The sequence below is a fragment of the Brachyhypopomus gauderio genome, chromosome 17 (assembly GCF_052324685.1).
Source record: "Brachyhypopomus gauderio isolate BG-103 chromosome 17, BGAUD_0.2, whole genome shotgun sequence".
Classification (NCBI taxonomy): Eukaryota; Metazoa; Chordata; class Actinopteri; order Gymnotiformes; family Hypopomidae; genus Brachyhypopomus; species Brachyhypopomus gauderio.
In genome coordinates, this window is record NC_135227.1 from 2,507,508 (window position 1) to 2,561,192 (window position 53,685).

Below are 53,685 nucleotides of genomic sequence, written 5' to 3' on the forward strand. Positions count from 1 at the left end.
TCCATAATGTGAATCTCCCGTTCCACCACATCTCAAAGGTGCTCTATTGGATTGAGATCTGGTGACTGTGGAGGCCATTCGAGTACAGTGAACTCAATGTCCTGTTCAAGAAACCAGTCTGAGATGATTCGCGCTTTATAACATGACGTGTTATCCTGCTGGAAGTAGCCATCAGAAGATGGGTACACTGTGGTCATAAAGGGATGGACATGGTCAGCAACAATACTCAGGGAGGCTGTGGTGTTGACATGATGCTCAATTGGTACTAATGGGCCCAAAGTGTGCCAGGAAAATATCCCCCAAACCATCAGCATGAACCGTTGGATAGATCCAGGATAGATCCAAGCTTTCATGTTGCTGACGCCAAACATCCGCCTCAAGGTTCGATGTGTTGTGTGTTCAGAGATGCTCTTCTGCATGCCTCGGTTACACGACTGGTTATTTGAGTTACTGTTGCCGTTCTATCAGCTCAAAGAAGTCTGGCCACAAACAAAGCATTTGTGTCCACAGAACTGCCGCTCACTGGATATTTTCTCTTTTTTGGACCATTCTCTGCAAACCCTAATGTAGAGATCAGCAGTTTCTGACATACTCAGACCAGCCCGTCTGGCACCAACAACCACATTCAAAGTCACTTAAATCACATTTCTTCCCCATTCTGATGCTCGGTTTGAACTGCAGCAGATCGTCTTGGCCATGTCTACATGCCTAAATGCATCGAGTTGCTGCCATGTGATTGGCTGATTTGACATTTGCGTTAACGAGCAGTTGGACAGGTGTACCTAATAAAGTGGCAGGTGAGTGTAAGCAAGAGGACGATCAATCACGTGACTCTGCGTAAACATGCCAACCAATCGCGTGAGACTGTGTGAACATGTCGACCAATCACATGTTGACCAATCGAAACCGTTTGTCCGCTAGAGTCGAGCGAGGAGGTGTTTGAGCGTGAGTGTTTGGAGCGCGTGTGTGTCTATGTGCGTTATAGCAGCTACTCACTGGACGACCGGGGTAGGGAGGTGCCCTGGCTGGCCACCTCCTCCATGTTGAGGGAGGGCAGGTCGCTGGACGAGGCATCCCGGCTCAGCGAGTTCCTCTCCCCAGACTGCGTGCTCTCCGACGCGGGCGGGGAGCTCCAGAAGCTAGCCGTGGAGCACACACTGTTCCTGTGAGCTGGGAGACAGAGGAACAGACACTTAAGTACCGCAAACACACGTGCGCACACAAGACGCGTGAGCGTGCGTGTGCTCGGTATCTGGAACGGGAGGTTAGCTACAAATGAAAGGTTATACAAACACACGTTTGCCCTGTATCTGCGACCTGGACGTTACATCGGTAATATAGTTAATAAACAGACACTAAATTGGGCGGGAGCAGATGTTATCACTGAATTATAATCAGTGACTATCAGATATTCGGTGCGGTGGGGGGGAGAGTGCAGCAGCACTGGGAATAAGGATCAGGCAGATCAGCAGGTACCTGGGAGCATCGGGCCCATTAAACAGAGATGCCATCCATCAACACGGCGCTGATCTTAATTAGCATTGCAGTAAATGTCATCTGATAGTAGAGTAACTTTGTAGAATAACTGTTCAAAATTAGTGCCTATTACAGCTATACGACATAGGACACAGGTGTGACAGAAACATTTACATAAACAGAGTCATTTTACACATTCCTGTACAGTAAGGTGACATTTGAATAAGATCCTGTCTTAGGTACGTCAGACACGCAAAGACCTTCCACAGCCCCTGCTACGTCTTCCTGTGATCACACGCCACAGCAGGAAAATGAGTCTTCTGGGATATCGGTATTGTGAGGGTCAAGATCACAATAATGATTAATAATCACTTCATCAAGCATCCCTGTCCATAAATACTGCTGGCTTTGCAAACACAAAGACTGATGAATGTAAAGATCAGAGCGACCAATTTAACACGGGACCAGTTAAACCAGCTAAAACTCATATCTAAGTACACACAAGCACCTGCAAAACTGGGACCTCTTAGTCATCTGTTACCTGCCACGCATCCTCACTGCAGTACGATGCCTCCCGAGTGTGCACTCTCCCCGTCCACGGCGTGATCACATTAGTCATTTCACCACAGCTTTCTGATCAGGCAAACTGTCAAAAAGCTGTCTGGAGTGTTGAGCACACTTACACCCCCCTGTGAGACGGCCCACGTGTGTCTGTCCACTGCTAGCACCACCTCAGATTTACCTCGAGTGGCTAACGTTACATACAGTTTTCACGTGAGAATCACGCAGGGCCTCAGGAACAGCGATGCGCACGTGAGGGACGTGATGCCAGAGTAACGTGAGCGTGAGCGTGAGCCTTCCCCAACACCGTTGTTGCGGTGTGGGGAGTCTCCAACACACCATCATTCCTCCCACAGCCGACGCTAATGAAATAATCACGCCCCCGTTCGCCAGTCCCCCCGCCAACACGCGGCGAGTTCACTCGCACCGAACTTCAGCAGACAAAGCGACGCTGCGTTTTTGTGAGATCGCCATGGAAACACGCCGTCTCAGGCATCCCACGCCTGCGAGCGACCGATATTTTTACTTCTCGAGAGTGCCGGGGAGGAGCCTGCACCACAACGCTGAACCTCCATGTTGGAATGTCACGGCAGGGCACGGGGGCTACCCCCCAGAGCACCGTACAGTCACGGACACACTCGCTCTCCTCCGCAAGCAAGCACACGCCATGTAAGATTTAGTCATGGCTGCTAAGACATCCACGGAGGAGGCGGGGCCGTGCTTGGGCTTGTCTGAAGACGCCCAGAAGCTGCCTTGCCTCAGAGGCAGTATGGGCAGGGACAGGGAGGCTCGACGTGGAGCTAATTAGCCGAGCTCGGTCAGATGAGAGCAGCTCAAGAGGAATATGCAGTGGAGGAGCACCTGGCAATGCACCAGGGTATCATCTGACAGAGCAGTGTGTGTGTGTGTGTGTGTGTGTGTGTGTGTGATTTAAGGACCAACACACAGAGGTGGCTGCGGCAGCTACACACACTTCTTTCAAAAGTTGCTTTTAATCACGATGGAAAGCTCGGAACGAGGGGAGCTTAAATGCTCACTAACGAGACGGCCTGGGGCATCTCAGCAGGGCACCTACCTTTCACCTGTGGAGGAAGAGGAGGAGGAGGAGGAGAGGGGGACCAGGGCTTATCATCGAACTGCACCCAGCCGCTCCTCGACTGCACGGATAACGGGGAGGCCTCTGCCCCGGAGGAGGTGTGGGCTACGGTGGGGACCAAACTGGCCACACGCACGCCATTGTGGTCATCTGGGGAGCAGACACAAGCACGCGCACACACACACGCACACGCACACACACACAGTTTGGTGTTAAGTCTGAGCGCGTACGAGGCAGTTCCCTTACGGGCTTCGTCCCCGGGGCAGGATGCAGAAAGCTCAGAGCTCAGGAATCTCACAGCAAGCTGACAGCACCCTCACAGGACAAACGCCCACAGGCCCCCCAGTGGCCCTCAACACACAAACACACTGCACTCTATGAAATGACAGATTAAAATGTGGCCTAAACTTCAGCACCTTGCAGCAATGACGTTACTATCTGCAATAATTTATTTATTTGTGCCTTCTCTATGAGGACGGAGTCCTACAAGCAGCACACATCTTCCTTTGGCCCTCACTGGTTTCTGGAGGCCTAACCGCAGACGAAACGCACATCTCCTGAATCAAGGCACCTTCAGGCAGCTCAAGGAGCCATCTTGAAGAGGAGCTCTTTACATGCCCCGAAATCCGATGTAAACCAAACAGCCATAAAAATTGGATTTTGAAAGCGTGGCTGTGCAGGGAGTTTGAAGCGAATCCCTCCGCGCTGTGTTAGTACTCGACCTCATGCATGAGACACGTGGCACCAAACGAGACGGGCTCTTATATCGCACAGAAAGGTTCAAAGGTAACAAGGGCACGAGGTTTCTTTGCCTGCGGGGGAGGGGGTGGGGAGAGGGGGGCGGGTCGGAGGGCGGGGAATGGGCGGGGCTGTGGTTGGGCAACCATCAGTAAGGGCCGGGTCGCGCGTCCCTACCTGCCGTTAACGGTTAACGTACCTGCCGTCTCGAGGGCGTCGGCGAACGCCACCCAGTCAGATCTCACACACGCTCCTGTGCCGCCGGCCGTGGTCGCCATGGCGCCGGTGCCCGGTCCGCCCCGTGGTACGCGTCCGACTCCTCGGTCGGTCGGCAGCGCGAGAGCGGAGAAGATGAAGGGAAGCAGGAGAAGATGAAGAGGTTCCTGCAGAAACACGCAACGAGTATGGTCACAGTACACAGAAGCCCCTGTTGGACACAGCACTGCAGACGGCTCCTCGGAGACCTGGAGAAGGTCTGGAGAAGGTCTTCATATTGCAAAGAAAACCCCAGAGAGGCCTCAAAGAGCGAGAGGGTTTCGGGCAGGTAGTGACAGCAGTCACATGGGAGGCGTGTGAACTTGCTGGAGTGTGAGTCTGCAGAGAGCGTGTCCAGACGGGATGCGGTACACAGCAGACGGAGGTGGAAACACACCGAGAAACACAGGAAGGCCTTGACGCTGCCCTGTACCCGCCCGCTCACACAGCTCACACACGCCCTGCTGCTGCCAGAGGTTCAAGGTTATGGAAACTGAAATTAGAAGAACGTGGGCTATATGTTGCGTAAAGAACATGGTCTAGTGGTTTAGCACTTCCTGTCTGTCTCCATTGCAAACCACTATCAGACTTGGGCAAGAGTCAGGAAAAGTCTCCGTTTCTGGGCAAGCGAGGTTCCACACAGACACACAGGGCATAAACATTGTGAGGGGCCTGATAACCCGTCTCCTCTCTGACGAGCTTCTCTACTTCTCCCCGTCAGAGGACAGTGAGGAAAGGCAGCTGCTTTCTTAGCCAAAACTGGGATTCAGCAGGAAACACCTTTTAATGGAAAAACACTGCAGCTCAAGGTTATGGAAGATACTGCAGTCAAGACAGATGCAGGCCAAACAGCCCCACTACCCACACACAAACCACGCCCCTTCCTCTCCTCACACACACAAACCACGCCCCTTCCTCTCCTCACACACACAAACCACGCCCCTTCCTCTCCCCACACACACAAACCACACCCCTTCCTCTCCCCACACACACAAACCACGCCCCTTCCTCTCCCCACACACACAAACCACGCCCCTTCCTCTCCCCACACACACAAACCACGCCCCTTCCTCTCCTCACACACACAAACCACACCCCTTCCTCTCCTCACACACACAAACCACGCCCCTTCCTCTCCTCACACACACAAACCACGCCCCTTCCTCTCCTCACACACACAAACCACGCCCCTTCCTCTCCTCACACACACAAACCACGCCCCTTCCTCTCTCCACACACACAAACCACGCCCCTCCCTCTCCTCACACACACAAACCACACCCCTCCCTCTCCTCACACACACAAACCACACCCCTCCCTCTCCCCCGTGGGTTTGTCAAACAGCTCTGAGAAACACTTCACACCCACTATTAGCTGACCAGACCTGCGTTTGCTGTAGACCCACCCAGAACCTAATGCCAAAGTTTCTCCACAGTGCTAAAACTTCTATCATTCAAAAACATTGACTTAGAACAGTAAACATATAAAGAACGTTTTAAAGACTCCTACATCTGCTAAGACTACAAGTGCCATGTTATCCTATGGCAGCCTCCTCTGCCTTCTGCTTCAACCTCAGACCCACATTCAACCCGGTCGGGTGTGGCCCTGCTGTTTTGGGCCAGCCAAGCAGGACTACGTGGTCCGGACCGGCCAAAGTGCACGGCATACACCCACGTGCTGCTCCAGCTCTCCCAGAGTTCACTACAGGCTGCACACACACACACACACACACACACACACACACACACACACACACACGTCTGGGAAGAGCAGTGACATCATCAGCATACTGATACTATTTTTTTTTTTTTTTGCACAATTTCCTGTTGCCGCCCTGACTTGCTTCAAAAATGAACTTTTGCTTTCTGAGAAACTTGTGCAAAACAAGCTAAACAAATACACATGTTGCTTATACGATGACTTTATTTTTGTCCTAAACACTAGACACTGCTAAAGTGGCTGGTACACGCAGGGTAACTCAGGCTTCACATACAACATCATCTTGACACTCATCACTCAATAACTCAAGCAGAGTCACCGCTGTGTGGTCAGGGCCTAAGTGTTCTGTTGAGGAACAATGACCAATGAGAGAGAGAGCGAGAGAGCAAGAGAGAGCAAGAGAGAGAGAGAAAGAACAAGATAGAAGCAAGAGATCCAAAACTAAGCAAGTACAGGGTGAACGTGACCAGACTTGGCCTGGTGGGTTTCATGACAGATGACGAGACCAGATGAAAGAGATTTTCTCCCTGACAGCACCAGCTGCTACGTTTGCCCCGCGGTGGTCCACGCTGCTGAATGAAGATTAGCAGTGATGACCTCCTCTTGGAGAGGAACCCTCTCTCTCTCTCTCTCTCTCTCACACACACACACACACACACACACACACACACACACACACACACACGATGCTGGGAACACGCTTCCTCTCCTAGCTTTGTTTAGTCAGAACCACTACAGCGCTCCAACAGTGAGCTTTCTCCATTGCAATCCGCTGACAGCACGGACACGTCTACTCCAGGTCCCGGCATGTGTGGACAGTGTAAAAGCAAAACACAAGGGACCTGTGATTCAGGCCAGAGGGCTTTTAGTTAGCATCAGAACAGGCCTCTCGACATGTCTTAGCCAGAAACATGCCATGTCAAAAAATAAACCTCTTGTACATGCCTCTCAGACTGCAGAAGACGAGCCACTGGACTTCACTAGTGACTCAGACATACTGAATTTAAACAGACAGTTTCCAGCCTGTGCTACCAACCAGTGTACAGGAACCCTGTCCTGGGAGAAATATATCATATATACATTCACACACGGTGAAACTGATACAAGCACATTACGAAGACAAGCAGATGACCTTCAGGAATGTATTACTGATCCTAAACAGATCAAATCTATTAAGTCTTTTCAAAACCCCATGAGAACATATTACAGAATACCAGTGGTATTTTATTTTCCTCTCATACACACAGACATACGGCGAAGAGGATAAATGTGTGTGTGTGTGTGAGAGAGAGAGAGAGAGAGAGAGAGAGAGAATATAAAGGTAAGAGAGAGTGGACGAGGAGGTGAAGCCGTCGGCGGATATGGACCTGCCCTGAGCAAACACAAGATCAAGCTCATATAAGAATGTTTTCCACAAAGCGGTAACAAACTTACTCACAAACAAACAATAACTAAAACTTGTGTACTAAACCCACCCCCCCCCACCCCCCCGCTGCCCGCTGCCTGCTGCCTGTCCCCCGGCGTGTTATTATAAGGATGTGCGTCAACATGTTGAGAAATGTAAACACAGCAGCTCGGTGCGTCTCCAACAACCTGTAGACTTGCGCTCCCGCAACATTAGCGCCTGGCGTTAACACACACTCCCGTGCTGGACATGGAGCCCTAAACCATTGATGAAGAGGCTATAAAACAGCTTATGCGTATACGGCGGTGACTACAGCAGAAATATCACACTTAATGTTTAAAACAAACTTACTTACTTCGGCTGCACGCAGTTTGCGACTCTCCCGGTAAATCCGCACTGGCGCTCTTACTGGCTTCTGATTGGCTGTCCGCGGAAGCGCCGTCTGACGTCACCGAAAGTTTATCGCGGCTGTTTGTTTGTTGTGAGATTTGCGTTCGTTTATTGACGCAAACAAACGGCTGCGTTAAAAAACTGAGGCAGCAGCGATCTTGCTTATAGCAGCCTTCCCACACACGTGCCGGGACGTTTGTAGGGGGGTGCTGACTCTGTTCTGTGTGGGAACTGTTGCCCCATATACGTATTGCGCCATCTGTTGGACCTCAATGTTTCTGCACCCGGAAAAATTGGACTAAATAATCTCGTTAGTGTGGCTATTTATCGCAGAATGGCATTGGGTTATACGCTACAGAAACTCCACAGATACATATTCCGCATACAAGAATACAGACAAACATAAAGCTGTAAACAAACATAAGCTGTCAGAATGTTGTTTTTTTTTTTAGATCGGCCTAGTTATATTTATATATGTCCACTAGGTGGCGACATAACACTTAAAACCAAATGTACCGATGACCTGTATAAGCGGAACTCAAACGCTCGTCCTATGAGGGCCCATAAGCGGGTGGGGGTTAAAATCACCTGCATGTATAAATACATGAGCTGGCAGAGAAATACGTTGGCAGAAGAGATGGAGATAACACCGTTTTGAATCAAGCACATTCAAAAGCCAAACAGCATTCTTCGAAGTTCTGACGCCCAGCTCTGCACCTGCTGGTGAGAAGAAAATAGAGTAAGAAATAGAAATTAGAATTAAAAATGAATCAAAACACACACACTGCATGTTACTAGATTAATGCACCTCCAGAATAATAAATGACCATTATTACAGTTAACAAAACACAACACAACAATATTTTCACAAATATTCTCATTGCAAATCACTTACAATCTGTGAAAATTTCACAGATCCTGTAAATTATTCATTTTTTCACTTTCTCATTTGCTCAAATAAAATCTGAAAAGTTGAATGCTCTATTAGAGCTGTAGTGATTGGGATACAGGCAATCACAGCTCCTGATCAAAGATACAACACCACAAAGCACTTCAATTTTTTGTAAGCAAGTGTTTTTTTCCTCATGTTTGCCATTGCAAATCAGTTTGTATTCCATGAAAAAGAGTAAATATGCATAAGAACAGGGCTAGTTCAAAGTTTGAGTGTGTGTGTGAGTGTGTGTGTTGGGGAGAGTGGGGGGGGGGGTTCACAATCACCATGGCTGAATCACTTACACAGTGTTTAAAAATAAGAGTGGCCAGAATAAGGTTTATAATGAAACTGTTGGCCTGATAGACTCTGGGCTTTCCAGTCAGATTTCCCATCTTCTCTCATTCCAGCTCTTGGAAGTGAGACTCCCATGGAGCTTCAGCGTGGTCTGCTTTTGAGGAACAGAGGAAAAGAGACTGAAGAGGTTCACACAAGCCCAAAAAGCTGGAGGCACGGTTGGGCCCTGTAGCTGCGTCTCACATCCCCAGCAGGTAGTCTACAGTGATGACAACATATTTAGATTCAACCACGATTCTACTTACCTTCCTGGCACTGTGCTAATTTTAGTCAAGATATAAGTTAACTTTGAATTATCGAATGACTTATTTTTATGGGGTCTTCAGTTATTGTATTATATGTGTTTAATTAATAATTTTTTTATTTAAAAAAGACCTTGTACACACCATGTTTTTGTCCATAAGGCTTTGTAGCCTTACTGTGTTAACACTGGTTACAAACTGGTCCACAGTGGTTATGGAGGGGGATTTGAGAATCACTGCTTATTATGATTTCTTATGAAAGTTTTTCAAACTGTCATGATCTCATCTTATGGCCACCATAAACCTCTATTCATGGCCGGAATGACCTTGAAGGCACAGAGAGCAGTGATACCAGTATAAAATGACTTGCATAAAATGCATAAAATGACTCAAAACGTAAATTTTTCCATAACCATCCCCTCTATATGCTCCATATGGAGGTATTATTGATGTGCTGTAGTGTCAACAAGAAGAAAGAATGTACACATCACAGAGATCATGAGTCCTAGACTGTCTTAGTCTTAATATACACATCACAGAGATCATGAGTCCTAGACTGTCCTAGTCTTAATATACACATCACAGAGATCATGAGTCCTAGACTGTCCTAGTCTTAATATACACATCACAGAGATCATGAGTCCTAGACTGTCCTAGTCTTAATATACACATCACAGAGATCATGAGTCCTAGACTGTCCTAGTCTTAATATACACATCACAGAGATCATGAGTCCTAGACTGTCCTAGTCTTAATATACACATCACAGAGACCATGAGTCCTAGACTGTCCTAGTCTTAATATACACATCACAGAGACCATGAGTCCTAGACTGTCCTAGTCTTAATATACACATCACAGAGATCATGAGTCCTAGACTGTCCTAGTCTTAATATACACATCACAGAGATCATGAGTCCTAGACTGTCCTAGTCTTAATATACACATCACAGAGATCATGAGTCCTAGACTGTCCTAGTCTTAATATACACATCACAGAGATCATGAGTCCTAGACTGTCCTAGTCTTAATATACACATCACAGAGATCATGAGTCCTAGACTGTCCTAGTCTTAATATACACATCACAGAGACCATGAGTCCTAGACTGTCCTAGTCTTAATATACACATCACAGAGATCATGAGTCCTAGACTGTCCTAGTCTTAATATACACATCACAGAGATCATGAGTCCTAGACTGTCCTAGTCTTAATATACACATCACAGAGATCATGAGTCCTAGACTGTCCTAGTCTTAATGGGGTTGCTATTAATCCACTGTGTCATTAGAAGCAGTGAGGATTTGGTAGAGGACAGCTCAGACTGTGGAGTAAGAAAAGCAGATAGGTGTGCTAGATTGGAACGGGACGTGTTTAGCGGGACGTGTTTAGCGGGACGTGTTTAGCGGGACGTGCGTGCACATGTTTGTACCAGTAGAAGGGGGAGAACAGGCTGGGATATTTTGAACGGTGTGAAGGTAGCAATCCACACGGAGACATTCTGGCCCTTTGGCATTGTACATCATCCTGATGTCAACACAGAAGGTTTGCTGTTTTATTATTTAGCTTTTATTACCAGCAGGTACCAATTCCTTACTGGCACTGCTGGAAGTGTTCTAACAGATTTGTCGTTACTGAAGTGGGGGAGCCCTTCATGTCGGGCAGTGTGGTTCTCTTGCGTGGCATGTAGTCTTTCTGCCTACTGGAGATGTAATTAGGAAACCACACAGCTAATTCTTCAAGTCTGGGCAAGTTGCTGTGTCAAATCCAAACTCTTTCATAAGCTTTAAAAAAAAATGTTGGACTCAGGGTCCTGTCTGAGAGGTAACCATAGCAGCCTGTGTGAGAACGACTGCAGCAGTCAGCTGCGTTTGCTGGTTGAAGAAGGAGATCTTCTGTGCAGAACTTTACTGAACCCCTCTGCAGTGATGATCTGTCATGCTTTTTGTGAGCCAGTGAATGGAGGAGAGTCCTTTTGTTGTGCTTTTGGAGTTTCTTTAATGTAAGGACTCACTGTCTGGCCCGTGACTTTCTGTGTTAGCGCGTTGCATAACAGCCAGTGACGCCTGTGCTGTCATGCTGTTGCTAGGGACAGCAGGCGTCTGCCCCCCCCCCCCCAACCCCTCCCACACCCACCCCCAACCCCACCCCTCACACAACTCCACCCCCCCCCCCCCACCCCCCCCCAATCCAGAACAGCTGCCTCGAAATTCCCACAGCCCCAGCATCTCAGCATAGGGCGTTCAGCTTCAAAGTCAAACTGTCATTACTAGTCAGTGGCACCCTGGAGTGCACCCGAACCCTTATGTGTTCCATCGTTCTCCAGAGTTCAGGTGTGAGGAAGATGTTCCCAGACTTCATGGATGAGGGAGATGTTTATGCTACGCTGCAGAATACAGAGGGAAGTCGTGTGAGAAGATACGGATCTCCTGCGAGCAGATGTGAGCAGCGCGTGGGGAGACGAGGGTACAGGCTGGAATGTTCTCCTCATGCCCTGTCCCTCATCCCACATGGCCATCATTTATCCTCCTGGTTAACCTACTTTCATGGCAGTTGAAAAGCCCAAAGCAAGGCTCTCCTTTATCCTCTCTCCCTATCTCCCTCTTTCTCTCCCTCTCCCTCTCTCTCTATCTCCCTCTTTCTCTCCCTCTCTCTCTCCTTCTCCCTTTGTCGCTCTCTGTTTAACTTGCTTACTCTTTTATTCAGTTTCACCACTCCTCTCTCTTCCTCCTGCTCTCTCTTCCTCCTCCTCCAGTCTCCGCCCCCCTCTCCCACACCCCATCAGCCTCTTCCCGTGTTTGTAAAATGACGAGCGTATTACAGATTAGGAAAAGGGCCCGGATTCAACTGCCAGGCCCCAAAGCAAAAGCAATGAATACATTTCACCTCCCAGTCATGAGGCAAACCTGCTCTGCGCACGTATTTATTAGCAGCGCACGCAGTCGCGTCCGCAGCGAGCGAAAACAGTCTCTTAATCCCCGGCTTCCGTTCGCAGCAAGCATCCGTCTCTCTTGAGCTCCAATTTCAAAATCAATCTAATAAATCTCATTCTTATTTCTAAGCTAGTTCACCAAGACACCCAATGTTATAAAAGTGTAATGAACACAGCTGGCCACTGAGACAAACTAAATCTGTCCAGTTCAATTAGACTGCGCGTATGGTTCTGCACCTTTGAACTGGCTCAAATGGATCTGTCAAAGAGGCCAGTTTTATCGTGGTACCCATGAACTGCTGTAACTGTGGCTGAACATATTAAGGCACATTTAAATAAGTTATCAATTAAGTCGAAAACGGCCGACGGTACGCAGGATGGACTAGCAGGTTCATTTTGTCTGTTCCGTACTGAGGACGATCGACATCACAACGTGTTTACCCACAAGCCCGTGCTCTCTCACCCCGCCCTGGCACCGCTCAACCGCAGGGTCCGCACCCCTCGTCCAATATGGTTCGTTTCCTGTTGGAGCAGGTGGTTGGATACATAACAGCACTGGATAGGAGTTACGCAACTCTGTGATATCAGAGATTTGGCACTGAAATCAGATCACGGCCCGTGATTGGCACTGGGACTCTATCACACCCACACCTTGTGTTTAAATCTCAAACTTGGACTAATCCCTGTTTACGTGTAGCCGTCTGTGTTCACATACAACCAGCCGGTCCTGGTCTGAAAGGCACAGGAGAGAAGCGCGGCCAGAATGTTTTTCACGGCACCGTTGGTGTGGTCCACACTTCAGCCGTCACGTTCTGGCAGGAACGGAGGCCCAATGGGCAGGGAGGACCGAAGGATGATGCTGCTCCCCTCCTCTCTCTCTCTCTCTCTCTCTCTCTGTTTTGCCCTCCACTCTGCTGAGCCCCCCCCCAGGTGCTTTAGGTAGACTCCTAATGAAAGCCCAAGGACATTAGCCACACGACAGGCAGAGATGGGGTACCTGCAGTTAGCAGAGCGGTTACAGAACATTAATTTCACCGCAGACTCATTTGTAAGGGCAGAGAGGGAGAGAGACAGAGAGAGAGACAGAGAGAGATAGATAGGGAGGGAGAGAGAGAGGGAGAACGAATGCGGCCTAGGTCTGGGGAAGGGCACTGCCCCAAAGGCAGAGGGCACAGTGGCCTGTGTGGAAACTTACGCTCAGCAGGGAGGGGCGGGGCAGAGAGGGGGGCGGAGCAGAGAGGGGCGGAGCAATGAGAGGCATTCAGGCTGGCATTTCCATTTGCTTTGTCAGCACAGCCTGCATGGAAAATGTCAAATTCATTACCTGCTTGCTCCTCTCTCTCTCCCTCTCTCTCTCCCTCTCTCTCTCCCCCCTTCTCTCTCTAATACAGACGTACATGTTCCTAAGACTCACACCACTGCTGTACTGCTGTTTCAACTTCCCATTGTGTCCTGAGTGGAGAAGAAAAACTTGAGCAAACAACTCAGTCAGCAGTTGTTTGCTGCCACGGAGGCAGTGGTGACGGTCAGGTTTACACCGCCGGTATTGTATTGGGGGGGGTGCGGAGAACATGGTTTAAATGGGTCTGGGACTCCCCAGAGGAGACGGCGGTGTGTTTGACAGAGTCTGTGTCATGCTGAGACCCCAGGGGAAGGAGGAAGACATGGACCGATCCCCCCCCCCCCATCCTCACCCCCTCTTCCCCACCTAGATGTCGCAGCAAGGGCAGACACACCGAAGACTCTCCTTTCAAATCCCCAACCTGTGCCCCTATGCAAATCAGCCAGATTAGGGCCAGACGTAGAGACTTACAAATGTATTCAAGCGTTGGACCCTTAATGCAAGAGATTTGGTGTAATACCCTCGTATTTGTGTCTGACTTACAAGAACCAGGGGACAAATTAAAGGAGCTGTGTAGTGGATCTGGATGGCTGTAAGCTCTCCACGTGCCCCTTGGGGTCACAGGGGAGACCCCCGTGTTTCCTGCTACCTTGGAAACTGAAATAAGCAAAACACTAATTACAGGAGTTTTACCGGCGTCTGATTCCCCTCGTGCCTGAACACTGGCGCTGCTCGTGGGGACGTTTTGGGGTGGAAACAGGTTGATCACATCAGTTAATACAGAGGGGGAAGACAGTTCTTCTGTGTCAGTGACAGAGAAAAGAAGTTCTGGGTGCACTGGTATGAGAGTCACCTCTGTTTGTTTCCTTGGCAACGAAAACATGCTACATGTCTTTTGTAGCTGGGTTTGGGCTGTGTGTGCCGATCCTCTTGGGAAGCTCCGAAGGAAACATTCATGAGGCGCATGAAAGAGGCTTTTACTACCATGGTGATATTTGCAGTAAATATGTACCAAGGTCAACATCGCGGGGAATTTCATCCATCCAGTAAAACAAACAAAAAAAAAATCTGCAAATGTTCTTAATGTTGGGTGTTTGTTTTGAAAACCGAACCAAGTGTCTGGGCATGTGCTCCTGTAGGCCTGTGCCCTGTAAATAAGCCCAGTGGATCAGAACCACGTCGCGTCTGGCAACAAGCTTCCTGCACCTTCTTTGCCTTCTTCTCCTGCAGTTGCATAGCAACCTAGTGGAGCACGGGTGTGGTGACACTGTACAGGGAGGTGGTTGTGTTTGATATCCAGACGTTCCCTCTTTAATTAAGAATGGGCCTCCATCTTCACACGGAGCCTTTCAGGTGGCATCCATGAATTATACAGCACGTGTAAACCGGGGCTACCTGTCAGAGCGCCTCTACGCATCCAAACCCAAAGCGTTTAATGCCAGAATACGACAGCTGAGACAGGTTTGCGTTTACAACTTTAAGATCTGGATATGCCGATAGATTCCGATCGACATTCGAGTTGATAAATGTCAGTTTATGGAGCCTACACATACTTCAAAATTGCAAATTGATCATGAAAAGCAGTCATGTTTCTGATTTATTTAGGTGTGATATTGACACCTCTGATACATGACAGCTAAAGTAAGACGTTAAAATGTGTTAAAACAGTTTAAAAGACTAGTGGTTGGAATGATGTACAAAATCTACACAGAGACATGTTTGGCAGGTCCTGCACACTCTGTTGTGATGTCATAACCCTGACACGAGTGATGTCACAATGCCGATGATGTCACCGCCCCTTATTCCTCTCAGCTCCTCCCCCTCAAGCTCAGTTGCTTCTGATGCATCAGCAACATTGTAACAACAAGCTGAAGCAAGTGGCCTTCATAAAAGGTTCCTGAATTTTGGTGCAAATGATGTGGCAAAATATCAGTCATATTACTTCTTTTAGACATTTCAAAGAATGTAATTAAAAACACGAGTTTTATTCACACAGGTCAAAGATTACCTTTGCAACTCTTTTTTTTATTGCAACTGGAAGACAATACAGCACAGAAACTTGATGGAAGGTTGGATAAACAAACCAAAAAAAATAAAACTAACCTTTTTATAGTAATGGACAAAGTGATATTTACATATTGATGAAATTGTCTTTGGCAATATGATTACACATTAAAGAAATACAGAGTGCAGGTATGCCTCCATATTGACACTTTAGTTAGGTGTACATGCCATCAGACCTCGAAATGGACTCAAATGGACTCCTTTACTCTCCCCTTTAAAATAATAATTAAAAATGAAGATTGCCAAAATTATTGTTAAAGTGGCAATTAACAAGAACCTTCTGAACAAAAACAATGACAAAAAAAAACAAACAAACAAAAAATAATAAAAATCCCACGGCAAAACAAGACGACCCCTTACTGGCTCGGGTCAACACATTAACGAGCACCTCCACTCACGTCGCCAGTCCTTCGCAGCCTGGTCCTGCTGCACAGAACCGAAGGGAAAGGTTACGTAGTGAGCATCGCCTTCTTCCGCCGCTCACCAAGAGAGGCCAAACGAGCCGTTGCCTTTTCTGCTACTGGTTCTCCTCCGTTCTCAGCAATGGAGGACTGGGGCGAAGGAGGAGCACACGTGTGCCACGGCCCTCTCTGCATCGCCTCACCGTTCCCGCTAACAAAGTTCATATTGGTGGGGAAGGACGTGGAGATGAATTTCATATACATGTAGGATCAGAGCAGGCATGCCAACCAGAGAGGTCACAACAGTACTCACTAATGGTCCAGATGACGTTCAACACACTATAGACATTTGAATAGAAATGCTCACCATGGAAGAAAAAGACTGTATGATATGGAAAACACCTCCATGAGCAATTTACAGCAAATAATGTGATATCGATATGATTAAGATGTAGTATTATACATGGGTAATTGACAGAAATGCTACAACTCACTGACAAGTTTGTCTCACATAGTATTATCAAGTATGTGTTGGCCATTTTGCTGTATATAAAGTTATTACAGGCTTTGGCACTGAACTTTAAAAATCAAACTTATATTAAAAGGTAAGAACATTACCTAAAATTAAAATTATTAAAAGTGCAATCCGGTGGAATTTAGTAAAATATATGCAGTAGCGTTTATCATGCTCTGGTGTTGCCTACTTTAACATCTTTTTCCATTTTATTTTATTGGGTGTGTGTGTGTGTGTGTATTTTAATACTGATCATTGACCTGAACAGTGCTACAATGCAAGCCTAGAGAGAAGATATGAGTGTGTATCACTGTTTGGACTGGAGTCCTGTGCTTCATACATGGAAGACACCCCCCTTCCCCCCAAATAAAACCCCACTGGCACAGACGCGTGGAGCACAACATGGGCCAAAACACAGGCGCAAAGCCGGAGGCGGAGCTGGGGGAGGGGCTGGAGGAGGAGCTCGGGGAAGGGCCAGAGGAGGAGGAGCTGGGGGAGGGACCGGAGGAGGGGCTGGAGGTGGAGCTGGAGGAGGAGCCAAGGAGCGACACTCACTACCAAGTTCTCCTTACTGACACGAACATCGACTGAGCTGAGCTCACAAACACTGGAGCAGTACTGATCGAGGGGGCGGAGCGTGGCTGGTACCGAGTACAGAATCCCACCGCTGACAGCCCAACACAGAAGGTGAAGCCCCCATATTGCACAGAGTGTTGCCCAACAGTCAGTTTGTCCCTGAAGAAGGTTATTCTTTATATGCCTGCTTCAAAACAATACGATGAAGACGTCCAATCAAATTAAGACAAAACAACAAAGGTGACTCTAGGCCTATGGGCATAGAAATTAGAGGCGGTGTCTTTGTTCCCTAGGATCTATATTTATATGAAAATAATTCATGCTCCATGCTAAATACATTATTTACCTTACATGAACTTTTGAATAAAAAAAAAAGTTTTTTCTTTTTCTTTACAGAACCCATGCAACACGATTTGGAAAATCCTGCTGGCTACATTGCTTAAATTAAGAAAGTAAAAGGTCTAGTGGAACTTTTATACAGTGTTATCCTGACTGGATGAAATTGCTTATTACATCATGAGGGTTAGGAAAAAAAAACCTCAAAATTAAAAATGCAAACAAATCAACAAAACTGAACAAAATATAATTTTCCACAAAACAATTCCACAGTCATCTCATTATTTTGTTTATCACCAAAATACAACTGGCAGGTTTCGTAGCGTCTTTCTCAGGTTTCAGGTTATGGTTTTTAGGCTGTGGGATTTATTGTGCCCCAACAGAAACATCCCTATTTCATTTACTTCATGAGAACAATATCACTCATTTGAATTGCTTTGGGAAGGACACGGGGAGTTCTAAAGAATACATATGGTAAATATATGTTATATTATACAGTCTATTATTTTTGCCCAAAAAGCCTTTTGGCTTAGAGTTGATTAGGGGCGGAGTTCAGTGAGCGGTAGCTACGGCAATCCAAGCGGAGGAGTGGCAAGCGGAGGAGTGGTCATGAGGACCATTAGTGTCGGGCTGGTGGAGGGGGCGGGGCTTCCTTCAGCCACCCGACAACTGCGGCGTCGTTGGCTCCGCCCTGCTGCCGCCCTTCTGCCACCACCCACCGGGTCCTCCGTCTAAAAGGGCGGGGCCAGGGCGGGGCCCTACACCACGCTCCGCGTAGCTGCATCACACATTACATGGTGATTACTGGCGATGTCATTTCCTGTCAGCTCTCTAAGCTAGTTGGGTAATGCATAAATGCGGGAGGGGGGCAGTATCTGGTTATGTCAATCACTTTTAGGTTAATATTAGCCAAATAAAACCCGTTACTGAATTACCTAAATATCTTAAAAAGGTTTTTTTGCTATGGCTTTAATCTCCTTTAAAAGAACAAGAGCGAAAATAAAGAACCCTCAATAACAATACCAATAACAATAGGAAAACAAAGTGATTGTTGATATTGCCACAAATCAGTAGAATTCACCTGATGTCCTGGAAAAAAATAGTAAATTCTATTAAAAGTGATGTTTTTTTTTTTCTTTCTCATAACACAGTCAATTATTTTTCATTGACTCTTTTTGCTCTTTCTGGCCTTTGGCCGTCCGGTTGGTGATATTGTTCAAACAGGCCCTGACGCCAGCCAGGTGGAGCAGAGACCCCGCGGCCTCCTTCATCTCTTCGTCATCGCTTTCCGGAGGCTTCTCCGTACGCCTCTTTTTCAAGGGCAGCGTGTCACTGGCCACTCTCTGTTTGGCCTTCGCCAAGTGCTGACGCTTCTTGTGTTGGGTCAGCGCCAGCGCGTCTACGGGCCATTCCTTGGGCTCTTTCTTCATCTTGCCCTTGTCCGCTTCCTCTGCGTCGCTGGCGGTCTCGTTGCCGTGGAAGCACGCCTGGCCGCAGGCATCCGGGCCGGGCTCCCCGGGCGCCGAGCCGGTAGTTTTGGCGAAGCTGTAGTTGTGGTCCTCCTTGGGGTCGCTGCTGACCAGGGGCGAGTCGCAGGACGGCTCGCTGTCGCTGCGTATCCTGCAGCCGGCCAGGACTGACCTAGTTACACAGCGGAAGGATACGTCACTTGGTTAGCGTTGTCATTTCTGAAGAGGGCAACATCACACACACTTCCTAACATGGTCTGCAGGTGTAGCGTCGTGTACCGTGGTCTTGTGGGGGGACTTATTTAGCATTTACATTTACATTTAAAGTGGCAAACACATAGAACAAAAACAGTTCATTAAAATCACAAAATGTTTTGCATTTCTAAGTATTCATTTTTATTTTTTTGCATTTCTTAGTATTTAGGTGGAGGGCTAAAAAATTGCCTCTCGGATGTGGCAATGTTGGCAACCTTTGACCCTTTGAGAAGCTGGCCAAGCCTACGGGACATCTCTCGACATCATGGTCAGTGTCCAGCCTCTTGCTGGATTCAGGTCATACTCAAACTAGGCCACAGCAGGTCCTGGAACACCTGTACTTCTAGCTATGTGGCTGGGGTTCAGCGTCATGCTGAAAGATCTGTCTCTGTGTCAGGGTCCGTGGTTTAGGAGACGAGGGCCTTGCTATGTCTGCTTCTCCCAGTGTGTCCCAGACCCAGTCCCTAACGTTGGGACAAATCCACACGGCGTAACGTGGGTTTTGCTGGGATTGTTGTGCTGGGCTGTTACTGGCCTACTGACAAACTGGGTCATCTCTGGCGATTTTGGGCTCCATGTAGAGATATCTCAGTGGACACCACCAGTCCACAAAGACACTCCCTCCTCCGCAACATGCCCCTGCTCAGAGCTTCTCTGGTTTAACTGATTAATCCATGACCCTGCACTTATTTACATAAATAGAGTATATTTTACAGTATAAATATATAAATACAGTATATTTTGGTGCTTATTCTCTCTGACAGGGTTTAACCTTAATGATAATCTGCCTAATATATAGCTGAGAGGTTCGGTGAATGCATTATGTAAGTTACTCTTGAAAAGAGTGTCTAGAGAATGCTTTAATGTTAATGTAAATAGAAACCATTGCTCTAAACATCGAGGAGACAGTATAACTTTGGAGATCTAACTTTAAGTAGCTTTCCCCCTATTTACAGTTATATGAACAGCACTGATTTAGGCATCTTTATACTTCCGTCTGAAAGGGAACTCATTACTACAAAATGCATTATGTCTGGTTAATCCCGGCTGCTAATTCTGAGGAAGTTAATGTGTTTTTATATTTCAGGTATATTAAAGGCTTCCTAACTCCACCACCAGCAGTGAAAGATGTGGCGTGTCCACTTACTTAAGATATTTGAGTGCCACCCAGTAAAGCCAACGCGTACATTATCTACAGGAGCCACAGCAACGTGGATTGTGCCCAGTCGACTGTGCAGTCCACTGTGAGTCATGAGCTAATTCAATTAAAGCTTCTCGTAGCGCTGAAACACACTTCAGCCCTGGAGTGCCTCTCCGGCTGACCAACAACGCTATTATAAAACTAATTAATGGAGGTGGATTACAAAACGCTCTGATTTTCAGTGGCGGAGTAATACGAGGAAACGGCAAAGGAGCGCGAACATTCCCATTTACGTCCCCCGTCAACGGAAAACCGGGCCAGATCGGCGAAGCCATCGGCGGGGGCCGGCCGGCCGGGGGCCGTGCGGGATTCCGGAACCGGCGTAGGGGCGGTTGTCTTCCTGCTAATGTTCGCCACGATGAAATGGAAATTAACCTCCGAGCTCTTCCATATCCTGCCTCGCTGGTGCATATGACTCACAGCAGGATAAGAAAATGGACTCAATTATTAATGTCTAAATGTAGCGTCACTCATGTCAGTGGGACGGGAGTCAGAGCCCTGCTGCCCACAGCCCAGTCCGTCAGCCAGCTTGTTAACAGACAGTATATTAGATATGTGTGTAACCGTCTCGGTGCCCTGTGTGTGTGTGTGTGTGTGTGTGTGTGTGCGTGTGTGAAGGTCACAGGTTCCATTAAGATGGGTTATGTTATTATTCGCAGAGGCATGTTACAGTGAAATGTCTGTATCAAGGTAGTGATTGAGTTTCTGGATAAAGGGTATCCAATGTGCACACCTACAGGCCTTGAGGCACACACACACTCACACAACACACACACACAACACACGCACGCACACTCACACAAGACACACTCACACAACAAACATGCACGCACGGATGCACACACACACACACACATACACGCACACACACACACACACGCACACACACACACACACACACACACACACACACACACACACACACACACACACACACACACACACACACTCACACACTCACACACTCACACACACACACACACAGCTTGTCCACACCTGTTTCTCCATGGACCTGTTTCAACTTGGCAACTCTGATGTTTTCTCTGTCACTCGGAACACTGTGTTCTAAAATGCTTTGCTCTGTGACCATAGACCTTTGCACACAGGATCAACTGATCTTTGACAGCATGCATGGAACCAACGATCCACAAGCCAGGATGCTGAAATCAGTAAGGACCTGCTCCAGTAACCCGTGCTTCAGAACGTTTTTGCAAGTTAAAGGCAGTCCACCCACACCACTCACAGTCCATTAAATAATTACTGTATGTGAACCATCACTCACCACAGCACCGGGACTTGGGCTTGACTTACAAGGAGAGCATCTGTTTATGGAAGGCCCGGTTGTAGTGGAACACGGGATTGGACGTAAGTGAAAAGGCTTTAGAATATAACAGCATGTGGGGGGGACTCTAGAACCCTATAGAAATGCCTTCTAGGTTCTAAAGGGTGTTCCCGTGAGTGGTGGAAGAGGTCAAAGGTGAACAGCGGAAGGACTGACCTGACTGAGGCCGTTCGGCTGCCAACGGGGCTGATGGGAAGGGGTCGGATTCCTGGGAAGAGGCCCTGGCTCATCATACGAGCGCCGTTATGGATCACTCCCTGAGGGACTGTGGAGGAAAGACGGGAAAAAATCATTAATGTGCATGCGAGGGTCTCTCTCTCTCACACACACACACACACACACACACACACACACACACACACACACACACACAGACACACCCACACCCATGGACACCATCACCCCGTACAAATATTGTAGCATGTGAGTGCATGTTGTTCATCAGGACTCCCAGATGGCGTAATGATGAATGTTGCTCATAAACAGACAGGCCAAGCGTAGTCGACAGTAATGCGTTCTACACAGGAAATCAGCGGATGAGGAAAATATTGATTCATTTTAAAAGCTACTGCACCATATTTGATCGTCATGGCCCAAACAATCTGAGCCTCATTAGTGCATCCTGTTAAATAACTTTTATCTCATCTCTTCACATCACAAGCACACATTTTGAACAAGTACACAGAGAGAAGAAGAACCCCCCCCCCCCCCCCCCCCCCCCCCAAAAAAAAAAAAAACTATTCCTGTTTAAAAATAGCTGATCATGGCATCTTAGAGGTGGTGAGAGACACGGCTCCCTTTCTCTCACAAATCCTTGAGGAGCAAAACCCGGGAGAAGTGCATACGGTGCCCTAGAAGGAGAATCAGAAAGTCAATAAGCCGGAGAACGGCAGCAGGAATATGGAGCGGCGTGATTCGCTGGAGTTTCTGAATCAGCCGGTGGAGTTTGCTGAGTGGTGCAGAGTGGCGTGATTGACGCGTACCCCACAGGAGCGGCTCCGCCCCAACGTTCTACTCGCAGAGCGCCAACGTCTCAACGCCAGTCAAACGCGTCGTGGAGACGCCGGCGCCTACGTCGGGATCTATTAGACGCGAGAGACGGCCCCCGCCACCGCGCGCTTCTGTTTGGGCGAGGCCGTTAAAAATGCACCTTCAGCCGCGCATCCGAATCGCTTCGTCGTCTGAAATCTCACGAGCTTCAGTGAAGCCTTCATTTATCAAACAGCCATCAGAAACGTCCACCAGCTTCCGCCACGGTGGAGCGGGAATGGGAGAAAGTCCCATTTTGGGCCTAAGAGCAGACCTAAACAGACTTGACAGGTCCTCTCCTTTGTTGATCTCAGCACGGGGCAACGTCTCGCTCCGTGCAGGAAATGGACTCTGATTGAAAGCAGATGGCAAACGTGGATAAAGGATGGAAGTGACTATCCGCTCAGAATCCAGCACACTCCTCTGCCCATTAGGCAGGAGCATTGTTGCCTTGGCAACCCCCCCCCCCCCCCCCCCATCCATCCCCCCCCACCCCATGTAAGCTACAGTTCCAGAACGTGGCTAGGTGACGAGTCAGACGGCTGCGATGTTGAGAACAGCTGCACTGGCAAAACTGCCCCCCATCACCAGCACACACACCCAAAACTGCCCCCCTACCTCGCTGGACCAGGGAGACCCCCACCTCAAGGGCCCAGCCGAGTGAGTATGCTGAGCGGACACATGGAGGGACACCTGCCCGTCCCATAAGGAGCGGGGGGGGGGGGGGGGCGCACATCGTCAGCTCACCCCACTGGACCCGCGGCTTCATGCGAGTCCACTGACCCAAGAATCAGAATCAGCATGAGGAAGCAAAATGCAACGGTGATCCCTGGGGGGTTCGGTGTGGGGGGAGTGGAGAGGTTTTTGTTTGTGAACATGTGCCCTCCTTCAAGTTCTTTTACAGCAAGTAGAATGTTGGGTCCACATCAGCGGTCACACACAGCTACAGTGGGACCGTCCGCTGGTAATGTACTGGGACAGTCATCGCGTAACAACAGGGGACTAAACAAGTCATAGAAGACATGGGCTTGTGTTCACAGACGCACGCTGTGAAAGGGGTCTCTCTCCCTAACTCTCTCTCCCTAACTCTCTCTCTCTCTTTCTTTCTTTCTCGGCTCGTGCAGTACTGGGGGAGTGTCCGTGCCACAGGGCCATTTTCAGTCTCTATCCTCTTCCTCTCAAGCGTATTAATGTCCTGGGCAGATGGCCTTGGAAACAGAGCCCCCATAACATCAATCTCCAAGGCACAGCATCTTTTACTGAACCCCCCCCCCCCCCCCCCTCTGGCCCCCCTCCCCTCTCCTATACAGTATATATAAAGAAGATCTATATATATATCCTTCTTTGAACAATTATCAATTATCACTGTCCTTTTGTGCCTAGCTCAGTACTGACTCTTTTCTATCACGTCTTTTTTAAGGTGCAAAAAAGAAAAATTTGATGTTTGTGCTTGTTTTTAAATTCATAACACCACCGTGATGTACAGCTGTCTGGCCACTGTTTGTCCAGCAGGAGGACGGTACATAGCAGAAAACAATCAGAATGAGAATATCTTTGAGACGAATATAACTTTACACAGTGGCTTTCCTTAAACTGCTTCACCTGTGGGTCTGATTCATCGGTGCTTAGGTGCATGTGAACGACCTGTATTGCCTGAGCGCTGATCAGGTTTGAGCTCTGGTGACAGGGCACGCTCCTTAGGTGAACAGTGTCTCTTGGAGCATCTTAAGATGTCTCTGTAATGGAGCCGCTGTCTTTGAGGGGGTGGCGAGGACTCTGGGCTTTTGTTTCCACACAGGCAAGCGCGGGGTCGGGGTCGGGGGTCGGGGGTCGGGGGTCGGGGGTCGGGGTCTGTGTATGGAGCGCGTTTGTTTCCAACACCGTAAGCAGAGTGGTTTCTTTTTCGGGAGGTAGCCCCAACACACCCCACCACCTCACTCACGGCCCCAGTATCACAGGCGTGAGCCTTCCGCATCGCCAGGGAGGGTGCGGACCGTCTGCGGCCACCGTACGGAGAGACGGGAGTCTGCCCCAAGATGGAGAAGTGGCTGCACCACTTAGCAGAAGACGGTCTGGCACAGAAAGATCAACATATTTTTGAGTGTGTAGAAATCTGGCACCTTGGTTAGTGATCACACAGGGCTTGTCTTCCCGAAGTACAAAGCACAGAGGCACATCTTTGAAGGGAAATCAGAGTGTGTTTTGAAAAAGCGCATTTTTGTTTGACTTAAAATGATGAATTGGACTGACTGAACACACTGAAGTCAGGTCGATTTAGCCAGGCTTATTTTGACCAATACACCCTTAAGCAAATCAGTTCTTGATTGGTGGTCAAGCCCGTGACCTATAAAACCACTGAGCCGACCCAGAATGCATCTCTGCCAAATATTCGAAAGAGCCGCAAACCAGCAACAGAAGAAGAAGAAGAAAATTTGTTAAATTCGTCACGATGATACAGTTGCCTCTGTTTCTTCCTGTTGCTTGGGTTTTGGCTGTGTGGTCACTCACTGCTCCCAGTTGTGTCCGGCCATCCACCGGGCTGCAGACTAAGCCTCCCGGGCTGGTCTGAGATCAGACTGCACTTCCTGCTGGGGGCCTTGAATATATATGATCCGTGCGGCACGGAGAATTCAGATGAACTGCGGCTGGACCTCATGGTGAGATACATCCATAGACGTATCACAGAGATGAATCGGGCAGCGCACATGCGTTCTGCATCCAAACGCTTCTGATCACTGGATTTCTCCTCTACTTTGTCCTCCACCGTAAACCCTAAGAAAAATAGTGGGAAAAAGAGAGAGAGAGAGAGAGAGAGAGAAACGCGCCGCGGAAAAGAAAATGAAAATGACAGGGTGTACAGATGACAAATTCCCTGCATTCTGTAAACTCTGGCACTTGCTGGTGGGCAAATTAAGCCAGCACGTTTAGCTTAATTCTTTCCCCAGAAGGACGACAGGATGGGGGCGAAATCAGTTTTCTGCTCAAATATTTCCACGTGATGAATGACAACATTAGGATGAATTAAATGGCTGATGCAGCCAATAGATCCAATGGCCATAGTCCGGTCACGAGCTGCACCTTGAGCACCGCGTCACCACGGCATGCTAACTGCTCAGTTACGATGATGGATTCAGCGCAGGATGCTGTAAGATCTCCCACCAGAGACATACCATGTAGATTAACTTATTCTCTCTCTCTCTGTGTTCCTCAGACCTCCTTCAAGCAGGCCGTACTTTAAGGCTCCCATAGTTGTGTATACAAAGCCAATCAAACATTGAGAGGGGGACGTTTGATTCCAGATCTTCCTGAAAAAAAACACAGTTTTTGGGATAAACTGAAATCGAAGCTCAGGCCCCTCCCACAATCTCTCAGGCTCCTCCCACAAACTCTCGCAGGTCTCTCTCACCATCTCGCTCAGGCCCCTCCCACATTTATCTCAGGCCCCTCCCATCTTCCCGCACACTGCGCCCGGGGTTATGTAGACGGCAGCCACCTCGTTTGCTTTGCTGTTGCCCACCTGGCCCGGCCCAACTACGCTCCATCCTCCCACGCGAGCTGGTGTCGGTTAACGAGAGGCAGGCCCACCGGCAGCACGAGCCACGGTGCTCGTCGCGAGAGCGAACCTTTGATTTCACAGGCACGCAAATGTGCCCGACTGATGATAACGCACGTGCAGACGCAAATCTATTACGCAGCGAGTCGAAACCCGCCGTTAGCCCCGGCGCAGGCGTCTGATGTGCTTTTAGTGAGCGCTTATGAGAGCGAAATGAACAGCCCTTCAGTGTCGGTGCACTTCAGTGGCGGCCGCTTCAGCCTTTTAAGTGACACGGAAACACAACAGGTGTTTAGCCAAACAAACACACACCGCCGCAGTGATAGAACCGGAGTCTCTTAATCCCACAACAAACACTCAAATTAAAACAGCGTTACGTGGATTCCTTTTCCAATGACCTGTAGATGTTCAATAATAATAATAATAACAACAATGATTAACGTTATTATTCTACCATCGTCGTAATTGATGATATAATCATGGCCCCAAATTATTCTTTCATCCTTGAACAGAGACACTTGTAGATAAGTCTCATTAAAAGATCGTCCTCCTCCTTCTCTTGTACTGAGAATCGAACGAGTTTCCCGCTCCAGTCGGAGCTCACGGGGGAGGACGCGGCAGGCGGCTAGCCCGGCTAAGCAAAACTGAGAACGCTTCCACTGGGGGGGAAAAACACTGCAATAGGTCAATTACCATTTTATAACGATGTGGACAGGGAGTTGCTTGTTTGTAATAATGACTGGTTTAATTGTGCAGTTAATAACATGAAATGCCTTCCCAAAATACCGTGCTCACGACGAGTCGATATCCTGCGCAACACTCGGAGAACGAGACAGACAGAGCGGGAGAGAGGGAGAGAGAAGGGAAGAGGGGAAGAGAGGGAGAGAGAGGGGGAGAGGGGAAGAGAGAGGGGGAGAGACTACCAAACCAATTCTTTCAGAGGCTGTTTTCACGGAGGTGTTATTATGTGTCTTATTCCCATAGCAGGGAGAGCATTAGACGCTCCACAGGAAACCGAGCATGGACTAAAAACAGAAAGCACGCAGTCACTGGTGAGACTTCGTTTTCAGGGGACCAAAGCCCCTTTTGTAGCTGCAGCGCCCCCCCCGACAGAAGGCCCTTCGGTGGGGGTGCAGGGAGACCCAGAGCCGGGCCACATCGTGCGGTCCTGGGTGGGACCCGGGTCCCTCCGGCTCCCCCAGCGGGAGCTGCGCTAATGCACAGCCTGCAGGAACGCTGGCAGATTAGGGTCTCGCGCCCGCCACATTAGCTGCTAAATGAGTCCTGCGCTGTCACTGGTAACAAGCCACCTAGCAGGGCCACTTTGTTTCAGTCCGCCTTAACTCCGCCCCCAGATCCGGGAACGCCCACATGTGCGTTCTTATAAAACCCTGGGGAGGGTTTCACATGCACATGCACGGGAAAGAGTAGGGGCCGGCTCAAACTTTACAGGCGTGTGAGGAAGGGCACGGCGAGAGTAGACCAGCAGGGGGACCCAAACGGGCCAGAACCAGCACGCAGAGCTACAGCCAAACACTTGGACTCCTTAGTTATGATCTCACTCTGAAGGAGAGGGGCAGCTGGGCGGAGGGGATGACTGAGAGAGCCTAGCAGGCTGCTTCTTGCCTCTGGGGCACCAGGAGATAATGAGACCCTGTGCAAAGCAGCTTTCCTTATGCAGGATAAGGCAGGATCACGTATGAGTGCAGCGTGCCCACACTGACCCACTATCTCCACTACCTACACACACACACACACACACACACACACACACACACACACACACACACACACACACACACATTCACACATCCACATATACACCCACACACACACACACACACACACACACACACACACACACACACACATTCACACATCCACATATACACCCACATACACACACACGCGCACACACACGCACACACGCACACACACACACACACACACCCACCTACACCCACATACACACACACACACACACACACATCCACACACACCCATACACGTAAAATATGTATGCATGTAAAATACATATACAGTGTATATGTTTATATACTGTATATGCTTATATATATCAGGTGCCAGACATCATAATCTATTGTAATTTTTTGCGGTGTCTTCTGTTTTTTTCTCCTTTCTAAAATGGGCTTTGGTGGCAGCCTGCTGGGTTGTGGATGAATAATTGAGAGGGTCTTTAAGAGGCATGGTGAGTTCTCCATTGTTGCCGCGCTCTGAAGGCATCAGCCAGCGTGGCTGCCCGACGTTTCCGCTCCCCCACCCGGGGGGGTTGGGCTTTGCCATCGTCATGACAACCACTTGCGTTCCACATCCTTCAGAGCGGCATGGAGTGTGAGGCGGAGTTAAAGACGGGGTGTGAGGCGGAGTTAAAGACGGGGTGTGAGACGGAGTTAAATATGTGGTGTGAGGCGGAGTTAAATATGTGGTGTTAGGCGGAGTTAAAGACGGGGTGTGAGGCGGAGTTAAAGACGGGGTGTTAGGCGGAGTTAAAGACGGGGTGTGAGGCGGAGTTAAAGACGGGGTGTGAGGCGGAGTTAAAGACGGGGTGTGAGGCGGAGTTAAATACGGGGTGTGAGGCGGAGTTAAAGACGGGGTGTGAGGCGGAGTTAAAGACGGGGTGTGAGGCGGAGGTAAGGACGGGGTGTGAGGCGGAGTTAAAGACGGGGTGTGAGGCGGAGTTAAAGACGGGGTGTGAGGCGGAGTTAAATACAGGGTGTGAGGCGGAGTTAAAGACGGGGTGTGAGGCGGAGTTAAAGACGGGGTGTGAGGCGGAGTTTAAGACGGGGTGTGAGGCGGAGTTAAAGACGGGGTGTGAGGCGGAGTTAAGGACGGGGTGTGAGGCGGAGTTAAAGACGGGGTGTGAGGCGGAGTTAAAGATGTGGTGTGAGGCGGAGTTAAAGACGTGGTGTGAGGCGGAGTTAAAGCAGGAAACTGCTTACTGCCACCAATAAAAATCAGAACAGGTGACACACACATACACACACACACACACACACACACACACACACACACACACACACACACACGTTCCACTCATCAACCCATATATGCAGACACCCATACCCACTCGCACACACAGAAGGTCTTACACAAACATACACACAAACCAGCTCACACACATCCCCTCCCCCTTCTGACTTTGTAATATTATAATGCAGAGCCTCTGACTTCAGCTGCTATTTATAGAAGTAACTGGGGAAAAGTGAGTGAGAGAGAGAGAGAGAGAGAGGAATGCAGAGTGGAAGGAAAAAACATAGGGAAAGAGTCCAACAGTGCTGAGCTGAGTAGAGTCATAAACAGATGGGCCTGTGTTTGAGTCCTAGAGGCAGTGCGGGGCCCGGGGCAGACTTTACTGCCCACCTGAGTGGGGGTAACAGCTCGGCATAGCTGTCGCCAGGAGACCCCGCACACCTGGCCCCGGCTAACCTGAGGGGAGAGGCATGCGGGGGCCGGGTGGGGGTCCGCGACACCACCTCCACCAGGGAGCGGAGGGTGGGGGTCCGCTACACCACCTCCACCAGGGAGCGGAGGGTGGGGGTCCGCTACACCACCTCCACCAGGGAGCGGAGGGTGGGGGTCCGCTACACCACCTCCACCAGGGAGCGGAGGGTGGGGGTCCGCTACACCACCTCCACCAGGGAGCGGAGGGTGGGGGTCCGCTACACCACCTCCACCAGGGAGCGGAGGGTGGGGGTCCGCTACACCACCTCCACCAGGGAGCGGAGGGTGGGGGTCCGCGACACCACCTCCACCAGGGAGCGGAGGGTGGGGGTCCGCTACACCACCTCCACCAGGGAGCGGAGGGTGGGGGTCCGCTACACCACCTCCACCAGGGAGCGGAGGGTGGGGGTCCGCGACACCACCTCCACCAGGGAGCGAAGGGTGGGGGTCCGCTACACCACCTCCACCAGGGAGCGGAGGGTGGGGGTCCGCTACACCACCTCCACCAGGGAGCGAAGGGTGGGGGTCCGCTACACCACCTCCACCAGGGAGCGGAGGGTGGGGGTCCGCTACACCACCTCCACCAGGGAGCGGAGGGTGGGGGTCCGCTACACCACCTCCACCAGGGAGCGGAGGGTGGGGGTCCGCTACACCACCTCCACCAGGGAGCGGAGGGTGGGGGTCCGCTACACCACCTCCACCAGGGAGCGGAGGGTGGGGGTCCGCTACACCACCTCCACCAGGGAGCGAAGGGTGGGGGTCCGCTACACCACCTCCACCAGGGAGCGGAGGGTGGGGGTCCGCTACACCACCTCCACCAGGGAGCGGAGGGTGGGGGTCCGCTACACCACCTCCACCAGGGAGCGGAGGGTGGGATGGGTGGGGGTGTGCGGAAAAATCAGCGGACATGCGGCGGTGGAGGAGAAGGCCTCGTGGCAGACAGCGGTGCGACAGCGGCACTCAATCGACTTTACACACTCCGTTAAGCAATTAGCATGAGCCACGCCCCCCCCCCCTCCCCCGACAATTTCAATTTGCTCCTCAAGATGATACACCCACGTTCAAATCGTCCGAGAAGCAAGAGAAGAAACAATGCAGGCGGGGGCAGTCTGCGCACGTGTGTGTGTGTGTGTGTGTGTGTGTGTGTGTGTGTGTGTGTGTGTGTGTGTGTGTGTGAACATGCGCACCCCTGCCTCCCCAGGGTGAAGAGAGTTCAACATGCGACCCTCCTGATAGAGTCTGGGCCCACAGGCAATCAGTGAATATTCAAATATACAGGTCAGGAGGAGAGAGCCAATATATTCTTTAAATTGGCTGTGCACATGGTGGAATGATTGTCATGGAATTCACCTTTGGTGAGGACAAGCTCTCCCCAGACACAGCCCCATGAGAACCGTGTAGCTATTAGTGCAGACCCCACTATCTCCAGCGGAGACGCGCTGCAGGCCAAATGAAGACATTTCAATGTGACTTCTGTGTCACCCGTCTGACTCACGCTGCAACTTCAGTGCCATAAAGCAAGAGGAGGGGAAAGAGACGCTTTGGAAAATGACTTTACACCCACCACCCGAGGAGCCAGGTGATGTCACTGTCTTGACAACGCTCTTTATCCTATCTCTGTTCCCCACTCTGTTTCTTTCTTGCTCTCTCTCTCTTTCTTTCTCTCTCTCTCTCTCCCAGAAATAGGTTTCGGGACAGATGGCGGTTTGAAACAACAGTAGCACAACAGCTCAGGCAAGAGCCCATTTATCAGGTCTCCCCGCTGATCGGGAAGGAGGAGAAAGGTGTTGTGTGCGGCAGGACTGTTGGGATCAGGCCCACAGACCTGCACTGACCAATGGAAGTGGCTCTCAATGAAGGCGTTTATTGTTCATTTAGCTGGTCACAGCACAGGAAAGTGACATGAAAGAAGAGCCCTTTTACTGGCTAATACGATAAGTGTTACTTAAATCTACTCCCAGACAACAGAGATGCTAGGAGATGACATGATCGATAACCTGAAAAAACTGTATTGAGGGAAGAGCTGTGCAAAGAATGAAAAGGGCCAAGAACAGAAACACACACACACACACACACACACACACACGCACTCACACACACACACACACACACACACACGTGCGCACTCACACACACACACACACACACACACACACACACACCCACACACACACACACACGCACTCACACACACACACACACACACACACACACAACACACACACACACGCACTCACACACACACACACACACACACACACACACACTCACACACACACACTCACACTCACACACACGTGCGCACTCACACACACGTGCGCACTCACACACACACACACACTCACACACACACGCACTCACACACACGCACTCACACACACGCACTCACACACACGCACTCACACACACGCATTCACACACACACACACACACGTGCGCACTCACACACACACACACACACACACACACACAATCCTACACACACATGTACTCTGACACACACACACACACACGTGCTCACACACACACACGTGCTCACACACACACACACACACAAAAGCAAAATGTATTCCACGTCATGTCCATTGCGACTGTTGTTTAACAAAGAGGAGATAAGAGGAGGATTGTGAGAGGTGGTGGTGGGGGTGGTGTTGTAGGAGACACTCTCTCCACCACCCACTTCCAGGCCCTGAGAATAATACGGTGTGAAAAGCACTACAGAAAGAGTTCCACAACTCCGTCCAGCCCTGACGGTCTTTCTGCTCTTCAAGCAGACGACTGCAGTTTCAAGCTGTTAAAGATGTGCAACTCAACAGTGATGACCAGTTGCATCACGGCTGCGTTTCTAATCAGACGTCATCTTCAAAGTGCTGGACGCATGACGAGAGAGAGAGAGAGAGAGAGAGAGAGAGAGAGAGAGAGAGAGAGAGAGAGAGAGAGAGAGAGAGAGAGAATCGAGGCGTCTGCAGTCTGGAGTAGGTAAACAGGTTGAGTCACAAGGTGGCGCTGTTATGAGCTGAAGGAATCCAGTCCTCATTAACGCTGCCCTGGCCAGCACACCAGCTGATTCAGCTCCTGCTGGTCTGTGCTCGTGTTTTTAAGCACTCAGAGTTAAAAGCCTGCCAGCGCTTTAAGTGTTGTGTTCCTCTGACCCCGTGTGCGCCGTCTGGCTGTCCAGACATTAAAACCATTCTCTAAACACCGGACCTGCAGTAGCATGATCAGCGATGTGTGTACGTGTGTGTGTGTGTGTGTGTGTGTGTGTGTGTGTGTGTGTGTGTGCGCCCAGGCTGGTTTGCTTTAAAGCATCCTGGTCAAATTGGCTCTGAATGATTGAGTAGACAACATGCAGAGCAGAGACAGCTGCTAATGGCTAGTGAGGTCACTCCCTCGCGGGCAGGGGGCCGCAGGAGACGCCGTTTCCTCCACGCGCTCCAGGCGTCTCCTTCTCCTCCTCCTCTTCCTCCTCCACCTCCTCCTCCTCCATTGTTCTTAGCGTCCCGGGAAAACAGCCGTGCGCCTCCTGCACTTAGCCTAAGCGAGGCTGAGACACACGAAGGCCGTGGCGGCGGTGAGCGCTCCCTCGTATCTCACTGGGTTTGTTTACTGCAGCTCCCCAGGCCTGGTCCAGATGTAGAGGGAACAAAGAGCGCGGCTCTGCCCTCGCTGTGCTCTGATGAAGCAGCGCTCTGATATCCACGCACCTCCAGACACCCACGCAGGCCAGAGGCAGAGTCTCGCGCCGGTCCTGATCCGGGCGCGGCTATACGGCAGCCTTCGAACTCGCGAGGCGGCACTCGACATGAAGGGGGCGGGCGGGGAGAGAGAGAGAGAGAGAGAGAGAGAGAGAGAGAGAGAGAGAGAGAGAGAGAGAGAGAGAGAGAGAGAACAGAAAAGAACAGGATAGAAGAACGCAGGGAGGGGTTTATTTGGATGGCTTTTCACAGGGTGTGAAAAAGGGCTTCCACAATCCCCACATCAATCCCCACATCAATCCCGACCTGCTGGAAACTGAGCGAGAGGTGAGAGGTGCTTAGCTCTCACTGCTACATCTAAGAGCAGCGACTGACTGGGTGTGCGTGTGTGCGCGTAAGAGGTGTGTGGCGTGTCGGTGTGTATGGGTTTCTTATAAGTTGTTAAGTATACTGTGTCTGGCTGGGTAGTTAGCCAGCCAGATAAACAGACAGACAGAAAGATAGATCAGGAGAAAAGAAAAGGTACGACTTGCTCTTGGTCAAACGTATTTATATGCTCGCTATCCTCTATGATATCTCTCATATACACACTCGACGTTCATTACAACCTCGTGGGAACGGCACCTTTAGAGGGTTTCAGGGAGGCGTCTGTGCAGGCGGTGGCTTGCTCGCTGTAATTGGCAGTTAGCGGAGTGTTTTGTAAACTCCTTTGTGGCTGTGATATTATATGGCGCGTGGGGAAGCGGCAGGGGCCCAGGAAGCACCTGCACCGGCTGCCACGTGCGTGGGAGGGACATCTGCTGAGTGCAGAGATACTTAGCTTCGGCACGAGGACACGCTTCCACCGACACGTGCCGTGCAAACACCTCACCGTCTACGGCGGCGCACCGACATCCGTTACCCGTCCTCTAATTATACGAAGAGAGAGCTTGCAATTAACGTTATTCCCACAAAGTGTTTCAACGAGTAATTCATTAACACAAATCCGCTATTTCTTTGTCTTTTGCCCTCTCGGCCTTTGGTGTGTAAGAACGCTGGAAAAGGTGTAACAGACGAAACCTAAAAGCCGAGCGGTCGGGCGGTGTGGTTCGGCTGCCTGGTTCACTAACATTAAGGTGCCGAACACGAGAGGCGGCTGACTGAAGAGCGAGCCCTGCACGGCGCGCCGGATTAGCGCGATGCTACTAAGGCCCTTGAGAGGGCCGCTCGAGTGTGCGGGAGAGACAGCAAGGATTTAGCCCGAGTGGCTGAGGAAACGACACACAAATGAGCAGTTTGTTTCATATTCAGCGCTGCTTGGTTATTTCGTATTCAGACATGCACATTCTCTCATTCCCCATTACTACCAAAACCATTCTCCTGTCTTCGAGGAACCGCGTAAGACAACGAGCCGTATATCAAAGAAGCGATTATTCATGAGTTTGTTAGCTTCGTTATGTTTGGAGTTATGAAGAGTTCGGTTTGTGGGACTGATGTGAACAGGCCGGGACATGTTCAGAGCTGACTATTTCAAAATACCTTCAGTGACTGTTGAGATCGCCATTTAGTTCGATCCAGAACCGCAATAACCTCAAAAATGTTAAAGCACGATTCTAATACTAGTATATCAAACACAGAACAGTTGCCTTATGCAGTAAAGTGTCATGTAGTAAAGTGTCATGTAGGAGTTGGTTCTTCTTAGTCAAATTGGTATCAGATAATAAGATCTAAATGCCTATACCGTATACATATCAATCAATATGTATACAGTATGAGCCTGTAGTATAAAACCTTCCTCATTACTACACTGAGTGGGTGTCTGCCGTCGACTATAAAGATCTCAATTATGGATCATATTCATCAAAACAGTTCTGACAGAAGACATCTATTAGAGACTGCTAAATGCCCACAGGTTAATTAAATTTCATGCATGAGAGTTATCAAAAATATTAGTGGAGGGAATCAAACATTTCAGGAACAAGGACAGAAGAAATGCACCTCAGAAACGTTTCACTCAGAACAACTCAAATTAGGAAGTTGGTGATGTAAACAGCCTGTGAGCAAAATCGATTCGGGCCATCAATCAACGTCCCATATGTTCGCTGGGATAAAAATGAATTTCCAATACCGACAAATTAATTATAGATCAAATGTGCTTATTCAGATTTTCCCTTCTACGAAGAGCAGCTTGTAGGTCTAGGACTCTAAAATGCAGCGAGGGAGAATCTTATGACCACTGCACAAGACACTTCAGGACGTGAGCCAGATTTAAAGACTGCTCAGTTAGTAGATATGTATTCATACTGAGCCTATAAAAACTCTAGTGTCCCAGATAAATACAGCACAATAGTACAACTACAATGTAATGACGAACAACCTCTAATGGCTACAGGCAAGAATCATCCACATTACATTTCTAATTATTATGATTTAAGAAATATCACTTTAGTCTTTTACTTGTAACTTTGCGTGTGTCCTTAGTTCACTTTTTAAAAACAAAACAGAGACTTTGTGCTTGGAAGAAAAAAAAAAAAACCCAAAGCCACTCGACACCCGGTACCATGGCGACTGCTGCTCGGCGTTAGCGCACGCCGGTCGGGGCCCAGATTATGGATGATCTAGTCAAATGAAAACTGCACAGTGACGATTTGTAGATAAGCCCCTTCTGAGTGTCTGACATGTCTCCATAGAGCGGGAGGAAATTCCGCTGGATTACAGTGAGAGAGGAACAAATGGGAGATGCCAACCAAATCCACAAATGGCATAAAAGTGAAAGCAGGAAAATTTGATTCAGATTTGGAGCAGCTTTCTTTACAAGCATAACAACCATAAAATACCCACAGCAATAATTCCTTTATGAGTCAGCCAGGTGCTCCAGTGTAAGTCTTTTGTTGCTTACAGACGATTGTCTAAAGAGCATGCAAACAACGCCAAGATGCCTTGTTCTAGCTGCTTTGAAGTGAATCAGGAACTCAGGTCCAGATTTAGTAGACTTTCCTGAAGTCTACAGGAGAGTGAGAAAGATAGATAGACAGATAGAGAGAGAGAGAGAGAGAGAGAGAGAGAGAGAGAGAGACAAAGAGAGAGAGAGGGGGGGGGAGACGCAGTAGAAGGTGGTTCACACTACCTTGTAGGAGGACTCCCTTGTGTTTTCTGTAGAAGGGACTTCCTGGCCAAATTGGAGGACTGGACATGCTGAGGGGTGAAAACACAACATGAAAACAAAGAGATGTTATATTGATGTACACTACACACACACGTACCTAGACACACTGGCAGAGCCACACAGAGACTGGCAAGGCAAGTGTGTTTATATAGCACATTTCACACACAAGGCCATTCAAAGTGCTTTGCGAACAAAAAGTACAAACCGACTTAATTTTAAAAAGTACAACTATACAAGTTTAACTGAAATGCATAATGACTAAATATAACGGAATAAAGTGGATAAAATGAAGCGTAATATAGGAGACAGGTAACAAAAATAAGAAAAGGTAAAAGACGTAAAGGAAGAGGAAGAACTCGCTCAGGCACAGAGGAGTCTCACGTTTATAACCACAGCGTTTAGCCACACGACACGCCGTGTCTGGACGCCATCACACAGTAAGCCTGTCATTACATTATATTTCCGAGACGGACCCGTAGTGGAGTTAATCATTGCTTTTACTCGGTGCAAATGACAAGCTTGCTGATGTGTTGGTGTGCAGTGTGGCGCGGCGTGGCACAGTGGGGCTCTCTTCAGGCCGAATTACACCCCGCACTGGTCATTCCGCTGAAATTAACTCGGCGTCCAGGAGTACCGAGTCACCCCTCAGTGCTCTCGGGCCCTGGGGAAAACTATCGGGTTTTGTTTTTTTATTTCCTGCTGGCTTTGTAAATCTGCTGAAAAAGCCACGTTCGCAACAAGGGTTTTAAAACGTCTGCTGTTTTTGGTTCCGGGCTCCTGACACGTCGTTAACAGAACGCAATCCGACCGCATTCCGTGACACGTCGAAATCGGCGATGTATGCAAAGGAAACGGTGCGGGAGCTGGCGTTCTGCAGTGAGGTCGCCGTATCGCGGCGGTGATAAGAGCTCGGTGTGACGGTGGGCTCAGCGGCACCCGGCCCGACCTGCAGGGTCACCCCTACAATCCCCCCCTCCCCCTCCTTCAGCTTGTCACACGCCCAGGGTCTGACCTGGAGGTCTCCAACAGCTGACTGCGAGGGGAAGTAGAAGCTCCTCATTTTCTTTCGTTACATGGCTGGTTTTGTTTTGGTTTTATGTTGTCCTTGGAGAATGACCAAAAAAAAATCTCTCTGTACACCTCTGACACAACTTGAGACGCACAACCTCATTAGCATAATTGTCGCCTAGCAACTAAAACATCTCCAACTTATAAACCGTTACATCCTTACACCTGAAAACAGGTACAGTGTGTATGCACTGCTGGCCCAGGTACTAAATCGTTCCGTCCTGGAGTGCTCCGCGACACACACACACACGAGAGACCATGTGTTAAAGTGAACTTCCTGTTAGCTTAGCTCGACTTTCTGATGTCCTCTGTATGTTCTGACCCTTCTGGGCAGCCTCAGGAGAGGCGAGCGTAGCTGGTGTTGATTTAAGCGATACTCTCACTCCTGCTTCTGCTGGAATGGAGGCTCTGTTAGCTGAAGTATGTGGGACCATCGTCTGCTCCCTGAAGTGCTGAGTTTACCCTGCCCCCACCATCTCTCTCTCATCCTCCCTATCTATCACACACACACACACGCCCTCACACACGCACAAACACAACACACACATATACACACACGCGTGCGCATGCAACTGAACACACTTACACATGCATACACACACACACACACACACACACACACACATACACACACACACACACACACACACACACACACATATACACACACACACACGCGTGTGCATGCAACTGAACACACTTACACATGCATACACACACACACACACACACACATGCGCACAAACACAACACACACATATACACACACACACACACGCGTGCACATGCAACTGAACACACTTACACATGCATATACACACACACACACACACACGCACACACACACACACACACACATATACACACACACACACGCGTGTGCATGCAACTGAACACACTTACACATGCATACACACACACACACACTCACACACACACACACACACACGCACACGCGTGTGCATGCAACTGAACACACTTACACATGCATACACACACACACACACTCACACACACACACACACACACATATACACACATACACGCGCGTGCGCATGCAACTGAACACACTTACACATGCATACACACACACACACACACACACACACACACTCACACACACACACACAGAGCGTTCAGGAGTCCCGAACACTGTTTATATTCCAAAAGAACATGTGTTTTGCATCAGGTTTCACCTATGGTATGTGTTGCCATGGACACCACATGCCTCGTGATAGACGACCCAAACACTTTTTTAATCAGCTGCAAGGACAAAAAACAAAACAAACCAGCAAACAGCTTTTTATTGTTATTAGACGTCCACGTGCTGAACTCCGTAGAGCAGAGCGGGTTCTGTGGCCGCAGTTACCGGGCCCTGTTACCGGGCCCTGGGTTTGGACAGATTTGATACATGTGGAGGGAGAACAATGAAACTGTAATATAATGTGCAGCGCTACTGTTGCTACGAGATCAGCAGCACAGAGACGCTCTGGAGGGGAAGCAGGCCAAACACGACTAGATAGTGGGGAGAGGTGGGGTCAGGACCAGAGCATGGAGGAGCAGGGTGGAGTGTGTATGTGGGGCTGGGTGGAGTGTGTATATAGGGCTGGGTGGAGTGTGTATGTGGGGCTGGGTGGAGTGTGTATATAGGGCTGGGTGGAGTGTGTATGTGGGGCTGGGTGGAGTGTGTATGTGGGGCTGGGTGGAGTGTGTATGTGGGGCTGGGTGGAGTGTGTATGTGTGGGGCTGGGTGGAGTGTGTATGTGGGGCTGGGTGGAGTGTGTATGTGGGGCTGGGTGGAGTGTGTATGTGTGGGGCTGGGTGGAGTGTGTATGTGGGGCTGGGTGGAGTGTGTATATAGGGCTGGGTGGAGTGTGTATGTGGGGCAGGGTGGAGTGTGTATGTGTGGGGCTGGGTGGAGTGTGTATATAGGGCTGGGTGGAGTGTGTATATAGGGCTGGGTGGAGTGTGTATGTGGGGCTGGGTGGAGTGTGTATGTGGGGCTGGGTGGAGTGTGTATGTGGGGCTGGGTGGAGTGTGTATGTGGGGCTGGGTGGAGTGTATATGTGGGGCTGGGTGGAGTGTGTATGTGGGGCTGGGTGGAGTGTGTATGTGTGGGGCTGGGTGGAGTGTGTATGTGGGGCTGGGTGGAGTGTGTATGTGGGGCTGGGTGGAGTGTGTATGTGTGGGGCTGGGTGGAGTGTGTATGTGGGGCTGGGTGGAGTGTGTATGTGGGGCTGGGTGGAGTGTGTATGTGGGGCTGGGTGGAGTGTGTATGTAGGGCTGGGTGGAGTGTGTATGTGGGGCTGGGTGGAGTGTGTATGTGGGGCAGGGTGGAGTGTGTATATAGGGCTGGGTGGAGTGTGTATGTGTGGGGCTGGGTGGAGTGTGTATGTGGGGCTGGGTGGAGTGTGTATGTGGGGCTGGGTGGAGTGTGTATATAGGGCTGGGTGGAGTGTGTATGTGTGGGGCTGGGTGGAGTGTGTATGTGGGGCTGGGTGGAGTGTGTATGTGTGGGGCTGGGTGGAGTGTGTATGTGGGGCAGGGTGGAGTGTGTATGTGGGGCTGGGTGGAGTGTGTATATAGGGCAGGGTGGAGTGTGTATGTGGGGCAGGGTGGAGTGTGTGTGTGGGGCAGGGTGGAGTGTGTATGTGGGGCTGGGTGGAGTGTGTATGTGGGGCAGGGTGGAGTGTGTATGTGGGGCTGGGTGGAGTGTGTATGTGGGGCTGGGTGGAGTGTGTATGTGGGGCAGGGTGGAGTGTGTATGTGGGGCTGGGTGGAGTGTGTATGTGGGGCTGGGTGGAGTGTGTATGTGTGGGGCTGGGTGGAGTGTGTATGTGGGGCTGGGTGGAGTGTGTATATAGGGCTGGGTGGAGTGTGTATGTGGGGCAGGGTGGAGTGTGTATATAGGGCTGGGTGGAGTGTGTATGTGGGGCTGGGTGGAGTGTGTATGTGGGGCAGGGTGGAGTGTGTATGTGGGGCTGGGTGGAGTGTGTATGTGGGGCTGGGTGGAGTGTGTATGTGGGGCTGGGTGGAGTGTGTATGTGGGGCAGGGTGGAGTGTGTATATAGGGCTGGGTGGAGTGTGTATGTGGGGCTGGGTGGAGTGTATATGTGTGGGGCTGGGTGGAGTGTGTATGTGGGGCTGGGTGGAGTGTGTATGTGGGGCTGGGTGGAGTGTGTATGTGTGGGGCTGGGTGGAGTGTGTATGTGTGTATAGAGCCAGAGCTGGCGTTGGTGTTAGGCAGTGGTAGGTGAGAATGGGAACACTTGTGTTGATGGCTGAACACCAGACATGCTCAGGGCTTTCTGTCTTTTCATGGGAACCACATGTGCCAGTGACAGCAGCCTTACTGTTCAGACCCTCCAGAAAGTCGCGATGTTGCGATTTGCAACTTCAACGCAACTTCAAGCAAACCCCGCGAATTCAGGGCAGTGTTGCAACTTCAGCCAATCACCGCAACTTTCCCGCAAATTTGACCAATCACTGATGTCGTCTTGATGTGACGTCGACAAACTCCCGCCTTACTTCCGTATATACGTTCAATAGGAGCAGACTGAAAGCAGCATGAGCGACGAAAATAACGGCAAAAAGATCGGGAAAAGTAGTATCCCAGTACACTACATGAAAGCGGGGATAAACTGTCCAGATCCGACCCGCGAATTGATTATCTATGGCCCCCTGGATGATATTTAATTACTATTAGAACCGGCCCGCAGGCCACAGCCGCCCGATGGTGTTTTGCACGCACAAACACTACATTCCCCACAATGCAACGGTAGCCCGCGAAGTCACTGGGCGAGGGTCTGAGATAAAGTTTATAAGTTTAAACTTTAAACTGAAATAAAGTTTAAAGTCAGAGATAGGCTAAAGTTTATTTATCTCTGATCCATATCTATGAGTTACTAGTTCGCTCTGGCGCCAACCACTGGCGATCGATCTCGATATAATACTTAATTTGTGTCCATTTTACAGGCCGCCCGGTAACAACTTACGTTTGCTAACCCCGCCCCCCCGGTCAACAATTAATGTTCGCCACCCCCTCCAGGTTCAAATCTCACTTCAAGCGATCTTGAAAAGTTGCCAACCTTGAATAAATAGGTAAATAGATAATTAAAATGGACTACTAAATAGAGGAAACCATACAACATTTACTCCCTATTGTAATGTACTCACAAAAAAGCAAAAACACACCGCAACTTCCATCGCAATTTTAAAAAAAAACACCCGCAACATCAAACATTTTAGCCCGCAACAATCACAAAAAAGGCCCGCGAAATCCTGGTGGGACTGACTGTTGTATGCCCTGCGTATTTACCCCCCCCCCACCCCGAACCCACCGATGCACACAGCCCCAACGGACCAGCCTGGTGCACCAAGTCGGGCAGCACCGCTGAATTGATTTGCAAACAAAAGCTTTGCTCCTTGACGTGATTCCATAATCTCATTTCAAATCCTATTGGCCACTACTTTCTCTCTTTACCCCTGCAGTCACAATCCTCTTTACCTAATCTAGACACTAATTGGTGCCAGTGCCGGTTCAATCCCAGCCACTTTTATTTTTTGTACATTTTCACATTTTCATTTTGTCCTGAGGAGCTGTGCTCTCTTTCTGTACTCCGCTTCTGGGCTGACCGTTCACAATAGGGCTATTCTCAAGGCCACAGAGCCTGTGGACACTGCATACAATTAGTGGAAGGAATTTCGGGACAGTATCTTGCAAACTTGGGAAGAGGAAATTCCCAGAGCTAAGAAACCACCCGCTGGTGCTCTTTGAACTTTCCCCCCACCCTGACCTGAATGTAAAACAACAACAACTTGATTTTTGGCAAGGCCTCACCATAATGGACTTCTAAGCTTGTTTCAGTGAGACCTTTGTGTGAATGTGATGAATTAATGTGTGTAGCAGCCCGCTTCACCTAAGAAGCTCCTGGTGTTTCAGGGATCAGCCAAACAAACACCAGTGTCCGCCACACAATGAAACCATGACTGAGACTCGGGGAGGAACCGAGTTCATGCAAGCAGCTGGAGTATTTTGAGTATTTATGGAGTATTTTCCATGGACCTTCCACAGGAAAAAGAGGCGGGCTGTTGACAAACTTCCAAAAGAACAAAAAAGCCCCAAAGAACAATAAATCTACAGAGACACACTCCCATTCACCGCTTACCAGCACCCACAAAAGAGCCGTTACTCCTCTCTCTCTCTCTCTCTCTCTCTCTCTCTCTCTCCCTCTCTCTCTCTCTCTCTCTCTCTCTCTCTCTCTCCCTCCCTCTCTCTCTCTCTCTCTCTCTCTCTCTCTCACCCATGGGATGGAAGGGGAGGGAGGTTCGCAAACAACCACTGAGTTTATATAAGGAAACAATTGATCCAGTGCAGAGTTTCATTCTGTGAATGCTAAACACAAAAACTCCTATTGATTCCGCATCTATGAAACTGGATACAAAAAAAAATTCTCTTCAGCATATACAGATGCGTGAAATGTGATCGGTGTGGGCCAATCAGTCTGCAGCTGGCAAGGCACTAATATGGGAGCTGTGTCCTTGGATATGAGAAGAATGGGGAGCCGAGGTGAGGAGATGGAGTGGGAAATGATGAAGAGGAGATGGAGTGGAGATGGATGGAGAGGACAGGAGGATAGGTAAAGAGGAGAGGAGATTGGAGGAGAGGAGATGGAGTGGAGATGGATGGAGAGGACAGGAGGATAGGTAAAGAGGAGAGGAGATTGGAGGAGAGGAGGTGGATGGAGATGGATGGAGAGGAGATGGAGAGAAGATGGAGAGAAGAGGAGATGGATGGAGAGGAGATGGAGAGAAGAGGAGATGGATGGACAGGAGATGGGTAAAGAGGATTGGACCTGGGAGGAGAGGAGAGATGGAGAGGAGACAGAGATGGATGGAGAGATTAGATGGATGCAGATGAGACAGGAGGAGAGGAGAAAAGATGGGGAGGAGAGGAGATGAGATGGAGAAGAGAGAAGATGGATGGAGAGGAGATGAGATGTCTCCATCTCATCTCCTCTCCATCCATCTTCTCATCTCCATCTCAGAGAGGAGATGAAATTGAGAACATTCGAGAACATGAGATGGGAACACACATTTCACCACATGTAACAGGTGTCACATTTAGCTATAGTGTAACGGGGCCATTTCACCACATGTAACAGGTGTCACATTTAGCTATAGTGTAACGGGGCCATTTCACCACATGTAACAGGTGTCACATTTAGCTATAGTGTAACGGGGCCATTTCACCACATGTAACAGGTGTCACATTTAGCTATAGTGTAACGGGGCCATTTCACCACATGTAACAGGTGTCACATTTAGCTATAGTGTAACGGGGCCATTTCACCACATGTAACAGGTGTCACATTTAGCTATAATGTAACGGGGCCATTTCACCACATGTAACAGGTGTCACATTTAGCTATAGTGTAACGGGGCCATTTCACCACATGTAACAGGTGTCACATTTAGCTATAGTGTAACGGGGCCATTTCCACTAGAGCTCTTTCCTGAGACCTGAGACACTCTGAGACATGCAGACACACACAGACAAAGTGCAGGTGCATCAGATACAGAACACAGACGCATCAGACACAGAGCACATGCACATCAGACACAGAGCACAGACACATCAGACACAGAGCACAGGACATATCAGACATAGAGCACATACACATCTGACACAGAGCACATACACATCAGACACAGAGCACAGACACAGACACATCAGACACAGAACACAAATGCATCAGACACAGAGCACAGACATCAGACACAGAACACAAATGCATCAGACACAGAGCACAGACACATCAGATACAGAGCACAGACACAGAGCACAGACACATCAGACACAGAACACAAATGCATCAGACACAGAGCACAGACACATCAGACACAGAACACAAATGCATCAGACACAGAGCACAGACACATCAGATACAGAGCACAGACACAGAGCACAGACACATCAGACACAGAACACAAATGCATCAGACACAGAGCACAGACACATCAGACACAGAACACAAATGCATCAGACACAGAGCACAGACACAGCACAGACACATCAGACACAGAACACAAATGCATCAGACACAGAGCACAGACACATGAGTCACAGAGCACAGACACATCAGACACAGAGCACAGACACATCAGACACAGCACAGACACATCAGACACAGAGCACAGACACATCAGACACAGAACACAAAGGCATCAGACACAGAGCACAGACACATCAGACACAGCACAGACACATCAGACACAGAACACAAATGCATCAGACACAGAGCACAGACACATGAGTCACAGAGCACAGACACATCAGACACAGAGCACAGACACATCAGACACAGAGCACAGACACATCAGACACAGAACACAAATGCATCAGAGCCTGGAGTGAAGCCATTTGCCTGAACAAACCTGAAGGCTAGACCAGGCAGGCAGCTTCCACACACTACTGATGTCATCCCTTTGCTTTATTATTATTATTATTATTATTATTATTTTAGCTTTGCTTTTTTGTCCAGAGGACAGAGAGGACAGGGAGGACAGAGAGGACAGAGGACAGGGAGGACAGAGAGGACAGAGAGGACAGCTATTCAGGGCCAGCTGGACGTCCCTCTCACTCAGGAGGGAGTTCCTTCCTTCTTTCAGCTTCTTCAATTCATGGAGTCCCATTTAAAATTAATCTCCTCAAGCTACTGGACCTCCAGTTGTCATCTCCGATAATTCACGCATCCCCGAATTTTCATGAAGACAGACAAAAGCAGGTACAGAAATCCCAAAATAGGCACGAAGCCATCTGCCGTTGCCATGGTGAGTTGCGTGTTGCCAGGGCGATAGCGTATTTCTCTAGCGCTAATGGCCTGTCCTTTTGCCAGGCAACAAATAGCCTTGTGATGCAACTGCACCTGTCTCAGCTATGTGTTACCATGGAGGCGTTCCTGTTGCCATGGCGACCATCACGCTAATAACCTCACAAGGGCAAACGCGCTCCAGAACTCAGAGGCCCAGCTGTTCCACCTGCTCTCTCGCTCTCTTCTCCTCTCTCTCTCTCTCTCTCTCTCCCTCTCTCTCTCTCTCGGTCCTGTTTAGTGTGTTAAGGAATGTGGATTTGCCCAGGCCTGCCTTACATTACCACGTTTAATCATGGACGCCACACGGCTCTGCTCTCTCTCTCCTCCCGTTCCCTGCGGAGATGGCAGGACCGGCGGGGCCCGAGGGCTGGCCAGCGTGGCCCTGCGCCCAAACCCCCGTACAGCCATCGAACAGCTCGCGCCTTCTGACTGCCTTCACCCTCCGTACACGCCACCCACACTCCCCAGCTACCGTACGTGGACGGGTTCACGCGGCCCAATCCCCGGGCCCGTTGGCCCGCGGTAACCCCTCCTCCACAAACTTTGTCATCGGCGTGTGATTTTAAAGTGGGCTCCGTTTAAAGGCGGTGGAAGAGAGCGGAGTGACGCCGCGTGAGTCAGCTGATTCCTGTGAACCCGAGGAACGCTATAAAAAGCTCCTTTCTGCTTCCTGTGAGCCACAGTGGCCAGATAAACACTTTATTACACGCTGCTCCTCACAGATCCACCATCTGGACCAAGAGCTAGGGAGGAAGCCAAATCCTGTGTGTCTGCACACACACACACGAATACACACACACACGGATACACACACACGCACGCACGGATACACACACACGCACGCACGGATACACACACGCATGGACGCACGAACACACACACACACACACGGATACACACACCCACACACACACACACACACACACACGCACGGATACACACACGAACACACACACACACACACACACGCACGGATACACACACGCATGGATGCACGAACACACACACGGATACACACACACACGGATACACACACACGCACGCACACACACACACGGATACACACACACACACACACACACACACACACACACACACACACACGGATACACACACTCGCACGCACACACACACACACTCGCACGCACACACACACACACACACACACACACACGGATACACACTCACAAAACACTTAAAAAGCTGCTTTATAAAACACTAACATGCATTCACCTTATTCACAAAAAGTGCACGTTATGTAAACATCCCCAGTTAAGTAAACAAGAGCAGAATCATTGTGCTCAAAGCGGACAGAGGGCCTGGAGTGGCTTCTTCTCCTGGGCTCGAATAATGAAGGCCAGAGTCCAGGGATGCGTGTGATTTCCACAGCCAAACTGGAGCACACTAAGGCCCCTCCTCCAGGAGCCTGGGCCCCTCCCCCAGGAGCCAGGGCCCCTCCTCCAGGAGCCAGGGCCACACCCTCAGGAGCCAGGAGAGGAGAGAAAGATAGAGAGATAGCTAGAGAGCGAGCACCAACAGGACATAAATGATCATTTGCAGCCTCGCACTGCTACATGAATGTATAACGAAGACTTATAATTAGCTTTGGGAGATTTTGCCAGTTCTTCTACCTCCTGTGGATCCACGGGGGGTCAAAAATAATCACTAAAGTCTTCCTCTATGAGTAAGCTCCCTCTGTGCTGTGATATTAAGCAGAATATGGAACCCCACATCCTGGCCAAGGTCACCTGGGCAGCAGCCTGTTGGCAGAGGTCCGGCAGGGACAGGGCCTTTCTGCCCCGGTGAAGTACTGACATGCTGCCACTGAAGCTTTCTGTGTTCGCATTTTTGTTTTGTTTCCTTTTGTCCTTTTCCTGCCAAATATGTAAAAGTGGAACAATATGAAAGTTACTGAGGCAGTTACTGAGGTGATAAACAAAAAGGTTCCAAGGCTAAACCTCCATCTCCTAGCTGCGACGATGTCCTCATCAGCCACTGCTCCCATCTTCCTCCGTCTAACTCAACTCTCCGGCACCTAACCCAAAGTCTGCTGTACAGAGTAAGCACTTTGAATTGCCACTGTGTGAGAAAAGTGCTGTAAAAACAAACCTGACTATAAACCAGACTCGGATCTGGCTCCGAACCGAAACTCCCCTCGACATTGTAGCTCAGACTTCTTCCAACATATAACTCAAACTCCTGGAACTTAAGCTTCTTCGAGTTTTTTTTTATTTTTAACGTCCTGAGGAAAACCGTATGCCAGCTCTTGCCTACGGCTGAGCACCACCCTTCTTTCCTGCCACTTGCCCTCTCTCTTCAGCGTTCTAACCAGACCCGACCAATCGAGTCTCTCTTCAGCGCTCTAACCAGACCCGAACAATCGAGTCTCTCTTCAGCGATCTAACCAGACCCGACCGATCGAGTTCCGCCTCCTCAAACCGCTCCCGCCTCCTGTTTTCTCTCCAGCCGGGCAGGTGCCCGCCAAAGTGTTCTGTGTCCGTTGTTGAGGACAACGTGGCAGTTTTTACGGTAAGACAGTTTTACAGTAAGGCAATTACAGTGCCTCACGCAGGAGCGGCAGCCCACGGCAGCCCTGTTAGTGCCTCTAAACGAGGCGGGCGGCTCGGCCGGGCGGTGACAGCAGCCCCGTTCAGCGCTGCTCCCTGACATCCCGGCTCAGACCTTCACTGCAGGCAGACACTGATGCTAACACAGTCTGTTAGTGCACGAGAAAGAGACAGAGAGAGAGAGAGAGAGAGAAAGAGAGAGAGAGAGAAAGAGAGAGAGAGAGAGAGAGAGAGAGAGAGGAGAGAGAGAGGGAGAGAGAGAAGTAGAAGGATCGATATCTCCTGTGAGGCGCTTGCTTACCTTTGATATGCCTGAGGAGAGGTGGGGGGCGTGGTGAACACTTGGGAGTAGGGATGATAAGGTGTCTTCTTCAGTGCCTGGATGAGATTGTGTCTGTATTCTGGGTCTATGCACCACAGGGAACCCTTCCCGATACTCTGTGGAGGAGCAAGGCGCAGAATTACCAACGCGAGCAGTCAGGAGGTGTTGTCACACCAACATCTTGACAGGAGACTAGTCTGAAGGGTGGTGGGGGGAGAGGAATATGCAGGTGTTGTCAAGCTTTCTTGTTTTTCTTTATTCAGACCCAATAACCCCCACTTAGCCAAGACACAAAAAACATTTGTTATTCTAGAGCCAATATTGCAGGGGTCCTTGTAACATTCCCTGAAGGAGAACAGGGGGAAATCAGATGGAGAATACATGTTATTATGAGTGAAGTAGTCACACAGATGAGACTGGTACGGTGAAAGGGATATATTCGGTGTTCATTTTAATTTCAACTACATATTCAACAGTACATACTCAACCCGCTCTTCTGTAATGTAAACCAAGATGTTTTTGGTCCCCAGACCTGCTATCACCAGAACCCAACATTCACACAAACTTTATATTTCTGTGTATGGTCCTTCCTTAGTACAAAAAATAGAGTTCACAAAGATGACTTGATAAAATGTAAAAAGATCCCCCCACCCCCTCCAAAAAAGGCTCATAAACAACTGTGTCTCTGTCCCTCCATCACTTCGTCCTCTGTGTCCGAGACAGCAACCACTTTTCCTGTCACTCAGAACGTCGCGCGGTGTCCATCATCGGGCTGCGTTCGCCACCATATTAGGGCGACGTGAATCGGCCAATCAAACAGGGCGAGGCGCGTCTCCCCCGTTACGCCGAATCGCTAGGTTAATGGCTGACGTTAGCTGTGAGCTAAGACCCATTCTACTCCATTTACTCGTGCGCACCAAAGGAAGATGCCCCTTGGCACCAGCAACGGTGAAACGCAAAATGGAAAGAAAGCAATGAAACGGCTCATCATGGGGAAAAAAACCCCCCCAAAACAAGACGTGCAAAGCAGGCTGTTTGACACACTCAGCGATTTCTAAAGGCAGACGGAGAGGATGCACTCGCGGGATGAATTAATTCTGCGGATAGATCTGATCTGAAGCGAAGAAACGTGCCACTCTAATTAAGACCCCGTGAGAATGAGCGGTGGGAAGGGAGTTTATTGATTAGGACTGCGCAGATAAGTAACCCGGGGGTTTACACCCATAACTGATTATTCCATGTAGGTAGGAGCCCTTTTTATTGAGCGTCCATGCTATTGATTGCTTGAACAGTCAAAAACAATTTGAGTTTTTCACTTCTGACCCTAGTTACCAACCTAACGGCGTGACAGACACAAACGTTTAAATCACTGAGTTTCTGGCAGCTACAGCAGCAAACTGTCTCTATAAAAATGTGGAGCATATAGGACACAAGTGATGGGAGAAGTGAAAGGGATTTTAATGCCATCCCACAGAGATATGAAGAAATTAAAGTGAATGAGAGGCCTAGACTGCAATTAATATTACATCAATCTAGGAGGGAAAGGCCTTTTTAGCAAAAGCACCCCGTTTCCTGCAGAATCTGTAAGTACATTTATTTTTAGATGAAACCACCACTGTCTGCATAATTCAGTTGTCAACTTTTCCATCAGCGTGTTTTAAACCATATCTGGGCTTAATGCACACAAACGCCACTTCATGAAACTCAACCCGAAAAATACAGTACAAGGATAAACTGTGTGCAAACATTCTGATGGATGAAGAAAAAAAGAAATGATGAAAATTATCGTTGATGCAATAAAGTACGAAAGGCCACAGTGAAGGAAGTTTATAACTCTGGTAATGATCAGGGGAGTTTGTGGAAGGCTCTGTCTGGTCCTTAGTGTGAAAATAATGCTAATCTTCAGAGATTTTTCTTCCTTAGGGAAAGCGGCTGAGTGCCTAATATACTACATATATTGGCACATACATGTTTGTGTCTGGGGACTGGGGAGAAATTGTCAGGATTAAACAAAGACAATCAATTCTAATTACCAAAAGGATCATAAATTGAGATTCACAGGCCCTAGAGAAAAACCTACAACGGAGAAACTTAGTGAAGCCAATTTCTTCTGAGATCATTAAGGAGCAGCAGATTTGCATGGAAATGTTTATTGGTTGATTTGAATTGATATGCGATGCATAAAATGACAGTTATTTATCTGGAAAGGCTGCGGCTGAAATCAAAGTGTATGTTGGCGAGCGGGCGTGTGTGTGCACCCCAGTCTCAATACCCCAGCAAGGTCTGGGGTGTCCCTGGAGTGTATGATGTTACCAACATCCGAGTCATCCCATTAGTCATATTTGCCTCTTATAGATGTAGCCGCACTGGTCTGAATTTCCAAATGTTCCGTAATCAGGGAAAATCAATACGTTTTAAAGCACTTTTCCTCGGATTTATTTCCATCTCCTGACAGCTACTGTGTTTGTCTGAAGGCCAGTTCAATGGCACGAGTCAATAGAGTGTCCAATCAGAGAGGAAAACAGACAGGAGGGGGGGGGCACTTGGATTACACTGGTCTCCTAGGCAACAGGCAATGGATGGAGTGCATAAATGCTGTTTGATAGTGTTGGCAGAGGGATTGTTCATTCTCACTAAGAATTATGGGGCCTCTGAACACAGCATCCTCCATCATGACCAATACAGTTAATCCTATCAGCCTCCATGTAAAAGAGAAGTGCTGGTGTTATGATTCCCCTAAACACCCTCACCAGGCCAGGGACCCCTGAGCAAGACTGTGAAAGGAAACTTTGGGTTTATGGAGCTCGTTAGAAGAATCTATTCCTGCCCTTAAATTCCTTTACTGCATTCATTTATTTCCCTTTTTCCCACAATAAGTTGTTTGGCCTAACCAGCTCGGAGTCCATCATATCAACTGGACGGCGCAGCAATTTCTCAGATCAGATCCATTAACGGCTTTCTCGAAAAAGCAATCTGTAGGAACGTGGTGAACCTATGTGCTGCTACAAGGGTAAATCAAGATGTGAAATAATATCACTGCCAGGTCTCTAAAGCCCTCCGGTCATCAGACGCTAATGGCTAGCTGGCTAACTCATCGCCCTCGTCTCTTTGGCGATGCTGCGTTGCTGAAAGCGTAACCCTGGCAACGGCCCCGACCTCCACGCGGGGCGTCGCGGCGACCTCTGTCCTCTCCGGCGGTGTGTGTGGGAGCGGGCGGGTTCGTGCTGAGCTGGGCCTTTAACACTTTTCCTGCCATTTCTTCCTGTCGGGGAGAGCGTCTAAAAATGGAGTTTCTGCCCGGAGTGAGTGGCTGCCTAGCGGTGCCTCATGGGATCAACGTAGACACTCGACTTCGGCTAAACGTATTGATTGCATTAAGAAGGTCAGAGGGTTTCCTCCACCTCCTCGTTCATACTGGGTGGGGGGTCCTCCTCCATACTGGGTGGGGGGAGGTGTAGGTGGTGCTGCTCCATTCATCTAAACATACCAACAAAGGCAAGTGTGCTGGACCAGACTGGCAGGTCTTGAAAAGAGTGAAATACCTCGATTTGTTACCTATGGGGTGCATTATCGTAATTATAGGGGATTCACTTGAATAGGCCACAGCGGTCCTGAGTGGCAGGGTGAGACATAGCAACAGGGTGGGGCGGGGCAAGGGGGTGGGGCAGGGCAGTGGGGGCGGGGCAAAGCAGCAGGGGCGGGGCGATGTGACAAGCGGATATACGGCCTGCTCCCTCAGAGCTGCACCAGAATGAGAGCCAAGGCCTGAGAGTATGAGTCAGTGTGTGTGTGTGTGTGTGTGTGTGTGTGTGTGTGTGTGTGTGTGTGTGTGTGTGTGTGTGTGTGTGTGTGTGTGTGGGGGCGTGCGAATGTGCATGCCCGAAGCACAGGGCGGCCAGTCCCGCTGAGAAGCAGCCTCCCCCCCCCGGAATCACACGCTTGCAGGCCTCCGTGGTCGGTCTTGGCACGCGCACGTCATGTTTACTCTGACACGCTCGCCGCACGCTGCGACTATACGCCAGCAATATGGCCTCCCCCACAGGCCCGACGTACCGCCGGCAGCCTGGAGAGGCGGAACCGCTCCCCCGACGACCTCGCCTGACTCGGCCTCCGCGGTGACACACCGGCCTCAAATCTCCGCTCACGCGTTTAACCGCGTTAGCGAAGGAACACCAGCAACCTTCCCGGCTTCACTCGCGTGAACATCACAGAACGTGGAGCTCCTGAGCCGCCGCTGGCCAGGCAGATGGACTCCTTATTAGATCTGTGAGGTCTCTGGTTGTTTGCAGTGCGTGAGTGTGAGGGGAAGAAGGGGTAAGACTGGCGGTGGCGTCTCTGGGAGGGTAACAGGAGGCCAGCACTGATTCTGCTGAGGTAACGTGGGGTCAGCCATCGCGAAAGATAAAAATAAAACAGACACTTAAAGGAAAAGCATAACCAAACTCCAGCACCACGAGGAACTGACAGGATTCTCCACAACACACACACAGGGTTTCAAGAACACACACACACACGCAGGGTTCTCCAGAAGTCACATACACACCAACAAACACAAGGTGTGAAGTTACAGTGATTATCAACGGCTGCTTCAATTGTCTATGTAATTTATATTAATCTGTTATGTCCAAAGCAAATACACCTACGGGGCAAATAATTGCAATCTTTTATTTAGTACGCTGGTAAACATTACTCAGAAGTCCTAATTACTTTTAGGGATATTTGTCACAGAAATGAGAGTAGTTCTTTCACACTTGCAGCCTTGCGAAGCTGATGTTCCAATACCATCAAAACCCGACGACTTTACGACAGACTTTACGTCAGACTTTACGTCAGACTTTACGACAGATGAGCAGAGTCGTCTCGTAATTGCCCGACTGCACGTCTCATCTGGGTGGTATCGACCAGTTTGCCACTCTGAGCTGTCAGAGCTGCACCGGTTGTGGGGGACATGTCCTCTTGCAGAAAGTCCTCCCTCCCAACCGTCCCGTTAAAACTCTGAGAACAGGAGACGTCTTTAACCCACGACGTTCACTACAGCGCATCATCGGCATGTCGGCAGCGACCATAACGTGCCTCAACATCGGAAAGCCATGGAAGACGCCATGGAGAGAGAGAGAGAGAGAGAGAGAGAGAGAGAGAGAGAGAGAAGAGGGGGAGAGGGACAGTGACAGAGAGAGAGAGAGAGAGAGAGAGAGAGAGAGAGAGTGCACACTGCTGTTTTACCCTCTATGTCTAACATGCCCCTCTTTAAATAATTAAGATGCGTTCAGTTGAATGCCAGATCACCAGAGTCTGGAACCACAGCCATGTTCACATCGTTTCTTTGCTTTGCTGCTGTTGTTGTTGTTGTTGTTGTTTTTTCTCATG

At 49.5% G+C, this 53,685-nt stretch overlaps 2 protein-coding genes across 5 annotated transcripts in view; both read right to left on the minus strand.

Annotated features, from left to right (window-relative positions):
- ston2 (stonin 2) overlaps positions 1-7,814 on the minus strand; it is a 22,013-nt gene extending 14,199 nt beyond the window's left edge. For 3 of the 4 annotated variants that reach the window (XM_076978016.1, XM_076978012.1, XM_076978014.1), the window contains exons 1-4: positions 7,606-7,814; positions 4,071-4,254; positions 3,113-3,283; positions 997-1,170 (exon numbers count right to left, since the gene is read on the minus strand). In XM_076978016.1, the coding sequence (XP_076834131.1) occupies positions 997-1,170; positions 3,113-3,283; positions 4,071-4,149 (424 nt within the window). In that variant the 5' untranslated portion in view covers positions 4,150-4,254; positions 7,606-7,814. Of the gene's footprint in view, positions 1-996; positions 1,171-3,112; positions 3,284-4,070; positions 4,255-7,601 lie in introns of all 4 variants that reach the window. The other variant, XM_076978013.1, reaches the window with a different exon arrangement.
- A 7,635-nt stretch (positions 7,815-15,449) lies between these two features.
- Positions 15,450-48,536, minus strand: foxn3 (forkhead box N3). The gene is made up of 4 exons (XM_076977614.1): positions 48,298-48,536; positions 36,449-36,516; positions 21,760-21,868; positions 15,450-18,977 (listed from the first exon to the last, which is right to left on the minus strand). The coding sequence occupies exons 2-4, from the start codon at positions 36,513-36,515 to the stop codon at positions 18,488-18,490; spliced, it is 666 nt and encodes a 221-aa protein (XP_076833729.1). The 5' UTR covers position 36,516; positions 48,298-48,536; the 3' UTR covers positions 15,450-18,487.
- Positions 48,537-53,685: the final 5,149 nt, after the last annotated feature.

Coding starts and splice junctions, on each gene's coding strand:
- foxn3 (XM_076977614.1), bottom strand. CDS start 36,515: ATGTCCAGTCCTCCAATTTGGCCAGGAAGTCCCTTCTACAGAAAACAC. Junction 21,869..36,448: donor CAAGGGAGTCCTCCTACAAG/GTAGTGTGAACC, acceptor TTTCCTCCACAG/TCCCTCAGGGAGTGATCCAT. Junction 18,978..21,759: donor AGCCGAACGGCCTCAGTCAG/GTCAGTCCTTCC, acceptor CTGTGTAACTAG/GTCAGTCCTGGCCGGCTGCA.